Source organism: Schistocerca americana, chromosome X, assembly GCF_021461395.2.
Source record: "Schistocerca americana isolate TAMUIC-IGC-003095 chromosome X, iqSchAmer2.1, whole genome shotgun sequence".
NCBI lineage: Eukaryota > Metazoa > Arthropoda > Insecta > Orthoptera > Acrididae > Schistocerca > Schistocerca americana.
The window spans coordinates 359,630,566-359,702,654 of record NC_060130.1 but is presented as its reverse complement, the minus strand read 5'-3'; the positions used below and the strand labels follow the sequence as shown (position 1 = coordinate 359,702,654).

At 40.7% G+C, this 72,089-nt stretch overlaps 1 pseudogene; it reads right to left on the bottom strand.

Moving 5' to 3' along the window:
* Positions 1 to 38,864: 38,864 nt before the first annotated feature.
* LOC124556913 lies at positions 38,865 to 38,982 on the bottom strand (annotated as a pseudogene).
* Between the last annotated feature and the right edge of the window lie 33,107 nt (positions 38,983 to 72,089).

Below are 72,089 nucleotides of genomic sequence, written 5' to 3'. Positions count from 1 at the left end.
TTGCTCTCAGTACACGCACGACTCTCTCGTAGCCGAGTAACGCATGTTATATAAAGAAAAACATTATCAGTGTATATAATGTGAGTTCAGTTACTATATTGGACTTTCCAGGTGCACTATTACCGAGTTCTATTCTTAGACAATATGAAAGTATAACTTTTTATGCAAATGCTGATACATCATAGCTGTTTAGACAGAATCTTCATTGTCAAGATGCACAGAATCATTTATGTAATTATTTAATCTACAACATATTTAATACGATACGTGGAAGTTGTGAACGTCGTCAGCAGTGGTGTTGCACTGGCTGGTCCATACTTTGCGATTACCACGTACACCTAGAGAAAGAAGTGGACACCAAACATAACTTGCAAACATGTATGGCCCCCACTTCAATCCCTCGGGATGCGCGAGACGCATAGGTCCATAGTAGTTATTAAGATACTTCGAGATTACTGGCTGTAGAGAATAATGAACAAGTAATAACTGACAAACTGGTAATATGTGAGGTCAAGTTGTTGGCAAGAATGTACTACTTCTTATGTGCTTCGGAGGTACTAAATAGCAACGAATGTGTTGCGAGCGTATTTTATCAGAATGCAATGAGTAGCCTAAATTAGTCATGGATGTTTCTTCCCGACGGATGTTGTGTTGATTAAAGACAACATTCTCATATCTTCTGCTACTCGCAAGACGTCTCACAGAGTGCTGCATAGTTGTATGATAGCGAAACGCTCGTTGAAGTAGTTCAGAATTTATAAATTTCGCTAAGACTGCAACATCTCGGAAGTCGTAACGCAATTTATCGACCTGGAAAAGATAAATATACGGTATTTCTATTAACACTCAGTATATGCACGACTCCCTTGTAGCCACGTAATACATTTATGTAAAGCGAAACACATATTTTACTTATCAGTGTATTTAACGTAAGTATAGTGAATTTATTAGACTCTGCTGGTGCACTATTACCGATTCCTATTCTTAGACATGACGAAAGAAGAAATTTTCATACGAATGCTAGTACATCTTAGTTGTTAAGTCAGAATCTTAATAGTGAAGCTGCACAGAATCAATTAGTAGTTATTTGTTCTACATTCTGTTTAATACGAAACGTGGAAGTTGTCAACATGGTCAGCAGTGGTCTTGCACTGGCTGGTCCTACTTTCAGATTACCGCGTACACCGAGGGAAAGAAGTGAGGACCAAACATAACTTCCAACATGTATGGCCTCCACTTCAATCCCTCGGGATACGCGAAACGCATCGGCCCATAGTAGTTCTGAGATACTTCCAGATTACTAGCTGCAGAGAAAATGTACAAGTAATACCTGACAAGCTGTAAATATCTGACGTTAAGTTGTGGGGAAGTAAGTAGTGCATCTTACGGGCTTCGGAGGCGCTAATTAGCAATAAATGCGTTGCGACCGTATTTTATTAGAATGCAAGCAGGAGGCAAAACTGGACACGGATGTTTCTTCCCAACGGATGTTGTGTTGATTAAAGACAACATTCTCATTTCTTCTGCTATTCGCAAGACGTTTCACACTGTGCTTCACAGTTTTCTGTTATCGAAACGCTCGTTGAAGTAGTCCAGAATTGGTAAATTTCTCCAAGATTGTAACATCTCAGAAGTCGTATTGCAATTTATCGCTCTGCAAAAGATAAATATACAGTATTTCTATTTGCTCTCAGTACGCTCACGACTCTCTTGTAGCCGAGTAACGCATGTTATATAAAGAAAAACTTTATCAGTGTATATAATTTGAGTACAGTTACTATATTGGACTTTCCTGGTGCACTACTACAGAGTTCTATTCTTAGACAATATGAAAGTATACCTTTTTATGCAAATGCTGATACATCAGAGTTGTTTAGTCAGATTATTAATAGTCAAGACGCACAGAATCATTTATGTAATCATTTAATCTACAACATGTTTAATACGATACGTGGAAGTTGTGAACGTCGTCAGCAATGGTGTTGCACTGGTTGGTCCATACTTTGCGATTACCGCGCACACCGAGAGAAAGAAGTGGACACCAAACATAACTATCAAACATGTATGGCCTCCGCTTCAATCCCTCGGGATGTGCGAGGCGCATAGGTCCATAGTAGTTATTAAGATACGTCGAGATTACTGGCTGCAGAGAATAATGAACAAGTAATAACTGACAGACTGGTAATATGTGTGGTCAAGTTGTTGGCAAGAATGCACTACTTCTTATGTGTTTCGGAGGTACTAATTAGCAACGAATGTGTTGCGAGCGTATTTTCTCAGAATGGAAGCAGTAGCCCAAATTAGTCATGGATATTTCTTCCCGACGGATGTTGTGTTGATTAAAGACAACATTCTCATATCTTCTGCTACTCGCAAGACGTCTCACAGAGTGCTGCATCGTTGTATGATGGCGAAACGCTCGTTGAAGGAGTTCTGAATTTATAAATTCCGATATGACTGTCACATCTCGGAAGTCGTAACGCAATTTATCGACCTAGAAAAGATAAATATACGGTATTTCTCTTGTAGCCACGTAATACATTTATTTAAAGCAAAACAGATATGATACTTATCAGTGTATTTAACGTACGTATAGTCAATATATTAGACTCTGCTGGTGCACTATTGCCGATTCCTATTCTTATAAATGACGAAAGAAGAAATTTTTATACGAATGCTGGTACGTATTAGTTGTGAAGTCAGAATCTCAACAGTGAAGCTGCACAGAATCATTTACTAGTTATTTGTTCTACATTCTGTTTAATACGAAACGTGGAAGTTGTCAACATGGTCAGCAGTGGTCTTGCACTGGCTGGTCCTACTTGCCGATTACCGCGTACACCGAGGGAAAGAAGTGAGGACCAAACATAACTTCCAACATGTATGGCCTCCACTTCAATCCCTCGGGATGCGCGAAAGGCATCGGTCCATAGTAGTTCTGAGATACTTCCAGATTACTGGCTGCAGAGAGAAATGTACAACTAATACCTGACAAGCTGTAAATATCTGACGTTAAGTCGTGGGGATGTAAGTACTGCATCTTACGGGCTTCGGAAATGCTAATTAGCAATAAATGCGTTGCGACCGTATTTTATTAGAATGCAAGCAGGAGGCAAAATTGGACATGGATGTTTCTTCCCAACGGATATTGTGTTGAATAAAGACAACATTCTCATTTCTTCTGCTATTCGCAAGACATTTCACACTGTGCTTCATAGTTGTCTGATATCGAAACGCACGTTGAAGTAGTCCAGAATTGGTAAATTTCTCCAAGATTGTAACATCTCAGAAGTCGTATTGCAATTTATCGCTCTGCAAAAGATAAATATACAGTATTTCTATTTGCTCTCAGTACACGCACGACTCTCTCGTAGCCGAGTAACGCATGTTATATAAAGAAAAACATTGTCAGTGTATATAATGTGAGTACAGTTACTATATTGGACTTTCCGGGTACACTATTATCGAGTTCTATTCTCAGATAATATGAAAGTATTACTTTTTATGCAAATGCTGATACATCATAGTTGTTTAGTCAGAATCTTGTCAAGATGCACAGAATCATTTATGTAATTATTTAATCTACAACATGTTTAATACGATACGTGGAAGTTGTGAACGTCGTCAGCAGTGGTGTTGCACTGGCTGGTCCATACTTTGCGATTACCGCGCACACCGAGAGAAAGAAGTGGACACCAAACATAACTTCCAAACATGTTTGGCCCCCACTTCAATCCCTCGGGATGCGCGTGACCCATAGGTCCATTGTAATTATTAAGATACTTCGCGATTACTGGCTGCAGAGAGAAATGTACAAGGAATACTTGACAAGCTGTAAATATCTGACGTTAAGTTGTGGGGAAGTAAGTACTGCATCTTACGGGCTTCGGAGGTGCATATTAGCAATAAATGCGTTGCGACAGTATTTTATTAGAATGCAAGCAGGAGGCAAAACTGGACATGAATGTTTCTTACCAACGGATGTTGTGTTGATTAAAGACAACATTCTCATTTCTTCTGCTATTCGCTAGACGTTTCACACTGTGCTTCACAGTTGTCTGATATCGAAACGCTCGTTGAAGTAGTACAGAATTGGTAAATTTCTCTAAGATTGTAACATCTCAGAAGTCGTACTGCAATTTATCGTTCTGCAAAAGATAAATATACAGTATTTCTATTTGCTCTCAGTATGCTCACGACTCTCTTGTAGCCGAGTAACGCATGTTATATAAAGAAAAACATTATCAGTGTATATAATGTGAGTACAGTTACTATATTGGACTTTCCAGGTGCACTATTACAGAGTTCTATTCATAGAAAATATGAAAGTATACCTTTATATGCAAATGCTGATACATCAGAGTTGTTTAGTCAGACTCTTAATAGTCAAGACGCACAGAATCATTTATGTAATTATATAATCTACAACATGTTTAATACGATACGTGGAAGTTGTGAACGTCGTCAGCTGTGGTGTTGCACTGGCTGGTCCATACTTTGCGATTACCGCGTACACCGAGAGAAAGAAGTGGACACCAAACATAACTTGCAAACATGTATGGTCTCCGCTTCAATCCCTCGGGATATGCGAGACGCATAGGTCCATAGTAGTTATTAAGACGCGTCGAGATTACTGGCTGCAGAGAATAATGAACAAGTAATAACTGACAAACTGGTAATTTGTGAGGTCAAGTTGTTGGCAAGAATGTACTACTTCTTATGCGCTTCGGAGGTACTAATTAGCAACGAATGTGTTGCGAGCGTATTTAATCAGAATGCAAGCAGTAGCCCAAATACGTCATGGATGTTTCTTCCCGACGGATGTTGTGTAGATTAAAGACAACATTCTCATTTCTTCTGCTACTCGCAAGACGTCTCACAGAGTGCTGCGTAGATGTATGATGGCGAAACTCTCGTTGAAGTAGTCCAGAATTTATAAATTCCGCTAAGACTGTAACATCTCGGAAGTCGTAACGCAATTTATCGCCTTAGAAAAGATAAATATACGGTATTTCTATTAACACTCAGTATATGCACGATTCTCTTGTAGCCACGTAATACATTTATGTAAAGCGAATCACATATTTTACTTATCAGTGTATTTAACGTAAGTATAGTGAATTTATTAGACTCTGCTGGTGCACTATTACCGATTCCCATTCTTAGACATGACGAAAGAAGAAATTTTTATACGAATGCTGGTACATCGTAGTTGTTAAGTCAGAATCGTAATAGTGAAACTGCACATAATCATTTACTAGTTTTTTGTTCTACATTCTGTTTAATACGAAACGTGGAAGTTGTCAACATGGTCAGCAGTGGTCTTGCACTGGCTGGTCCTACTTGCCGATTACCGCGTACACCAAGGGAAAGAAGTGAGGACCAAACATAACTTCCAACATGTATGGCCCCCAATTCAATCCCTCGAGATGTGCGAGACGCATAGGTCCATAGTAGTTACTGCGATACCACGAGATTACTGGCTGCAGAGAAAAATGTACAAGTAATAAGTGACAAACAGGTAATATCCAACGTCAAGTCGTGGGGAAGTAAGTACTACATCTTCCGGGCTTCGGAGGTGCTAATTAGCAATAAATGCGTTGCGACCGTATTTTATTAGAATGCAAGCAGTAGCCCAAATTAGTTACGGATGTTTCTTCCCGAGGATGTTGTGTTGGTTAAAGAGAACATTCTCATATGTTCTGCTATTCGCAAGACGTTTCACACTGTGCTTCACAGTTTTCTGATATTGAAACGCTAGTTGAAGTAGTCCAGAATTTGTAAATTTCTCTAAGATTGTAACAAAAAAATGGTTCATATGGCTCTGAGCACTATGGGACATAATATCTGAGGTCATCAGTCCCTTAGAACTTAGAACTACTTAAACCTAACTAACATAAGGGCATCACACACATCCATGCCCGAGGCAGGATTCGAACCTGCGACCGTTGCGGTCGTGCAATTCCAGTCTGAAGCACCTAGAACTGCTCGGCCACACCGGCCGGCTAAGATTGTAACATCTCAGAAGTTGTACTGTTATTTATCGCTCAGCAAAACATAAATATACAGTATTTCTGTTTGCTCTCAGTACACGCACGGCTCTCTCGTAGCCGAGTAACGCATGTTATATAAAGAGAAACATTATCAGTGTATATAATGTGAGTACAGTTATTATATTGGACTTTCCAGGTGCACTATTACCGAGTTCTATTTTTAGACAATATGCAAGTATATCTTTTTATGCTAATGCTGATACATGATAGTTGTTTAGTCAGAATCTTAATAGGCAAGACGCACAGAATCATTTGTGTAATTATTTATCCTACAACATGTTTAATACGATACGTGGAAGTTGTGAACGTCGTCAGCAGTGGTGTTGCACTGGCTGGTCCATACTTTGCGATTACCGCGTACACCGAGAGAAGGAAGTGGACACCAAACATAACTTGCAAACATGTATGGCCTCCGCTTCAATCCCTGGGGATGCGCGAGACGCATAGGTCCATAGTAGTTATTAAGATACTTCGAAATTACTGGCTGCCGAGAATAATGAACAAGTAATAACTGACAAACCGGTAATATGTGAGGTCAAGTTGTTGGCAAGAATGTACTAGTTCTTATGTGCTTCGCAGGTACTAAATAGCAACGAATGTGTTGCGAGCGTATTTTATCAGAATGCAATGAGTAGCCCAAATTAGTCATGGATGTTTCTTCGCGACGGATGTTGTGTTGATCAAAGACAACATTCTTATATCTTCTGCTACTCGCAAGACATCTCACAGAGTGCTGCATAGTTGTATGATAGCGAAACGCTCGTTGAAGTAGTTCAGAATTTATAAATTTCGCTAAGACTGTAACATCTCGGAAGTCGTAACGCAATTTATCGACCTGGAAAAGATAAATATACGGTATTTCTATTAACATTCAGTATATGCACGACTCTCTTGTAGCCACGTAATACATTTATGTTAAGCAAAACAGATATGATACTTATCAGTGTAGTTAACGTAAGTATAGTCAATTAATTAGACTCTGCTGGTGCACTATTACCGATTCCTAATCTTAGACATGACAAAAGAAGAAATTTTTATACGAATGCTAGTACATCTTAGTTGTTAAGTCAGAATCTTAATAGTGAAGCTGCACAGAATCAATTAGTAGTTATTTGTTCTACATTCTGTTTAATACGAAACGTGGAAGTTGTCAACATGGTCAGCAGTGGTCTTGCACTGGCTGGTCCTACTTATCGATTACCGCGTACACCGAGGGAGAGAAGTGAGGACCAAACATAACTTCCAACATGTATGGCCTCCACTTCAATCCCTCGGGATGCGCGAAACGCATTGGTCCATAATAGTTCTGAGATACTTCCAGATTACTGGCTGCAGAGAAAAATGTACAAGTAATACCTGACAAGCTGTAAATATCTGACGTTAAGTTGTGGGGAAGTAATTACTACATCTTACGTGCTTCGGAGATGCTAATTGGCAATAAATGCGTTGCGTCCGTATTTTATTAGAATGCAAGCAGTAGTCCAAACTGGACGTGGATGTTTCTTCCCGACGCATGTTGCTTATTGTACTATTTGTTCAATACGAAACCTGGAAATTATGAAAAGATGAGTTGGTGCTGACACTGCATAGTTACCAGGAGAGTGTTTAATACGCCCCTCAGTAAGATGATTTAGGTTTCCTAAGGTTTCACGATACCTTTTAAAATAAATCCTGTGATAATTTTACCCACAATTCCATTGTTGATTTCCTTGTACAATCCTAGCACTGCCTCTACTCAAATGAGTGTGAGGGCGGAGTAATTCTGTAACCTAAGATCTGTTCCATGTCTGCTCTACCGCTCCACATTCAAGGCTACACGACTCTTTTACTTAAACGAAAAATATGACATATAATGATAAACCCATAGTATGTTACTTCTGGTAACTAGTAAGTAGTTGTAATGATGCAGATTAGTAGAATGAGATGGTATAAGCGATCATCCAAATTACATTACTAATATGCATAAAAAATCGAAGATCATCTGTTTAGCGGTGCGGTGTAGCCGCGCGCGCGCGGTCTAGAGCGCCATGTCACGGTCGGCCGCCCCCCCCCCCCCCCGCAAGCATATGGATCGATGACCTTAGCAGTTTGGTCCTATAGGATCTTGCCACTAATTATTATTCAACATCATTTATACAACCCCACCTCTATCCACTGGATTGCTAAGTGATTTATAACCAAGCAATGTCCAACGAGATTAACAATAGTAATTTCATAATTGAGGCTACAAAGCCACATCAAAGATAACTCATAAGTTTAAATATGGAAAACCACAAAAGCAATAAAAATAGCTAAATTGAAGGAAAGTTTGGTCAGAACACAAACAATACTACCACACTTATGAAATAATCTTCCTAATATGTGTTTGAGAAAATACATTATTCACCATCAGTTGTTCATAATATATCTATACGCCTACAGTCTTTGGTCATAGATCATCATCACGGGACATCTATCAACATCGAAAACGAATACATCTAATGTACAAAAAGAAAATTTAACATTACAAAAAGATCGTAATCCCATACATACCTGTACTTACAGAGTGAAAACAGATCAGGGAAAGTATGCTTCGTGATCCTTCCGTTCTCATATAACTTCGAAGTTGTCGTAGTGAATCAATAGTAAAGTGCAGTATTTACAATAGTAACCCAGAATAATAGCAATTAACACCAAAGTGACGAAACTATGGAGGGACATAAAGACTTGAAATAAAAGAAAAGGGCCGACCGTGGTGGCCGAGCGGTTCTAGACGCTGCAGTCTGGAACCGCGTGACCGCTACGGTCGCAGGTTCGAATCCTGCTTCGTGCATGGATGTGTGTGATGTCCTTAGGTTAGTTAGGTTTCAGTAGCTCTAAGTTCTAGGGGACTGATGACCTCAGAAGTTAAGTCCCAATAGTGCTCAGAGCCATTTGAACCATAAAAGAAAACTATCGTCTAGAAGCTACCATCACAGATGGTAATGCCTGTGATACATCCACTCGCGGTAATAACGTAACTTTACAACAGAGAGATGTTATATAAACTGCAACGAGTCAAGTAAAATATCTTTGTTGAACATCTTTGGTAATACTAAATCGAGAACTGGTGACCGTGGAAGTTATCGGTGTTGACAATACAAACAAACGAAAAGACAACAATAGTGAAACCTATTAATTTTTAAACAAATATATATATATATATATATATATATATATATATATATATATATATATATATATATATATATAATGTAAAGGGTGTCAAGTAAAAAGCGTTGGAATTCGTACTATAAACACACCTTACTGTGGATAGAAGCTGAGCAATCATAAAGCCTAGTTTTATACAATAAATAACGATATGTAGTTCAGAGTTTAATTATAGAACCATATATCTCTTTAAACACAATTATAGTAGTGACAAATAACTTAGACGGTTAAACCCATGCTTCTATATAACATGTTACGTACACATGAAACTATTCAAACTAGACCAGTCAAGTTAAACTAATGCAAAAAATAGAAAAGAATGTACGTGCACAATTTCATAGGAGATATTGACAGTAAGCTGAAAGATATAGTCGTCTTTACACATAGTACTAGTAAATTATGTGAGGAATCGAATGAACGTACACATAGTTTTGTGTTACTACCTTATGTCACTATAACGGTGATTTTATGGTACACCTTTGTGTGAGAAGTACACATTTCCATCCCCAGTAATGGATGACAGAGCTCATTTCACTGTTTTAACAGCACACTTAGTTACATATACATTGTACTTTTAAGTTTACTTCAGATTAAAATTTGCAGTATAACAGGATTCTATACACTATCTTCTTGACTATAGCGGACCTATACATTTAGCAAAAATGATCTGTAGCCCGAGGTCTACATGTATATGCAGACGGTTTTCACTTGATTAACTATATTATTTCTCCACGCTAGTGCACCGACTAAACACAAGTAAGTCTTTCAGATTAATGTCAGCATCTTATATGAAGTATTTTACCTACACTCTTCTTTAATTTGTAAATACGTTTAGATTCACTGGTCTAATCTGATTATTTTCATATGACGATCACATGTTACATAGCAGGACGGGCTAAATTGTCTAAGTTATTTAACAATGTTGCGTTGACATTTAATAAACTCAATGTGGCAGAATGTCGATGGGATCCGGCTGCATACCCGGAAATTATTAGAAGAAGAAATACGCCGGGAAAATTTCAGAAGTCACAATAAACTCAATGTTTCTTCGTTTAATCTTTATACACCTGGCGTTATTTTTTGTACAGATTTAAACATTATTGTGACTCAGCCGCTATGCACAGTACTATCTACACTCCTGGAAATGGAAAAAAGAACACATTGACACCGGTGTGTCAGACCCACCATACTTACTCCGGACACTGCGAGAGGGCTGTACAAGCAATGATCACACGCACGGCACAGCGGACACACCAGGAACCGCGGTGTTGGAAGTCGAATGGCGCTAGCTGCGCAGCATTTGTGCACCGCCGCCGTCAGTGTCAGACAGTTTGCCGTGGCATACGGAGCTCCATCGCAGTCTTTAACACTGGTAGCATGCCGCGACAGCGTGGACGTGAACCGTATGTGCAGTTGACGGACTTTGAGCGAGGGCGTATAGTGGGCATGCGGGAGGCCGGGTGGACGTACCGCCGAATTGCTCAACACGTGGGGCGTGAGGTCTCCACAGTACATCGATGTTGTCGCCAGTGGTCGGCGGAAGGTGCACGTGCCCGTCGACCTGGGACCGGACCGCAGCGACGCACGGATGCACGCCAAGACCGTAGGATCCTACGCAGTGCCGTAGGGGACCGCACCGCCACTTCCCAGCAAATTAGGGACACTGTTGCTCCTGGGGTATCGGCGAGGACCATTCGCAACCGTCTCCATGAAGCTGGGCTACGGTCCCGCACACCGTTAGGCCGTCTTCCGCTCACGCCCCAACATCGTGCAGCCCGCCTCCAGTGGTGTCGCGACAGGCGTGAATGGAGGGACGAATGGAGACGTGTCGTCTTCAGCGATGAGAGTCGCTTCTGCCTTGGTGCCAATGATGGTCGTATGCGTGTTTGGCGTCGTGCAGGTGAGCGCCACAATCAGGACTGCATACGACCGAGGCACACAGGGCCAACACCCGGCATCATGGTGTGGGGAGCGATCTCCTACACTGGCCGTACACCACTGGTGATCGTCGAGGGGACACTGAATAGTGCACGGTACATCCAAACCGTCATCGAACCCATCGTTCTACCATTTCTAGACCGGCAAGGGAACTTGCTGTTCCAACAGGACAATGCACGTCCGCATGTATCCCGTGCCACCCAACGTGCTCTAGAAGGTGTAAGTCAACTACCCTGGCCAGCAAGATCTCCGGATCTGTCCCCCATTGAGCATGTTTGGGACTGGATGAAGCGTCGTCTCACGCGGTCTGCACGTCCAGCACGAGCGCTGGTCCAACTGAGGCGCCAGGTGGAAATGGCATGGCAAGCCGTTCCACAGGACTACATCCAGCATCTCTACGATCGTCTCCATGGGAGAATAGCAGCCTGCATTGCTGCGAAAGGTGGATATACACTGTACTAGTGCCGACATTGTGCATGCTCTGTTGCCTGTGTCTATGTGCCTGTGGTTCTGTGAGTGTGGTCATGTGATGTATCTGACCCCAGGAATGTGTCAATAAAGTTTCCCCTTCCTGGGACAATGAATTCACGGTGTTCTTATTTCAATTTCCAGGAGTGTATATATAGTATGAATCCCACTGATGTTATATTTGTATTTGCTTGTTTCATGTACACTCTATGATAAATGAGCTACACACCACGAAGGAATTACCTGAATGGGATGGAAATCGGTAGATACGATGTATTAGGACAAATAAATGATCAGAATATCATAAAAATTTGATTATTTGTTCAAGAGTAAGAGTTTCAGAAATTGAGAAAGTCAGTTACGTATTGGTCCACATCTGGTCCTAATACAAGCAGTTATTCGTCTGTGTATAGACTGAAAGGGTTATTGAATGTCCTCCAGGGATATATCGTAGCTAATTCTCCCCAACTGGCGCGTTAAATCGTCAAATTACTGAGATGTTTTGAGGGCACTGCCGATAATACTCCAAATGTTCTATTTTTGGGGAAGACCCAGCGACCTTCCTGGAAAAGGTAGAGTTTGGTTGTGCGAAAACAGGCAGTAGTAGGCTTCTCGCCGTGTGAGGACGGACATTATGTTTCCGAAACGGAAACGCAAGATAGCTTGCCATGAAGGGTAACATAACGAAGACTAGACTATCGTCGACGTTCCGCTGTGCTACAAGGGTGCCACAAATGACAACCAAATCGATACTGCTACAAAAAGAAACGGCCTCAATGGGCATCACTCCTGGTTAAGAGGTCGTATAGGGGACCACAGTCAGGTTGGAATCCCACTGCTGTCTGGGGCGTCTCCAGACTGGTCGTCGGGCTGAAATCTCATTGAAGATGAAAACTGGTTTCAGTGACGAGTCACGCATTGCACCAAGACCTGATGACCAGTGGAGATGCCTCTGCAGACTACAAGGACAACTGTGAATTACCAGCCTGACTGTCGCCTGAGGTACGGCCAGACAACAAAGAGTGATGTTCTGAGATGCCATTTCTTTCTCTTGTTTTCTCTTTTTTGTTGTTCTTCACGACATGCCATATTCGGTTTACACTTCAACAATATAATGCCAGCCTGCACAGGGCGAGAGTTTCTATTGCTTGTGTTCGTATTTGCCAAATTCTACTTTGACCAGCGTGGTTGCCAGATCTCTCCCAAATACAGGAACATTTGGAGCGTTATGGGCAGATCTGTCCAACAGTTTCAGTATTCTGACGATCTAACTCACCAATTTGGCAGAATTTGGCACGAAATCGCTGAGGGAGACATCCAACAAATCTGTCAATCAATGACAAGCAGAATAAGTTCTGGTATAAGGACCAAAGGTGGACCAAGGCGTCATTGGCTTGCGTAGTGTGTGACGCGAGAGCTTTTATTGCTTGTGTTCGTATTTGCCAAATTCTACGTTGGCCAGCCTGCTTGCCAGATCTCTCCCAAATACAGGAACATTTGGAGCGTTATGGGCAGATCTCTCCAACAGTTTCAGTATTCTGACGATCTAACTCACCGATTTGGCAGAATTTGGCACGAAATCGCTGAGGGAGACATCCAAAAACTCTGTCAATCAATGACAAGCAGAATATGTTCTGGCATAAGGACCAAAGGTGGACCAAGGCGTCATTGCCTTGCGTAGTGTGTGAAGCTCTTTCTCTTGACTACTGAATTCAGTTTTTCAGAAACTGTGATCATTTGTTTGTCTGTACAAACATATCACCGACTTCCGCGCCTTTCGGATGTTTCCGACGTGTTTCGTCATTGGTTTTTGTCTTACAATGTATTTAAGTCGCTCTATGCTAGACGTCACTTTAGTATTAGGCATTTTGATTCTGTGTTGCGACTATAAATGCTACCCTTTACTATTGATTTTGGACTTTCACTATGGTAACTTTTAGGTAATGTGAGCCGATAAAGAACATAATGTCTGACTACGGCCTCCCGTAGGGTAGACCGTTCGCCAGGTGCAAGTCTCCAGATTTGACGCCACTTCGGCGACTTGCCCGCCGATGGGGATGAAATGATGATGATTAGTACAACACAACACCCAGTTCCTGAGCGGAGAAAATCTCCAACCCAGTCGGGAATCGAACCCGGGCCCTTGAGATTGACATTGCGTCGTGCTGACCACTCAGCTACTGGGGGCGGACATGAAGAACATGAAAGCTTTCAGCTGATCTATTTTCACTTTGCAAGCAAACACACACACACACACACACACACACACACACACACACACACACACACACACATATATATGCCTTTGTTTTCGAGTAAATTGCATGTATTCAGTTTTGATGTTGGCAAACATTATGTGATGAAAGTCCATGATCGCGACCGGTAGACGTATAGATGCATAATAGACAGGTGATGATTACTAATGCAAGTTCTTAATGGGTGTTGGTTGTCTCTTAATCAAAACTTTGATACAGGTTATAAGTTACAAAATGTCACAAAACGGTCACATTGGAACAACTGTAAGACAAATGACAGCATACCATCTACTGGCTGTGCTCAAATGTCTCTTTGATATAGCGCCCATAATTTCACATACATAATTAATTCATGTATGTGCCCTACAAGGCGCATACAGCGTTATTTCAAGCTACAAAAATCGGCCACACACATATATACAATAGCCAGACACTGATATATATATATACATTATTGTATCCAGACGCGAGGACTGTTCATAAAACTCGAATGAGTACTCCAGATGGAAAAGCCACTAAATGCATTTTTGATTTTGAGGTGAGACGCTTCCGAATAGGTTTTTTCAGCACCTATACGATGGAATAGGTTTCAGTGTGACAAACCCGCTATAAACAGTTGAAAATGTTTGTAGAAAATCGTGTTTGGTTGCAAAACAGCTAACTGCACGTTGTCTTCGTGTGCAAAGCCCGCTAAATGTTCGACGTTTGCAAAACCCGGTAAATTCAACGGGCATGGCTGTCGCCGTGCCATGTCCGGATGCAAAGCACGCCAGCTGATAGCAGACTTACCAATTTAGTCATTCAAAGCTAAATTTTAGTTTGTTAGTATTAGAAGCGATATTTTTCATATTCAGAGTTAGATCGGCTGCGCTGTAGCGAACGTGTACGCTGCATTGTCGAAATATACGCCGGAGAGTACAATTCAACTGATAAGATTGATAGGTTTTGAAGTATTTGCGTGAATGTTTCGAAGGTAATGAGTGATTTTACGGACGGTTTAAATGCTTTAATTAAGATGCTATGTCCCAGACTTTTTATCATTCTCTAAAATTTTATCAATCTTTTACAAAAAAGCAATTTTGAACTTATCTTTAATGCTGTCAGCCAACTTCACACTGTATAATCTCACGATTCTCTTGTTCCTTTGAAGAGCGAAGACAGTCTAGATAATAATTACAAAGTGCGACTTATGGTCGTTTTTGGAAAATTAGTGAACCCTTTCGTCCTTCCCTTCAAGGCAATGGCCTATTCCAGCAGGATAGGAAGCATGAAGAGCTTTTTGAATGTATTAATGTCAAGTTAAATCTAACGCTCAACAAGAGTAACGTGTAGCAGAGCTAAGGATTGTTAGGTGACACGTAAACAATGTTTCATTAGACACAGAATGATATCGATTATAGACACAGTTAGCATTAAGTGTCTTTGTTTTTCATATAATTTTGATCACGGGATAAATAAAGTAGAACTCGTTAACGGAATTTCCAGAGAGATATTTAAGACAGTTTATTAGTACCCATCAAAGGGAAGTCAAATAAAAGGTGACTGTTACAAGACCTCAGTACTTCGTATTAAACCACCTGTAGGTAATGAAAGTGTCTAGCAAATTTCCTTAACTGAAGTTAAAACCAACTTAGAGGGTGTAACAAACAAATGCCTAACACACGCGCGCATACAAAGATGAAGACGTGTAAAATTAAGCGATAACAACTAAAAGAAATGATATTAAATGAATATATGAATTTTCAGTTTCAGCAGTGACTGGGTTTCCTAGGCACTCGCACTCAACTTGCTGATGAAGACATTCACCTGAGCGTTGAAGTACCTTTTGTAGTAATACACTACTGGCCATTAAAATTGCTATACTAAGAAGAAATGCAGATGATAAACGGATATTCATTGGACAAATATATTAAACTAGAACTGACATGTGATTACATTTTCACGCAATTTGGGTGCATAGATCCTGAGAAATCAATACCCAGAACAACCACCTCTGGCCGTAATAACGGCCTTAATACTAATGGGCATTGAGTCAAACAGAGCATGGATGGCGTGTACAGGTACAGCTGCCCATGCACCTTCAACACGATACCACAGTTCATCAAGAGTAGTGACTGACGTATCGTGACGATCCAGTTGCTCGGCCACCATTGACCAGACGTTTCAATTGGTGAGAGATCTCGAGAATGTGCTGGCCAGGGCAGCAGTCGAACATCTTCTGTATCGAGAAAGGCCAATACAGGACCTGCAACATGCGGTCGTGCATTATCCTACTGAAATGTAGGGTTTCGCAGGGATAGAATGAAGGGTAGAGCCACGGGTCGTAACACATCTGAAATGCAACGTCCACTGTTAAAAGTGCCGTCAATGCAAACAAGAGGTGACCGAGACGTGTAGCCAATGGCACCCCATACCATCACGCCGGGTGATACGCCAGTATGGCGATGACGAATACACACTTCCAATGTGCGTTCACCGCGATGTCGCCAAACACGGATGCGACCATTATGATGCTGTAATAAGAACCTGGATTCATCAGAAAAAATGACGTTCTGCCATTCGTGCACCCAGGTTCGTCGTTGAGTACACCATCGCAGGCGCTCCTGCCTGTGATGCAGCGTCATGGGTAACCGCAGCCATGGTCTCCGAGCTGATAGTCCATGCTGCTGCAAACGTCGTCGAACTGTTCGTGCAGATGGTTGTTGTCCTGCTAACGTCCCCACCTGTTGACTCAGGGATCGAGACGTGGCTGCACGATCCGTTACAGCCATGCGGATAAGATGCCTATCATCTCGTCTGCTAGTGATACGAGGCCGATGGGATCCAGCACGGCGTTCCGTATTACCCTCCTGAACCCACCGATTCCATATTCTGCTAACAGTCGTTGGATCTCGACCAATGCGAGCAGCAATGTCGCGATACGATAAACCGCAAACGCGATAGGCTACAATCCGACCTTTATCAAAGTCGGAAACGTGATGGTACGCATTTCTCCTCCTTACACGAGGCATCACAACAACGTTTCACCAGGCAATGCCCGTCAACTGCTGTTTGTGTATGAGAAATCGGTTGGAAATTTTCCTCATGTCAGCACGTTGTAGGTGTCGCCACCGGCGCCAACCTTATGTGAATGCTCTGAAAAGCTAATAATTTGCGTATCACAGCATCTTTTTCCTGTCGGTTACATATCACGCCTGTAGCACGTCATCTTCGTGGTGCAGCAATTTTAATGGCCAGTAGTGTAGAAGGCACCATGACAGCTGTCGACATCGTGAACATGGTTGCGGAACCCCTGCATCCCTTCACGTTTGATGTCTGCTATGACACTGATCATCATTGTCGCCTGTACACGCTAAAAACGTATTAAACTATTACAAAAACTTTTATAATCCATGTGTCCATTATTTGCGTTCAGTAGATTTCGTGGCTTAAACAGGTATATTAACAGATATCCTTGCACTGTATGGTCTCCTATAGCCGACTGAATGTGTTACCATTTTTGTACTTACCACTGATTTACTATCTCATCTACGTAACACATCAGACTAATAAGGGATATCATGTAGAGGAGCACGGCGTCACCTTTCGGATGATAGTCAGCAGCTGTTGTGGCGTTAATGACGATGGTTATCTCCTTGTATTGGGTGCTCTATATGTAGTACTTATCGTGCATTCCGCCCAAAAGTAGTGGAAACCAACAGTATTCTGAAATCCTGTTGACTTCCACCACTCTTGGGCGGAATACACGAAACTCGTAGGCTGACAGCAGTTGTTAAGAAAGTTCGAGTTTGCTGGCTGCGGGGAAAAAGGTACAATTAATAACGGACAAACTGACAATATTTAGGGTCAAGTTGTTTGGGAATCAGGCGCGGCTTCCTATGTTCTCCGCAGGTGTCAATCGGTCTCGAATACGTAGTGAGCGGAACTTCCCCAGAAAATGTACAGGGTTTAGACAAATGTATGCCGACACCTAAGACAACACCTTACCATGATTAATACTATGTAGGAGACCCGACGCCATTCTAGAAAGCTTCCAGTCGTCTCGTTATGGATAAATACAAGTCGTGTATGCTTTTCAAACGACTCTTACACTACGTTTCCTTCAAAATAGTTTCGCGTTAAGATAACGACGATGGAAATAGATAGCGACCACCCATCCTTCTACCCAAAATAAGCCATAAAGACTCAATAACACTGACATCTGGTGAATGTAGTGGCCAGGGGAGATGCGACAATTCATCCTGGTGCTCGCAGAACCACTTATAGACGATGAGAGCTCTGTGGACAAGGGCCCTGTCGTCTGTGCTTCCGTTGGGGAAGAAATATTGTACCATACGATTTACCTGGGCAGCCAAACTATTCACATAATCCTTGGTAGTGACACTACATAATTATAGGACTGTATTTTTGACATCAGTTTGTTACTGACTTTGGGGTCGTGTTTCAAGACCATGGATTATAACGTTTTTGGAGAACGAATATCTCCTCTATAAAAATAAAAACGTGGATTCAGTGAATAGAGATCTTGCGAAACTCAACTCCTTCTCTCCCTCCGAGAGATCCACAGTGCTGTAATGATCGCCGCTCAGGCTTATTTCGTGTTTTTTGACTTCAGGAAAGAATTTGACACTGTCCCGCACTGTTGTTTAGTGAGAAAGTACAAGCTTGCCGAGTATCGAAACATATTTGCGATTGGGTCCAAGACTTATTTGCCTATAGAGCTCAACACGTCGCTGTTATAGCAACAAAATCGACAAATGTAATGGTAATTTCAAGGGGGGGGGGGGGAGGGACGAGTGGGAGGACTCAAATGATGTGTGACAGATGATGTGTTGCAGAAGATGTAGTCTATAAGAATGTATCCAGTCCGGAAGACAAATTCGGTTTGTAGAAGAAGAGGAATAACGGTATTACAGAGAAGATCCAACGAAGAGCGACGCATTTCGTCAAGGGATCGTATAATTCGGAGCGAGAGGGTTACTAAAATGTTCAACACACTCAATTGCCAGACAATACAAGAGAATCGTTGGGCATCACGGAGAGGTATGCTACTGAAATTTCACAAGCGTACTTTCCGAGAAGAATTGGACAACATGTTACATCCCACCACGTACAACTCACGAAATGACCACAAAGAGTAAAGTCGAGAAATTAGAGTTAATAGAGAGGCTTTACGAAAACCATTCTTCCCATGCTCCATTCTATGACATGACAGGAAAGGTGGGATTAGTTAGTAGTACATCAAATGGGTCAAATGGCTCTGAGCACTATGCGACTTAGCTTCTGAGGTCATCAGTCGCCTAGAACTTAGAACTATTTAAACCTAACTAGCCTAAGGACACCACACACATCCGTGCCCGAGGCAGGATTCGAACCTGCGACCGGAGCGGACTCTCGGTGCCAGACTGTAGCGCCTAGCACCGCACGGCCACCCCGGCCGCCAGTAGTACATCGTCAGGTGGTTTGTGGATTATTTATGTAGATGTAGACTTGGCAGATTAAGATGGTGCCCATGGAATACCACGATATGAATGCCAATCATCATCGCATTGCTGTCGTGTCTCGCTCTTGGGACATTAGTTCGACGGGAAGTTGGAGATGGTGAAACAAGAATCGGCGGACCAAATGCTCCGTAGTCTAGGTTCTGTGACTTCGGCACCAAGTTTTCCTTTTACGGGTATTTGCATTTCTGATGAGTCAATGGAATTCTATCTCACACTGCAATTCATTGCTCATAGAGCACACTTCATGTTGTTTTGGTTCTCACGTGTTTCGGGTGTGCAACATCCAGTTCTGCAGTGACTTCAACAGCTGTCATCCTCTTCAATAACCGTCTGTCACGATCACTCAAATCACACTTTGGTCCGTTTTGTAACTTAGTACATGATGTTATTCCGCTCTCCCTTTATGCTGTATGAATCCTTCATTCGGTGCCGCCTGAAGCACCAAACACTTCGGCTTTCTTGGTTGGGGAAGCACCCACCAAACGAGCAACAGCAATTGGCTCACTTTCGAATTTACTTAGCTCCGACATAATGCACTAACAGCTGCACAGAACACTATTCTGATCACGACTGACATTCCCAATATATTGAGAACATAGCTCTGGTGCTCTTCGTGGTCAAACACGACAGTGCAACCTGCAGGCTCGACTAGCATCTGCATTAATATCCTGGCATACAGTCATCGTTGTACTTCTATAGTTTTGTCCAACTACTGTATGTTGATTTTGATATGCGACGTTACTCTCATGTCTCTTATTACACATCGCTGAACACACTATATGGTGCATTTTATGTCAACATATTTCATTTATTTCAATAGGACGTGCATTTAATGTAAATGTAGTTTATTTATTTTATAGGACGTTTCCTTTACAATTTTTCTGAATATTATTTACACATAAAGTAAACTCAGAGATTTTTTCAGAACGCTATAGAAAATACAGTTACACTATAGCTGTTAACTCATTATAATGCATATTGATGTTGCACGTAGTTATTGGTTAGATAATTCGAAAAGTACGACACTATGAAAACTGTGAATGAGTCAACTGATGTAGGCATTGGACAGTCAAGAGAAGGCAGTTTAACGTGGGCGCCAGAAAGTACTAGTTTAATTTTTTGATGCCTTAAATTAATGAGCAGTATTTATTTAGAAGTTTTCTTCGTTCCACAATTATTTTCGACTGTTTAAACCATTGTCCACATAGCTATAAAAAGGTGCTATATGTATAAAAATACACATTGTATAGTTTTAATTGTTTCGGTTTGGAATTTTTTTTATTCAACTACTTTAGGTGGAGAAAGGTACGGTATATAAATTCACATTCATAGTGTGTTGAAGCTAATACTAAATGATAGCCGGCCGCGGTGGTCTCGCGGTTAAGGCGCTCACTCCGGATCCGCGCGACTGCTACGGCCGCAGGTTTGAATTCTGCCTCGGGCATGGATGTGTGTGATATACTTAGGTTAGTTAGGTTTAAGTAGTTCTAAGTTCTAGGGGACTGATGACCACAGATGTTACGTCCCATAGTGCTCAGAGCCATTTGAACCATTTGAACTAAACGATAAATAAGAACCCCTGCATTAACTGTGACTGATAGAAGAGAGTGTATGCAAATATACTGAAATTACGTGGAATGAAAACCATTTAATAAAGACTGAATGGAAGAAATAAACTTACTTTATGAATGTACAATTTAGCTCATGGCGAAGTTTCATCTAAAAAACCACTCACGTTGTAACGACACTTTGTGACCTGCACAAGGAAAACTTCTCTTACATACACGCAACTCTTCGTGCATATTTGCACAAATTTAACAGAATTATTAAAAGAAATCCTTGTATTTTATTAAGTCAATTACACGGCTGAAAACTTGTTTAATTGTGTGCTTATCAATATTTTCCTGTATCAGGTATGTTACCGAGTGCACGACCACCTCAGAGTTTCACATTATTGGTAGAGCAGTCAGCGCTGAATGTGGTAGCACAGCTCCACTCTTGGGGAAATTGTCAGCGGTCGTCTTTCACTGGCTGCTCCATTCTTGTCGAATATATTCCACACCGAGGGACAGAGATGAAGGAATTACGGTAGTTTACAAACATGTGACGCCTCCACTTCTGTCCCTCGGGATGTGCGAAACACATTGGTCCACATTAATTGTTGAAATACTTCCAGATTGCTGGCTGCAGACAAAATGTGCAAGTAATAACTGACTACATGTTAGTGTCTGAGGTAAAACTAAGTGAGAAAGGTACGGGTTCTTACATGCTCGGAGGTGCTAAGTAGCAGCCAATGCGTTGCGAGTGTACTGCACCAGAATGCGGGCAGTAGCTCAAATTAACCGTTATCTATTTCTTCAAGACATATGTTGTGTTGATTAGAGATAATGTTCTCGTGACATCTGATACTCGCCGGACTTTCCACATTGTGCTTCATATTTAATTGATGTCGAAACACCCGTTGAAGTATCTTAATAGTGAAGTTGCACAGAATCCCTAACGCAATTGTTTATTCTACAAAATGATTAATATGGAACGTGGAAGGTACGAACATCGTCAGCAGTGGTCTTGCACTGGTTGGTCCGTACTTGGCGGTTACTGTGTACACCGAGAGAAAGAAGTGGGGACCAAACATAACTTCGTATAAATGTATGGCCTCCACTTCAATCTCTCGGGATGCGCGAGACGGATAGGTCCATAGTAGTTATTGAGCTACTTCCAGACTACTGGCTGCAGAGAAAATCTTCCCGACGGATGTTGTGTTGATTAAAGATAACATTCTCATATCTTCCGCTATTCGTAAGACGGTTCACAGTGTGGTTCATAGTTGTCTGATATCGAAACGCTCGTTGAAGTAGTCCAGAATTTATAAACTTCGCTAAGATTTAAACATTCGGAAGTCGTACTGAAATTTATTGACCTGCCAATGATAGATATACGGTATTTATATTTGCTCTCAATATACACACGATTTTCTCGTAGCCAAGTAATACATATTATGTAAATAAAAACAGATATGACACTCAAGTAGTATCAGTGTATTTAATGCAAAAGTAGTTAATATATTAGACTTCCGCACTCACATTTATGGAATTCGATTCTTAGACAGCATGAAAGAAGAAATTTGTATGCAAATGCTGGTACATCGCAATTGTTAAGTCAGAATCTTAATAGTGAAATTGCACAGAATCATTTACGTAGTTGTTTATTATACAATTTGTTTGATATGAAAAGTGGAAAGTTTGAAAGCATGAGCTGCTGCTGACAGTGCATAGTCACCAGGAGTGTGTTTAATATGCCCCTCAGAAAGCTGATTAAGTTTCGCAACGTTTCCCCGAACTGTTTTAAATAAATCCTGCGATGATTTCACCCAGAAGTTCACTGTTTGTTTCCTTGTACAATCATGCCTCTACTCAAATGAGTCTGAGGGCGAGGGAACACTGAAGTCCAAGAAGTGTTCCATGTTTGTTTTACAAGTCTACAATCAACTCAAGACGTCTCATTTAACTGAACGAAAATTATGATGTATAATGATAAAGTCACACTATGTTACTACTGATTACTAATTAGTTGTGGTAATGAGACACTTGTAAGAGGAATTATTCTGGGAATATTACCGATATTATGCTTTCATGAATGTTAGTGGAATGAGATAGTATAAGGGAATCGACCGAATTACGTTCCAAATATATAGTAAATATCGGAGATTCAACTGTTTTCTTACATCATACACTCCTGGAAATTGAAATAAGAACACCGTGAATTCATTGTCCCAGGAAGGGGAAACTTTATTGACACATTCCTGGGGTCAGATACATCACATGATCACACTGACAGAACCACAGGCACATAGACACAGGCAACAGAGCATGCACAATGTCGGCACTAGTACAGTGTACATCCACCTTTCGCAGCAATGCAGGCTGCTATTCTCCCATGGAGACGATCGTAGAGATGCTGGATGTAGTCCTGTGGAACGGCTTGCCATGCCATTTCCACCTGGCGCCTCAGTTGGACCAGCGTTCGTGCTGGACGTGCAGACCGCGTGAGACGACGCTTCATCCAGTCCCAAACATGCTCAATGGGGGACAGATCCGGAGATCTTGCTGGCCAGGGTAGTTCACTTACACCTTCTAGAGCACGTTGGGTGGCACGGGATACATGCGGACGTGCATTGTCCTGTTGGAACAGCAAGTTCCCTTGCCGGTCTAGGAATGGTAGAACGATGGGTTCGATGACGGTTTGGATGTACCGTGCACTATTCTGTGTCCCCTCGACGATCACCAGTGGTGTACGGCCAGTGTAGCAGATCGCTCCCCACACCATGATGCCGGGTGTTGGCCCTGTGTGCCTCGGTCGTATGCAGTCCTGTTTGTGGCGCTCACCTGCACGGCGCCAAACACGCATACGACCATCATTGGCACCAAGGCAGAAGCGACTCTCATCGCTGAAGACGACACGTCTCCATTCGTCCCTCCATTCACGCCTGTCGCGACACCACTGGAGGCGGGCTGCACGATGTTGGGGCGTGAGCGGAAGACGGTCTAACGGTGTGCGGGACCGTAGCCCAGCTTCATGGAGACGGTTGCGAATGGTCCTCGCCGATACCCCAGGAGCAACAGTGTCCCTAATTTGCTGGGAAGTGGCGGTGCGGTCCCCTACGGCACTGCGTAGCATCCTACGGTCTTGGCGTGCATCCGTGCGTCGCTGCGGTCCGGTCCCAGGTCGACGGGCACGTGCACCTTCCGCCGACCACTGGCGACAACATCGATGTACTGTGGAGACCTCACGCCCCACGTGTTGAGCAATTCGGCGGTACGTCCACCCGGCCTCCCGCATGCCCACTATACGCCCTCGCTCAAAGTCCGTCAACTGCACATACGGTTCACGTCCACGCTGTCGCGGCATGCTACCAGTGTTAAAGACTGCGATGGACCTCCGTATGCCACGGCAAACTGGCTGACACTGACGGCGGCGGTGCACAATTGCTGCGCAGCTAGCGCCATTCGACGGCCAACACCGCGGTTCCTGGTGTGTCCGCTGTGCCGTGCGTGTGATCATTGCTTGTACACCCCTCTCGCAGTGTCCGGAGTAGGTATGGTTGGTCTGACACACCGGTGTCAATGTGTTCTTTTTTCCATTTCCAGGAGTGTATTTAGTACCCGTTTCCTATCCAATAGATTACTAAGCGGTTTATAAACAAGCATTCTCCAAGTAGTTGTACAGTACTATTTACCTAATTGAGGCTAGAAAGTCGCAACAAAGACAACTCAAAAGTTTAGATATGGGCGGCATCGAAAACAATAACAGTTGATAATTTGAGAGAAAGCTTGTGTGGTACAAAAACAATGCTACTACCCATATGACATAAACTGCCTAATATTTCTTGGAGAAAATACATTATTCACCATCAGTTGTTTATTATATAATTATACGCATACATGTTTTAGTCATAGACCATCATAACAGGACGTATGTTAACATTAAAAATGAATACGTCTAATGTACACGAAAATTATATACAAAGCGTTAAACCATACATATCTGCACGTACAGAGTGAATACAGATCAGGAAAAGTACGCTTCGTGTTTCTTCTGTGCTCATTGTGCTCATATATCTTCAAAGTTATCGCAGTGAAAGTCAACAATCAATAGTAAAGTGCAGCCTTTACAGTAGTAACACAGAACAATACTGATTAATACCAAATTGACGAGAAGTATGGAGGGACATATATACTTGAAACATGCGAATACTATCGTCTAGAAGACACCACCACAAATGGTAATGCCTGTGGTGTAGTAACGTAATTTTATAACTGAGATATGTTATGTCAACTGCAAAGAGTTAACCGAAAAGACGACAACAGTGAAACCTAATAACTTCTTAAACAAATATAAGTATATATAGATGATCTAAATGGTGTCAAGATAAACAACACTGCAATTCGTATTATAAATACACCTTACTGTGGATAGAATCTGAGCCATAATAAAGCCTAATTTTATACAATAAATAACGATAGACAGATCAGAGTTTAATTAAAGAACCATATAGCTCTTTAAATGCAAATATAGTATTGTCAAATAACTTAGACGATTTGAGCCATGTTTCTACGTAACAAGTAATGCTCACATCAATATATTCAAACTAGACCAGTCAAGTTAAACATATGAAAAAAATAATAAAGAATGTATGTGCAAAAGTTGATAGGAGATACCGACAATAAGCTGAAGACATAATCATCTTTACAAAAAGTGCTAATTGATCATGTGAAGAACCATATGAATATGTATGTAGATTACTGTTACTACCTTATTTCATTATAACGTTGACATTCTGGAACACATGTGTGGGAACTACACATTTGCATCCAGTAATGGATGACAGAGCTGATTTATATGTTTTATCATCTCACGTAATTGTATATACATTGTACTTTTAACTTTACTTTAGATTCACATTTGCAGCATAATAGGATTCCATATACTATCCTCTTGACTATAGTGGACTTACGCACTTAGCAAAAATAGTGGGTAGCCCGAGGTTTACATTTATAAAAATTGTGGAAATGGCTCTGAGCACTATGGGACTCCTATGAAATTTTGTACCTACTCTCTTCTTTTATTTAGTAAATACGTTTAGCTTCTCTGGTCTAGTCTGAATATTTTCATATGACTATCATATGTTACGTAGCAGGATGGGCTAAATCGTCTAAGTTATTTAACAATGCTGCATTGACAATTACAGAACTACATGATTCTTCAATTAATCTTTATATATCTGGCATTATTTTCTTTTGTACAGATTTAAGTTTTATTGTGGCTCAGCCTCTATCCACAGTACTATATTTTTATAGTATGAATTCCACTGATGTTTTACTTGGCACCCTGTACACTATGTGCTTATGGTAATATTTATTTAAAAATTATGAGGATAGATATTCCACTTAACTCTTAGCTACGGTTACAATATTTTTCTGTTATAAAGCTAAATTGTTACCACCAGTGGATATATCTGCGAATGTACATTATGGACGATTGTCTTTGCACGTTTGTCGTACACTCTAGGACAAATCAGCGATAAACCACGAAGCAATTACCTGAATGGGATGGAAATCGGTATATACGATGTACATGTACAAATAAATGATAACATCTCAGAAAAATTGAACGACTTATTCAAGAATAAGAGCTTCACAAACTGAACGTGTCAGTAACGTATTGCTCCACAATTGGCCCTAATGCAAGCAGTTATTCGTCTGCGTATAGACTGAAAGAGTTATAGGATGTATATCGAACCAAATTCTGTCTGCCTGGCCCATTAGATCGTGAAAATACCGAGATGATTCGAGGGCACTGCCGATAATGCTCCGAATGTCCCGTTTTGGAAAAGATCCAGCGACCCTGATGGCCAAGATAGGGACTGGCTGATGCGAAAATAGACAGTAGAAATCTCGCAGTGTGCGAGCGGCCAATATCTTTCCGAAACCAAAAAAAAAAAAAAAAATGATAGCTTGCAATGAAGCGTAATATAGCGAGGACAGGAATATAGACGACGTACCGCTGCGCTGCAAGGGTGTTGAGGATAACAACCAAATGGTTCCCGCTACCGCACTTCATCACTCCTGGTTGTCGGGTTGTGTAATGGACGACAGTCACGTTAGTATACCACTGCTGTCCAGCACGTCTCCATCCACATCGACGGCCTGGAATCTCACTGACCGGAGAGGAACTGTCTTTAGTGACGAGTCCTGCTCATAGCTGAACCCTGATGACCAGTGGAGATGTGTCTGCAGACACAACGGACATCTGTGGATTACCAACATGACCGTAGCATGACGTATGGCCTGACAAGAAGGAGTGATTGTCTAGGGTGCCATTTCTTTCTCTTGTTTTCCGTTTTTTATTGTCCTTCATGACAAGCCATTCTAGGCTTACACTTCAGCAAGATAATGTCAGCCTGCACAAGGCGAGAGTTTCTACTGCTTATCTTCGTGTTTGCCAAATCCTCCCTTTGCCAGACGGGCCGCCAGTTCTGTCGCATACATACGATATTTGGAGCGTTATGCGCAGGCTGCTTCAAGCATCTCAGGATTTTAACGATCCAACTCATCAATTGGACAGAATTTGTCGCTGAGGATGACATCCAACAACTCTGTCAATAAATGACAAGCAGAATAACTTCTTGTATAAGTTCCAAAGGTAGACCAAGGCGTTAATGTCTTGCATTGTGTGTGTAGTTGGTATTGGTTTGTATAGTCCGTGAGGCTCTTTTTCTTAAGTACTGAATCAAGTTTTTCAGAAATTCCACTCATTTGTTTGTCTGTACATGTACATCACATCTAACGACTTCCGCCCCATTCGGACATTCCCTTCATGTATCGTCATTTTTTTAAAAATTTTTGTCTACTTATGTCGCTCTATGCTTGTCTTTAATGTTCCACATAGTGATTCTGTGTTGCGACTGCAAATGCTACCCTTTACTGTTGATTTTGGACTTTCACTATGACAGCTTTTAGGTTATCTGAGCCCATAAGGAACGTAAGTATGTAATGGGTATTGGTTGTCACTTAACCAAAGTTTTGAACTTAGCATGTCGTTGCTGTGAGTGAAATATTTTTGATACGGAATATAAATTACAAAATGCCATAAAACTGCATCATTGGAAGAACTGTAAGACAAATGACAGGATACCATCTACTAGCTATGCTCAAATGTCTCTTTGATATAGCGCCCGTCAGTTCACGTACATAATAAATACGTGTATGTGACATACGAGGCGCATATAGCGTTATTTCAAGCAACATACATGAGCCACACGTATATGCACTGTCCAGTCATTTTAAGGGGGTAGGACGTCAAACGGGCCGACTTCGAGAAGGAGAGGCACCACAGGACATTTTAATTTGCACTGTCTATAATTTTACAAACAAATTCATAAAACTTTGTCAGCATGATCAGGAAGGATTCAGGATTCACACTCATAGTAGCGGAAGATCAAAAACACGAAAAAATAATATTTTTTAAATGTGAAATTTCATGAATTTTTTCACTTACTGCTGGCTGCATTTGTTGCTATGACACTTTTCTTCATAAGTAAGAGAAATTCTTCGATGAATTTTGCACAGCTTACAAACCATACTTACAGGTGTATGAAACTCTAGAATTTATTTCATCTATGGAAAAATGAATGGGCTGTTACGTTTTAAACTTCGTGTTTAGAGAAAACTCGAATTTTATAGCTAATTATCTCAATTTTTACCACAGTTTTTAACAGATTTGGTAAATTCTAGAGTTTCGTACACCTGTAAGTATGGTTTGTATGCTGCACAAAATTCATCGAAGAATTTATCTTACTTATGAAGAAAAGTGTACCTACAGCAACAAATGCAGCTAATACCAAGTGAAAAAAAATGATGAAATTTTACATGTAAAAAAATTTTGTTTTGTTATGTTTGAACTTCCTCTGCTATGAGTGTGAATCCTGAGTCCTTCCTGGTCATGCCAACAAAGTTTTATGAATTTATTTGTAAAAGTATAGACAGTGTAAATTAAAATGTCCTGTGGTGCCTCTCCTGCTCCAAGTCGGACCGTTTCACGTCCTACCGCCCTTAATGTGACCAACTGTCGAAAGACTGAATAACCGCATTTTGCAGAGCGGAATGCTGCATGAGAGATGTGGAGCCTTGTTGCCTCTAGTGCTGTGGGCAGTTGTGCAAGAATTTTGGTTGAGGTTCAAAGACGCGAACAGCCCGATCGAGGTGGTGCCAGAGATCTTCTCTTGGGTTCAAATCCAAGTAGTTTCGTAGCCAGGAGAGTAGGCTAAATTCACCGGAGTGCTCGTCGAAAGTCGCACATACACTGCGCGCTGTGTGACATGTTGCAATGTATTTTAATTTAGCTTTGTATGTGTGCATGCAAGCGCGCGCGCGCGCCCGTGCATGTGTGTGTTCAAAAAAGTGGTTCAAATGGCTCTGAGCACTGTGGGACTTAACTGCTGTGGTCATCAGTCCCCTAGAACTTAGAACTACTTAAACCTAACTAACCTAAGGACATCACACACATCCATGCCCGAGGCAGGATTCGAACCTGCGACCGTCGCGGTCGCGCGGTTCCAGACTGTGGCGCCTAGAACCTCTCGGCCACTCAGACCGGCCGTGTGTGTGTGTGTGTGTGTGTGTGTGTGTGTGTGTGTGTGTGTGTGTGTGTGTGTGTGTGTGTGTGGTTGTGTCTGTGTGTGTGTGTGAGAATGTGAGGTAGGAGACATTGATAAAATGTACGTAATGTGTCCATAATAAAAAACTGATGAAGAAACTGACTGTAAACACCATAGTTCATTGTTACAAGATACCAATGGGAATGAATCATGTGTCCTTAATACTAGGAAATTACCACATCTCAAACAGATTAATCACAACAACTGTAAAACATATACATCCCAACATATAGCACACAAGCTGCATCAATTGTACTTATGTCTCTTCAATTTAGCGCCTGTCACTCCATAGATATAATTGTTATGTGTAGGTGCTATACACGGTGCATGTACACTACTTGAAACACAGAAACATGTATGTAATACATTCTGATACTATAGTAGGGACCTCAGAAAAATTCATCTGAGAGTCAAATATAGTCACTACGTGGTGGTATTGAATGCCATGTTGAAAATGTAAATATTTCTGAAACAAGCGTGTAATAATTTGACTCCATCAACCAATGATCTTGTATAGTAGGAAACCTACATCGTTACCATACATATATACCAAATGTGATCATAGCTTGTAAATATGATCGATAGGTGCCATTTGGAATGCCAAACAGTATAACACAGCGTACATCCAGATGCAACAGCTGAACAAAGAGCACTCTCAACAATGATATGAGAATATTCTATTCACATGCTTATGATTGATAAAGGTGGGCAATGTACGATGAAGATGTGATAAATCGCTGAATATCACTGTCAAAATTATTAGCAGTGGCGTAATGCTTTGCCTACAATGGGTAGACACACGATTTGAAGATAATGAAAAACAGTGCGGCAAATCTATGGGAAGTAGTTTATCCTGCCTTCGAGCTAATATTTTCATAGACATCCTCGATAAATTATATATTCTTGTTAGATCACCCACTAACCAAGAAAAAAAATCCCGTGGTTGGTAGAGCACTCTGCCCATAATGCTCCGAACGTTACTAAATGTGTACAGATCCTGTGACAATGCGGCCAGCTTCTTCTCTCGATATTTGCCTCCACAGTACTTCACTCCGGTCTTAAAATAACTGATATTAGCAACACCGGCAACAATATGGTTACTTAAATCTTCACCATTGTTTATAATCATTAAATCAGTTTACTGTCAGGTGCATGTGAAACACCTCTGTACGTTGCGATGCTGTAAAATAGTTAATTTTATTAATCGTCATCCTAATAACTAGCGAATTTTTGTAATACTAACCCAAGTATTTAACAGTTTTTATTGAGTAACACAGATTTAAGATGCTTATATCACAGCAGAACTGTTCTCACATCGTGTTACTTTATCTCTTACTCACCAGATACACCATTCCCTAGGTAAAGTCTTTCTTCTGACTGTAGCTCATTTGACAGAAATTTTGTTAAAAAACTCAACAGTTGAAATTTATTACTTCACAGACCAAACATAAATCTGCGTAATGTGCAAGACCGTATGAATCGTTCATTAAAACCGTTGCCGTTTGGGACATCCGTCTGAATTCCAATGAAATTGAGTCGTTCGATACACTTCACTATTTCCTAGTAGAAATTCATCTTACTTCGAACGATCATGTCAAGAATGAAATTAAGGAAAAATTAAAGGGATTTGGAAAATTTCAAACAGTATTACTCTGGTCTATCTAGTGATAGCAACTGGATTGGCAATCATTGGGAAAGACAATAATATTGGACTCTCCAGTGACTAAGTTACGGAAAATAAGTCTTTATCGCCGATAAGTTTCTGGTTAAGCTTAATGACGGAGTTTCCAAAGCTATCAAATAAAGCGGTAACAAGTTTATTACCTGTCTCGGTCACATATGAGTGTGAATGGACTTTACTTTCTTACACGTTTATGAGATGCATATCCAGACACATACTTCACAGCGAAGTAATCTGAAACTGTCTTTGCCTTCTGTTGTTCCTGAGTTCAAAGCTGAGTCACATGTAAAGCAGGCAGATCCTCCTCAACGAATTTCAAGGAATCTTTGAGCCAGTCAGTTCCGTAATGAAAACTTTTAGATTAGCAGAGAAGTGTAAAATACTTCAAAGCTGCATACTAGAGCTACCCACTGTGCAAAAGCTGGATCAGACCTTTTGATATGGTATAGCTGAAATGTAAAACATTATAAAAGCATTAGGACTATTAAACCAATTTCGTTGAATTCATGTACTTTCATGTCACAGTAAGTACTTTTTTGTGTTACATCCATCATTTTACATTAGGCATTATTTTTCTTTGTAAAGGATAGAGAAAGCCCTGTTGCTAGCACATAAAACGTTCACGATTCTCTGAGTGGAGACGATACAGAAAGTAATTCTGCATTTCGTAAGTGTGTGGTGCCTTCCGAGCGCTGCCTGTTTCCCGACTACACGGAGCCTTGTTGAGACCCTGACTAGACCTGGTACCTGGTACTCGACGAGCCGCCGGCCTGGACAGTGCATCGCGACTCGCACACTAAGTTGCCGGTACTCTGAAGCTCGACTACCCGCGGAACGGTCGCCCGCAACCCGGCTCGGGCGGATAAATGTGGCGCGGCGCACGGCTTTGACCTCTAGCGCAGTGGCAGCACAACCGAACGGTGAATAGGTGGGTTCAGAACTGCCGTGTGACTTCAAGAGTAGGTACGAGTCCTCCAGAATGGCTACGCCGCACGAAATTCATCGATTTGTTCGAAGTGCTATCACGAATAGACAGATGACAGCAGCTAAAACACCGGCAATGATTACAGGTAATGTGACACTGCGGACCGTGGGGAACAGATAACTGGAAGGATCTCGGTTGAGACATCGAGTTGGAATGTGCCGTTTACCCCTCGCACCCTACGACACACAATAGAGACTGGCGCAGAGTCTACTGGAACACTAGAGGGTGATCACAAACGAGTCTAGCTTCTGTGAATGGACGTCACATCGACACCGTGGTGTTTATAGGCAGTCTGGTAAAAGATCATACGAACCAGTGATTCTCGACTTGAAATCATGCCGTGGAGAATTGTCTGATACGACTACACGGCTGATCATCTTCTTCGCCTGTACGCGATAAAAATGTATTACATTAATACAGAAACTTTTACAATAGATGTGTTCATAATTTGTGTTCAATAGGTTTCGTTGCTTAAACAGATATATTAACGGATATCCTTGCACTGTATGGCCTCATATAGCCCACTGAAAATGTTACGAATTCTCTACTTACCATTGGTTTACTATCTCACCTATGTAACACAGCACACTAACACGAGATACCATGTAGAGGAGCACGGCGTTACCTCTTGGGATGATGGTCAACAGCTGTTGTGGCGCTAATGACGATTGTTTTCTCCTTATACTGGTTGCTCTACACGTACCACTTATGGTGCGTTCTGCCCAAAAGCAGAGGAAACCAACAATACTTTGAAATCATGTTGACTTCCACCACTCTTGGGCGGAATACACGAAACTCGTAGGCTGACAGCAGTTGTTAAGAAAGTTCGAGTTTGCTGGCTGCGGGGAAAAAGGTACAATTAATAACGGACAAACACAATATTTAGGGTCAAGTTGTTCGGGAATCAGGCGCGGCTTCCTATGTTCTCCGCAGGTTTTAATCGGTCGTGAATACGTAGTGAGAGAAACTTCCCCCAGAAAATGTACAGGGTTTTACAAATGTACGCCGGTACCTAAGACAACACCTTACCATGCTTAATACTTTGTAGGAGACCCAACGCCATTCTAGAAAGCTTCCAGTCGTCTCGTATTGGATAAATACAGGTCATGTGTACTTTTCAAGCTACTCTTACACTACGTTTCCTTCAAAATACGAGGGCAGTTCAATAAGTAATGCACCACATTTTTTTTCTCGGCCAATTTTGGTTGAAAAAACCGGAAATTTCTTGTGGAATATTTTCAAACATTCCCGCTTCGTCTCGTATAGTTTCATTGACTTCCGACAGGTGGCAGCGCTGTACGGAGCTGTTAAAATGGCGTCTGTAACGGATGTGTGTTGCAAACAACGGGCAGTGATCGAGTTTCTTTTGGCGGAAAACCAGGGCATCTCAGATATTCATAGGCGCTTGCAGAATGTCTACGGTGATCTGGCAGTGGACAAAAGCACGGTGAGTCGTTGGGCAAAGCGTGTGTCATCATCGCCGCAAGGTCAAGCAAGACTGTCTGATCTCCCGCGTGCGGGCTGGCCGTGCACAGCTGTGACTCCTGCAATGGCGGAGCGTGCTAACACACTCGTTCGAGATGATCGACGGATCACCATCAAACAACTCAGTGCTCAACTTGACATCTCTATTGGTAGTGCTGTCACAATTGTTCACCAGTTGGGATATTCAAAGGTTTGTTCCCGCTGGGTCCCTCGTTGTCTAACCGAACACCATAAAGAGCAAAGGAGAACCATCTGTGCGGAATTGCTTGCTCGTCATGTGGCTGAGGGTGACAATTTCTTGTCAAAGATTGTTACAGGCGATGAAACATGGGTTCATCACTTCGAACCTGAAACAAAACGGCAATCAATGGAGTGGCGCCACACCCACTCCCCTACCAAGAAAAAGTTTAAAGCCATACCCTCAGCCGGTAAAGTCATGGTTACAGTCTTCTGGGACGCTGAAAGGGTCATTCTGTTCGATGTCCTTCCCCATGGTCAAACGATCAACTCTGAAGTGTATTGTGCTACTCTTCAGAAATTGAAGAAACGACTTCAGCGTGTTCGTAGGCACAAAAATCTGAACGAACTTCTCCTTCTTCATGACAACGCAAGACCTCACACAAGTCTTCGCACCCGAGAGGAGCTCACAAAACTTCAGTGGACTGTTCTTCCTCATGTACCCTACAGCCCCGATCTCGCACCGTCTGATTTCCATATGTTTGGCCCAATGAAGGACGCAATCCGTGGGAGGCACTACGCGGGTGATGAAGAAGTTATTGATGCAGTACGACGTTGGCTCCGACATCGACCAGTGGAATGGTACCGTGCAGGCATACAGGCCCTCATTTCAAGGTGGCGTAAGGCCGTAGCATTGAATGGAGATTACGTTGAAAAATAGTGTTGTGTAGCTAAAAGATTAGGGAATAACCTGGTGTATTTCAATGCTGAATAAAACAACCCCTGTTTCAGAAAAAGAATGTGTTGCATTACTTATTGAACTGCCCCCGTAGTTTGACGTTAAGATAACGACGATCGAGTTAGATAGCGACCACGCATCCTTCTCCCCAAAGTAAACCATAAAGACTCAATGACACTGATACCTGGTGATTGTAGTGGCCAGGAGTTGCAGAAGCAGTTATAGGCAATAACATGTGTGAACAAGGGCTGTGTCATGTTGGAACACAGCGCCACCGTTGGGGAAGAAATATTGTACCATGAGATGGAGCTGGTCAGCCAAATTATTCACATAATCCTTGGCAGTAACACTAAATAATTATAGGCCTACATTGTTGACGTCAGTTTTTACTGACTTAGGGAACATGTTTCAAGCTCTTGGTTCAAATGGCTCTGAGCACTATGGGATTTAACTTCTAAGGTCATCAGTCCCCCTAGAACTTAGAACTACTTAAACCTAACTAACCTAAGGACATCACACACATCTATGCCCGAGGCAGGATTCGAACCTGCGACGTAGCGGTCGCGCGGCTCCAGACTGTAGCACCTCGAAGCGCTCGGCCACCCCGACCGGCATTCAAGCTCTTGTATTATGACGTTTTTCGAGAAGGAATACTACCTCTGTAAAAAACAACATGGATTCCGTGAACAGAGAACTTGTGAAACTCAACTCCTTCTTTTCCTCCATGAGATCCACAGTGCTGTAATGATCGGCACTCAGGCTGATGCAGCGATTCTTGATTTCAGGAAGGCATTCGATACTATCCCGCACTGTCATTTAGTGAGAAACTACAAGCTTCCGGAGTATCTGAACAGATTTGCGACTGGGTTCACGACTTACTTGCATATAGAGCTCAACACGTCGCCCTTATAGGAACAAAATCTTCAGGTGTACAGGTAATTTCGGGGAATACCCCAGTGAGGTATAATAGGTCCGTTACTGTCTACATCGTATATTGTGTATGTAGTATAAGCTCCTTGAGGCTGTTCTGTAAGAATGTATCAAGGCCAGAAGACAATATCGGTTTGTAGAAGAAGAAGAATAACGGTCTGCAGAGAAGATGCAACGAAGAGCGGCGCATTTCGTCAAGGGATAATTCAGTAGGCATGAGAACGTTACTAAGACGTTCAACACACTCAGTTGGTAGACGCCACAAGAGATGCATTGGGCTTCAGGGAGAGGTTTGCTACTGAAATTTCGGGAGTGTACTTTCCGTGAAGAGTTGAACAACGTATTACATTCTCCCACGTACATCTCGCGAAATGACCACAAAGTGAAAAATCGAGAAATTAGAGCTCATCGAGAGGCTTCACGACGATCATTCTTCCGATGCGCCGTCACGGACGGAACAGTGAAGGCAGGATTAGTTAGTGGAACCAGAAGTACTTTACGTCACACACCGTCAGGTGGTTTGTGAATTATTTATGTAGATGTAGACTTGCCAAGAGTAATATGGTGCCCACGGTATACCACAATATGAATGCCAATCATCATCGAATTCCTGTCATGTCTCACTATTGGGAAATCAACTCGACTCGAAGTTCGAGATGGTGAAATAAGAGCCGCGCGGGATTACCCGAGCGGTCTAAAGAGCTACAGTCATGGATTGTGGGGCTAGTCCCGGCGGAGGTTCGAGTCCTCCTTCGGGGTCCGCAGCTCGTGGTCGTGCGGTAGCGTTCTCGCTTCCCACGCCCGGTTTCCCGGGTTCCATTCCCGGCGGGGTCAGGGATTTTCTCTGGCTCGTGATGACTGGGTGTTGTGTGCTGTCCTTAGGTTAGTTAGGTTTCAGTAGTTCTAAGTTCTAGGGGACTGATGACCAGCGATGTTAAGTCCCATAGTGCTCAGAGCCATTTGAACCATTTGAACCTCCATCGGGCATGGGTGTATGTGTTTGTCATTCGTATAATTTAGGTTAAGTAGTGTGTAAGCCTAGGGACTGATGATCTTAGCAGTCAAGTCCCATAAGATTTCACACACCTTTGGATATTTTTTGGTGAAACAAGAATCATCGGACCTAATGCTCCGTAGTCCAGATTTTGTGACTTTGGCACCACGTTTTCCTGTTACTGATATTTAGATCTCTGATGAGTGGATGGAATTCCAGATCGCTCTGGATTTTCTTGCTTAAGGAGCACCCTTCAAGTTGTTTTCGTTCTGACATGTTTCACTTATGCGACATTCATTTCTGCAGCGACTTCAGCAGTTGTCGACGTCTTCAGTGACCGTCTGTCACGACAACTCAAAACACACTTTTGTCCGTTTTGTAGCTTAGACCATTATGTTTTTCCGATTTCCCTTTATGCAGTACACATCTTTCATACGGTGCCTCTCGAAGCATCAAACACTTCAGCTTCCTTGGTTGGGGCAGCATCATACGAGCACCAATGACATACCCACGTTCGAATTCACTTAGCTTCGACATGCTGCACTCACAACTACATAAAACACTGTTCTGACCGTGACAGATACTTGCAATGTATTGAGAACATTGCTGTTCGTGGTCAAATACGACAGCGCAACATGCAGGCTGACTAGCATCTGCATTAATGTTGAAGCAGCCAGTCATCGTTGTATTTTTATATTCTTGTCCGTCTACTGTATGTTGAGTTTGACCTGCGACGTTATTCTCATGTCTCTTGCTGCTTGTGCCGAGCCCACTAATCGGTGCATTTATTGTAAATAGTCTAGTCTATTTATTTTAAAAGGACGTTCCTCATGCGGTTTTACTGTATATTATTTATACATGATGTAAATTCAGCGAGTTTCTCAAAACGGTATAGAGAATATTGATTCACTATAGCTGTTAAGTCAGTATAATACACGTTGCACGTAGTTAATTGTTAGAAAATTTGAGAGATACGACAGAATGGAAAGTGTGAGGGAGTGAACTGGTGTAAACATTGGACAGTCAGGAGGAGGCAGTTTAACATGGTCGTCAGAAAATATTAATTTAATTTTTCCATGCCTTAAATTAATTGTGCGTTTTCCCACTTACGCAGTACATATGAAGATGGCAGCTTATTTAGCTTACGCACTTCCATTCGCTTTGGTCTGCAATTTTGTTACACAGCTTCTTTAGGTAGCGGAAGGTATAGTACATAAACTAACATTCATGGTGTGTTGAAGCTGATACTGAATCATAAAAATGTACCGTTGCATTAGACTATGAGTAATACAGAATGTGCCAACAATTTTACTGGACCTACGTGGAATTAAAACCCTTTAATAAACACGGAATGGAATAAATAAATTTACTTTATGAATGTGCAGTTTAGTTCATGGCGAGGTTTCATCTAATGATCCACTCAGCTTGCAACCACACTTGATCACCAACAGACAGGAAATTTCTCTTACATACACGCAACTCTTTGTAGAAACGACGTATCCATAATATTTCTTCCGTATTTTTACAAATTAAAAAGAAAAATTAACAGAAATCCGAGGATCTTGTGAGGTATAGTAATCGGCTGAAAACTTTTTAAATTGAGTCGTTACCAGTATTTTCCCGTCTCAGGTATGTTATCTAATGTACGACCACCTCAGAACTTCACGTTATTGGTAGAACAAACAAAGCTGAGTCAAGTAGCACTGCCCCACTCATGGGAAAATTGTCGCCAGTCACCTTACACTGGCTAATCCCCGCTTAGAGAATATCTCGCACACCGAGCGACAGAAGCGGTCGCCAGAGAGTATTTCACAAACATGTATGGCTTCCACTTCCATCTCTCGGGATGCGCGAAACACGTTGGTTCACTGTAGTTGTTGAGATATCTCCCGATTGCTGGCTGCAGACAAAAATTTGTAAGTAATAACTGTCAGACTGTTAGCGTCCGAGGTAAAACTCTGGGGAAAAAGTGTGGCTTCTTACGTGCTTCGGAGGTGCTGATTAGCAACAAATGCGTTGCGAGGATACTTCACCAGAATGCATAAAAAGCACTCTGTCATCAGGCCACATGTGGCCCACCGGGACCATCCGACCGCCGTGTCATCCTCAATTGAGGATGCGGATAGGAGGGGTGTGTGGTCGGCACACCACTCTCCCGGCCGTTATGATGGTTTTCTTTGACCGGAGCCGCTACTATTCTGTTGAGTAGCTCCTCAATTGGCATCACGAGGCTGAGTGCACCCTGAAAAATGGCAACACCGCACGGCGTCCCGGATAGTCACCCATCCAAGTGCCGGCCACGCCCGAAAGCGCTTAACTTCGGTGATCTGACGGGAACCGGTGGATTCACTGCGGCAAGGCCGTTGCCCAAACCAGAATGCATGCAATAGCCCAAATTACCCATGGTCTATTTCTTCAAGACATATGTTGTCCTGATTAGAGATAATATTGTCATGTTTTCTGATACTCGCAGGTGTTTTCACAGTGTGCTTCATATTTACTTGATATCGTAACGCCCGTTGAAGTATCTTAATAGTGAAGTTGCACTGAATCCTTTATGTCATTATTTATTCTACAATGTGTTTTAATAGGAAACGTGAAAACGGTCACCTGTCGTCTTGCACTAGCTAATCCTTACGTGGCGATTACCGCGTGCACCGAGGGAAAGAAGTGAGGACCAAACATAACTTTCCAAACATGTATGACCTCCACTTCAATCCCTCGGGATGCGCGAATGCAAAGGTTCATAATAGTTCTTGAGATACTTCCAGATTACTGGCTGCAGAGCAAAATGTACAAGTAATATGTGATAAACTGGTAATATGTGCTGTAAAGTTGTGGGGAAGTAAGTAGAACTTATTTGCTTCGGAGGTGCTAATTAGCAACAAATGCTTTGCGAACGTATTTTATCAAAATGCAAGCAGTAGCCCAAATTAGACACGGATGTTTCTTCCCGACGTATGTTGTGTTGATTAAGTATAATGTTCTCATGTCTTCTGGTGCTGGCAATACGTTTCACAGTGTGCTTCATAGTTGTGTGATAACGAAACGCTTGTTGAAGTAGTCCAGAATTTATAAATTTCGCTAATACTGTAACAGCTAGGGAGTCGTACTGAAATTTATCGATCTGCCAAATATAAATATGCGGTATTTCTATTTGCTCTCAGTATACGCGTGATTCTCTTGTAGCCAAATAATAGAAGTTAGGCAAAGAAAGTCAGATATTACATTCGTGTCTTATGAGTGCATTTAATACAGTTGTAGTTAATTTAATAAACTTTCGTGATGCACTATTACCGGGTCGTATTCTTAGACAATTTGAAGGTCGAATTTTTTATACGAATGCTGGTTCATCATAGTTCTAAGTCAAAATCTTAATAGTGAAGTTGCACAGAATCATTTACGTAGTTGTTTATTACACAATTTTTTCAATATAAACGCGGAAAGTGTGAAAAGAAGAGGTCGTGTTGAATTGCATAGTCGCGAGGAGAGTGTTTAATATGCCCCTCACTAAACTGATTAAGTTTCGCAAGGTTTCCCCAAATCGTTTTAAATAAATTCTGTGATGATTTTACCCAGAAGTCCACTGTTAATTTCCTTGTAGAATCCTAACATTGCTTCTACTCGAATGAGTTTAAGGGTGACGTCACACTGAAATCTAAGATCTGTTCCATGATTGCCCTACAAGTTAACAACCAAGTTTAGACGACTCTTTTAGCTAAAAGAAAAATATGACATATAATCAAACATCCATAGTATATTATCACTGATGATTAAAATGTTCTAGTTGTGAGACACTTTTAACGTGGATTATTTATCGACTTTGTGTATTGATGAAGGTTAGTGGAATGAGACGGTACAAGGGAATCAACCAAATTATGTTCCTAATATACAGCAAATATAGGAGATTCAAGTGTTCTTACATTATATAAAGTATCCAGTCTCTGTCCAATAGATTACTAAGTGGTTTATAACCAAGCATTATCAAAGGAGATGTACAATAATAATTACATAATTGACGCTAGAAAGTCACAACAAACATAACTCTAAAGTTTAGAAATGGACAGCAACAAATAGCTAATTTGTGGGAAAGGTTGGTTAGTAGACAAGCGATACTGCTACACTTATGAAATAAACTACCTAATATGTCTTTGGTAAAATACATTACTCACCATAGTTGTTTATTATATGCCTATATGTCTAAAGGTTTTGGTCTTAGACCAGAATCACAGTACGTCTGTCAACATCAAAAGTTAATACATTTAATGAACACGAAAATAATGTAATGTGGATAAAATAGCGGTATACCATACATATCTGTACTTACGGTGTGAAAACAGATCACGGAAAGTATGCTTCATGTTCCTTCTGTGCTTATATAACTTCAAAATTATCGTAGTGAAAGTCAACAATCAATAGTTAAGTGCAACATTTACAGTAGTAACACAGAATAATGCTGATTAATACCAAAGTGACGAGAAATACGGAGGGGCATAAATATTTGAAACAAGCGAAGGCAATCGTCTATAATGTACCATCACAGATATACTGCCTGTGAAACATCCACTGGCGGTAAAAACGTTACTTTATGACAGAGAGATGTTATATCAACAACAAAGAGTTTAGTAAAATATCTCTGTTGAATATCTTCGCTAATATTAAATCGAAAACTAGTGAAAGTGGAAGTTAAATGCCCGCATCTCGTGGTCGTGCGGTAGCGTTCTCGCTTCCCACGCCCGGGTTCCCTGGTTCGATTCCCGGCGGGGTCAGGGATTTTCTCTGCCTCGTGATGGCTGGGTGTTGTGTGCTGTCCTTAGGTTAGTTAGGTTTAAGTAGTTCTAAGTTCTAGGGGACTTATGACCACAGCAGTTGAGTCCCATAGTGCTCAGAGCCATTTGAACCATTTTTTTTGGAAGTTAAATGTGTTGACATTGCAGACAAACGAAAAGACAACAAAAGGGAAATCTACTAACTTTTTAAACAAATGTAAGTGTGTTACGTCACGTACAGGGTGTCAAGTAAAACAACAATGGAATTCGTACAAGAAATACACCTTGTTGTGGATAGAAGCTGAGCCATAATAAAGCCTAGTTTTATACAATAAATAAAGCCAGGCATTACAGAGTTTAATTAAAGAACCATATAGCTCTTTAAATGGAAACATAGTATTGTCAGATGACTTAGACGATTTAACCTATGCTTCTATATATTCAAACTAGACCAGTCGAGTTAAACATATGCACAAAATAAAAAAGAGTGTAGGTGCAAAAGTTTATAGCAGATGTTGATAATAAGCTGAAAGACATAACTGTCTTTACACAAAGTAATATCATAGGGAAATAATACAGTTAATTAAGTGAAAAAACATATGTATGTACATGTAGATCTCGGGCTAGATGTCATCTTTTACTCGATGCAAATGTACAGTTGTCACATGTAGGTAGCAGAAAGCCGACGTTATAACGACACAAGGTAGTCAATAACATGAGTTCTGTCATCCGTTACTGGTTGCAAATGTGAGATTATAACACACTGGGATATCTGAATGTCAATGTTATAATGGCATTAGGTAGTAAGAGGGGAATTAAGTGAAGTATCCCACCATCTATGCAGACCTCAGGCTACACATCATTATTGCTGAATATATAGGTCCACAATCGCTGAGAAGTATTATATGAAGCATTACCATATTACAGATGCAAATTTAAAGGTAAATCCACATGTATAATTTGATAATGTAACATGTACTACTTCACGCTAATTGCGGACCTATACAGGGCGAACCAGAACTCCACCGACAAACTTTCAGAGGTTTTTAAGAGATATTTTCTGAGTATTTTGGTATGAGGAATCGTACGTCAAAGAGTAATACATAATTGTGATTTATTCGGTTTGTGACCCTGCTTACTACAGTTTCTATTTGAATTAAAGCACAATACCGAATAAGCCTGTAATACACATGGTGCGTCAAAAAAATGTGTACACACTTTGAACTGTCATAGACAATTTATTTCCCGTTCTACAAGGTGAGAAAGTAATGTTATGTTTCTTCAACAGGTGGCAGCAGTGGCAAGGAAGTAATTGCAATATGGCTGACGTGCGTTTGAGCTTTGAAGCGTGGAAACAGATAATTAAGTGGTACTGGAAGTTTGAGAATGTAGCTGCGGTTCCAAGACAGTGGAGAAGTGAGTATGCTGCAGAACCACCTTCTAGGTTAACAATTATACATCTACGAGACAAATTCGAAATTCGTGGAACAGTGTGTGATCCGCATAAAGGTCGATCAGGGCGACCTCGTGCAGCTACAAGTGATGATTCCACAACTGCGGTCTTGGAACTGTTTGAACGGTCGCCTCAAAAATCTTCAAGGCAAGTGGCACGTGAGAGTAATGCAAGTGCTGAAGAAAGGCAAGTTTCGTGTGTACATTCCAAAGCTGGTGCAACAGCTAAGTGACGACGATCCAGATCGAAGGTTAGTATTTTGTGAATGGGTTCAGAAGTTGGTGAGACGTGAACCGGGATCTATGGGTAGCATAATTTGGTCGGGTGAAGCCCGATTCAAACTCAATGGAACTGTCAATAGGCACAGTTGTGTGTACTGGGCTGAAGATAATCCTCACATTACAGTTGAAAAGGCTGTGAATTTACCTGGTGTAAATCTGTGGTGTGGCTTGTCTGCAAGAGGACTCATTGGGCCTTTCCGCTTTGAAGGTACTGGAGAAACGTACCTAACAATGCTTGCCGACTCCATATTCCCTGCCATTCGTGCAATATGCGGCAATGATGAGTTTTATTTCCAACAAGTTGGCACCCCGCCGCACTATCATAGGGAAGTACGAGCCTACCTGGATCACAACGTGCCAGGCCAGTGGATAGGACGCAGGGGACCAATAGAGTTTCCTGCACGCTCTCCAGACCTCACGCCGCTGGATTTCTTCTTATGGGGCACAGTAAAAGATGAGGTGTACAAACGTAAACCACGTAACCTCGACACACTTTGGAATGAGATTCAGGCGGTGTGCGTAGAAATCTCATTGGACACTTTGTTACGATGTACGGAATCAGTGGTGACTCGTACTCAGAAATGTATTGATGCTGAAGGCCACCAGTTTGAACATTAATCACATTTGCAAAGTACACTTATTTTTCCAATTGGACTTTAAGCTTTCCATTTCCAGAAATTTAACATTGTAGAACGGGAAATAAATTTTCTATGACGCTTCAAAGAGTGTATACATTTTTTTGACGCACCCTGTATAACTAACAAAATGTACAAGGAGAACAGAAACGTACAAATAGCACTGTCCGAAACCAAACTCGTAATAGAACCAAGCAATACCAAATGCCAAGTGGAGAGTGAGTACTACTGTTGGAATTACTGTTGGCAACAGCTAGTACCGTGAGTCAATGGAACAAGTTTATTTCCCAACAAGAGACACAGCGCATGTCGCCGACATTTTCACTCTTGTGCACTGTTTTCAGTATAATAAAGATACAAAGACAGCGGGGGCAAAAAAGCAAACCAAATGCAATAACTACGTAACGTGCTGCCGGAGACCGTGGGTCTCTGATACCAAGATACTCGGAAGGTATCCCTGAACAAGCTTTGAAAATTTGTCGGTCGATTTCTGGTTCATCTTGTATACTGTATTTGGTAACAATGATACGTAGTCCGAGGTCTACATAGACGGTGGTATTGTATCTTCATTTCACTAAGGATTATATTTTCCGCTCTTAATACCTGAGTTTGACAGCTAGTCATTTACTTCCAGTAAAAGATGACAGAGCTCAGTTTATTGTTTTAACATCTCACGGTATGACATATACGTTGTACTTTTAACTCTACTTTAGATTTACATTTGCACTATAATAGGATACCATATACTAACTTCTTGACTATAGTGGACCTATACATTTAGAAAAAATGATGTGTAGCCCGCGGTCTACATGTATATTCACCCGGTTTTTCACTTGATTAACTATATTATTTATCCATGCTAGTTCACAGACTAAACACCATTACGGCTTTCAGATTATTGCCAGCATCTCCGATGAAGTATTGTACCTACACACTTCTTTTATTTCGTAAATACGTTTAGGTTCACTGGTCTAGTCTGAATATTTTCATATGATGAGCAAATGTTACATAACAGGATGGGCTAAATCGTCTAAGTTATTTAACAATGTTACACAGACATTTAATGAACTATGTGTTTCTTCAATTAATCTTTATAGATCGAGAATTATTTATTGTACAGATTTAAGTTTTATGGTGGCTCAGCCTCTATCCACTGTACGATGTAATTACAGTATGAACTCCACTTATGTTTTACTTGGCACCTTTAAAAAATTATTAGGCTTTACTGTTGCTGATGTCTTGTCGTTTGCTTGTTATGTCAACACTAGGAACATCCACTGTCACTAGCTAACGATTTAATTTTAACAAAGATATTCATTAGAGATATTCCGTTTAACTTTTAGCAGCTGGTACAATATTTCTCTGTTATAAAGTTAAATTTTTACCACCAGTGGAAATATCACATGGACAACGTTCTGTGATGGTATCTTACAGATGATTTTCTTTGCTTGTTTCATGTACACTCCAAGACAAAGCAGCGACACGCCCCGACGGAATTACCTGAATGGGACGGAAATCGGTAGATACGGTGTACATGTACAAACAAATGATTACAATATCAGAAAAAATTGGATAATTTAATCAAGAATAAGAACTTCAGATATTGAGCAAGTCAGTAACGCACAGGTCCACACCTGGCCCTAATGCAAGGAGTTATTCTACGTCTACGTCTACATGGATACTCTGCAAATCACATTTAAGTGCCTGACAGAGGGTTCACTGAACCACCTTCACAATTCTCTATTATTCAAATCTCGTATAGCGCGCAGAAAGAATGAACACCTATATATTTCCGTACGAGCTCTGATTTCCCTTATTTTATCTTGGTGATCGTTCCTCCCTATGTAGGTCGGTGTCAACAAAATATTTTCGCATTCGGAGGAAAAAGTTGGTGATTGGAATTTTGTGAGAAGATTCCATCGCAAAAAAAACGACTTTCTTCTAATGATGTCCAACCCAAATCCTGTATCATTTCTGTGACACTCTCTCCCATATTTCACGATAATAAAAAACGTGCTGCCTTTCTTTGAACTTTTTCGATGTACTCCGTCAGTCCTGCGTCTGCGTATTGACTGAAGGACTTGTTGGATGCCCTCCCGAAGTAGACCATTCCAAATTCTGTCAAACGGGGGCGTTAGATCGTAAAAATACCGAGGTACAATATCGTCGACGTACTGCTGTGCTGTAAAGGTGCCGCGTATAACAACCAAACGAATCCTGCTACAAAAAGAAACGGCTCTGCAGATCATCATTCCTGGTTGTCGATTAGTATGTTGGACGACAGTCATGTTGGTATACCAATGCTGACTGGGGCGTTTCCAGACACGTCGTCGGTTTGGGATCTCATTCACGGGAGGAGAACTGTCTTCAGGGACGAGTTCCGCTTTGAACTGAACGCTGAAGACCAGTGAAGATTTCTCGGCAGACACCACGGAAATCCGTGGATTTCCGACCTTACTGTCGCCTGCCATACGGCCTCTCGAGGAGTGGTGGTCTGGGGTGCCATAAGTTTCTCTTGTTTCCCGTTTTTTGTTTTCCTTCATAGCAAGCCATCCCGTGATTACACTTCAGCAAGAAAACGCCAACCCGCAGAAGGCGAGAGTTTCTACTGCTTGTCTTCATATTTACCAATTCCTACCGTGGCCAGAAAGATCGTCAGACCTCTCCCAGATATGGGCTCGTCGCTCCAACCATCTAAGAATTCTGACGATCTAACTCGGCTATTGGTCAGAATTTGGCACGATGTCCCTGAGGATAGCATCCAACAACTCTATCAATCAATGACAAGCAGAATAACTGCTTGCTTAAGGGCCAAAGGGGGACCAAGGCTTCAGTAGCTTGTGAGGCTCTTTCTCTTGAGTATTGAAACCAGTTCTTCTGAAATACTACTCATTTGTTTGTCTGTAAGTATACGTCACATCTACCGACTACCGTCCGATTCGGATAGTTCTTTACATCTGAGGTCATCAGTCCCCTAGAACTTAGAACTACTTAAACCTAACTAACCTAAGGACATCACATACGTCCATGCTCGAGGCAGGATTCGAACTTGCGACCGTAGCGGTCGCGCGGTTCCAGACTGAAGCGCCTAGAACCGCTCGGCCACTCAGGCCGGCTCCGTGCTTACACTTCAGCAAGATAACGCCAGCCTGCACAAGACGACAGTTTCTACTGCTTGTCACCGTATTTGCCAAATCCCACTATAGCCAGATCTCTCCCAAATATAGGACAATTGGAGCGTTGAGGGCAGGCCGCTCCAACCATTTCAGGATTTTGACGAGAATCAGAATAACCGCTCACATAAGGACCAAAGATAGACCAAGTCATCATTTACTTGTCTAGTCTGTGAGGCTCTTTCTCTTGAGTATTGAATTCAGTTTTCCTGAATATGTAATCGTATGCTTGTCAGTACATATATATCACAACTACCGACTTCCTTCCTATTCTGATATTTCCGTCGCGTTTCGTCGTTTTTTATTATCTTAGAGTGTATTTATGTTACTCTGTGATACATGTCCCTATAGTGCTAGACACACACACACACACACACACACACACACACACACACACATATATATATATATATATATGTATGTATATGACGTGACATTGTTTTCGTGTAAATTACACGTATTCGCTTCTGATGTTGGCAGACATTGCGTCATGAAAGTCTATGATCGAAACCGGTAGACGGATAGATACATAATAGACAGGTGATGATTACTAATGCAAATATTTAATGGGTGTTGGTTGTTCTTAACTAAAACTTTGATACATGATATAAGTTACAAAATGTCACAAAACGGGTACATTGGAACAACTCTAAGACAAATAACAGCATACCATCTGTTGTCTTTGCTCAAATGTCTCTTTGATATAGCGCCCATCATTTCACATACATAATTGATACATGTATGTGCCCTACAGGGCGCATATAGCGTTATTGTAAGCTACACACATGGGCCACACATATGTGCTATATCTAGTCACTGTAACGTGACCAAATCTCGGCCGGCCGGTGTGGCCGTGCCGTTCTAGGCGCTTCAGTCTGGAACCGCGTGACCGCTACGGTCGTAGGTTCGAATCCTGCCTCGGGCATGGATGTGTGTGATGTCCTTAGTTTAGTTAGGTTTAAGTAGTTCTAAGTTCTAGGGGACTGATGACCACAGATATTAAGTCCCATAGTGCTCAGAGCCATTTGAACCGTTTTTGAACCAATTGTCGAAAGACTGAATAACACCCTTTGGCAGCGCGAAATGGTGCCTGACGTGCAGGAAAAGGGTCAACGAGCTTTTGAAAGGTACTAACAGGGATGTGCAGCCATGCCGCCCCTAGCGCTGTGGCCAGCTGCGCAAGATTTCTGTTTGAGGAACAATGGTGCGAAAAGCCTGATCGAGGTGGTCTCAAAGTTTCCTGATGGGTTTAAAGCCGTGTAGTTTTGTTGCCAGGAGAGTATTGCAAACTCATCGTGGTTCTCTACGAACGTCGCACGTACACTGCAAATTGTGTGACATGTTGCAATGTATTTTTCTCTAGCTGTGTATGTGTGTATGCAAGGGTGAGTGTGTGCATGTGTGTATGTGTGTATGTATGTGTGTGTGTGTGTGTGTGTGTGTGTGTGTGTTTGTGTGAGAGGTGGGTAGGAGACATTAATAAACGTGTATCATGTGTCCATAATATTAGAACAAGCTAATGAACATCGTGACTGTGATCACTACCGTCCATTCTTACAAGATACAAATGGAATGAACAAATGGAATACTAGAATTCATCACAACAACTGTAAGACATAGACATCCGAACAACAGCACGCCATCTGCATCAGTTGTACAAATGTCTGTTTAATTTAGCGCCTGTCAGTCCATACACACAATTTTTATGTGTACGTACACCACAGGGCGCATGTAGAGCATTTAAAGTTTAATAAACTACACAGAAACATGTACGAAATGCATTCTGATACTATAGTAGGGACCTTAGAAAAATTCATCTCACGGTCCCGTGTAGTCATTACGTGGTGGAATTGCATGCCATGTTGAAAGGGTAAATATTTCTGAAGCAAGCGTCTAATAATTAGACTCCATCAGCCAATGATCCAGTATATTGGAGAATGTGCATCGTTAATATACGTACATAGTAAATGTGATCACAGCTTTTAAATGTGATCAAGTTGAGTCGCATAGTGCTCAGAGCCATTTTAAAATGTGATCGTTGCATGCAAGTTGTAATGCCAAACAGTAGAACACGGCGCAGTTGTGCGTGCGGATGTAACACCTGAACAAAGGGCACGCTTAACAATGATATATGACAATGTCCTACTCACATGCTTATGACTAATGAAAGTGGGCAATGGAAGATGAGGATGTGATAAATCTCTGAATATGACTGTTTGAGTTATTGGCAATGGCGTAACTCTTTGCTTCCCATTGATAGTCACACGATTTAAGATAATAGAAAACAGTGTGATAAATCTGTGAGAATTAGTTAGTGCTGCTTTCTAACTAATAGTTTCTTAGACAAACTCGAAGGTAATATACACTTGTTAGGTCACCCACCAATCAAGAAAAAGAAATGCCGAGATGGTTGGTGCGCCCTGTCTATAATGCAACAAACGTTACCAAATGTGGAGAAATCCGGTAACATTGCTGGCCAGAGTATGGTTTGGCTAGCACGAAGAGAAGCAGCAGAAACTCTTGCCGCGTGCGTGTTGGCATTGTCTGCCTGAAATGCAAGTAAGGATGGTTTGTCACGAAATGCAGCAATATAGGGTGTAGAGTATCGTCGGAGTACCACTGGTAAGACAACCAAAGGAGTCCTTCTACAACAAGAAAAGACCATCACTCTTGGATTTTGGGCAGTATGGCGGGCGATAGTCAGGTTGGTATCCTACCAGTGTCTGGGCCGTCTCCAGACATGTCTTCGCTGGTAATCTGGCTTCATTTCGAAGTGGGACTCATCACTGAAGGCAATTCTATTCCGGTCAGTGAGATTTCAGGCTGAAGACACCCTGAACAGCAGTGGGATACCAGACTGACTGTCGCCACGCGGCCCGAGAACCGGCGGTAAACGTCTGGTGTGCCATTTCTTTTCATCACAAGACCGCTTAGGTTGTCATTCGCAGCACGCTTACAGCACAGCGGTACGTCGATGATATTATACGACCCGTTTTGTAGCACTTCATGGCAAACCGTCCTGGTCTTGCATTTCAGTTAGATAATGCCTGTCGGCACACGGAGAGAGTTTCAACTACTCGTTTTAGTGCTGGCCAAACCCTACCATTGCCAGTAATGTCGACGGATCTCACCCCAGCTGACAATGTTTGGAGCATTATGGACAGGACCTTCCAACCCTCGAACCATTTGCCTCGGTGACCATTCGAACGACATCCAGCGACTCTGTCAATTAGTGCAAAGCCGAATATCTGCTTGCTTAAGATGTTGACTAAAGCGTGAACTGACTTGCTCAATTTGTGAAACTCTTTCTCTTGAATAAAACATACAGTTTCTCTGAAATTGTAATCATTTGTTTTTCTGTACATTTACGCGAATTATACTGATTTTTATCCCATTTGGATAATTACGTCATCGCGAGGCCCTTCTTTTTTTTATGTCTTCGAGTGTATGTATGTGTATATACCATTGTACCGTAATCGCAGTGAAAAGGGGCACGTCTGGAAATATACGAGACCCTTCCTTGATAATGGCGAATGTATTACGACGAGAGTCCACTAAAATCAGTATGTAAATTACCATAAGTAGTATAAATGTACTTACTGTATAAAAGTTTCGACTAAGTCTGCTATTAAATAGATTAAAATTTCACGCCTGGTCTTGCTTGGGGAATGCAGGTGATGCATGTTGCGAAACCATCACGTTTTGCAGTTAGTTTGAGGCGACATTGAAGACACTAACGTGGTCCTAGGTGTCCTAGGTGAATATGTCGAGAAAGGCCTGTATCTTGCCTGCCAGGATCATCTGACCTCAGTTCTCTACATTTTTCTAACTGCAGTTATCTCAAAAGGAAAATGTACTCCATTCTCGCTAATACGTTAAAAAAACTGGCTCACAACTTGCCAGTTTCGCCCAGATTTTTGAGATCATCGGGTATGTTTGAAAGATTTCGTAGCTCACCGCAGAAACGAATACTATATTGTATCCAGATGCGAGGACTATTCATAAAACTCTAATGAGTAGCCCACATGCAAAAGCCGCTAAAAGAATTATTCGTCGATTTGGAGTTGAGACACTTCCGAATTGATTTTATCAGCACCTAGACGAAGGAATGGGTTTCAGCGTGGGAAACCCGCTATAAACCGTTGAAAATGGGTGAGGAAAATCCTGTTCACTTAAAAACGGCAAACTGCACGTTGTCGTCAGGTGCAAAGCCCGTTAAATGTCCAACGTTTGCAAAACTCGGTAAGTTCAATAGACATGGCTGTCGCCCTGCCGTGTCCGGATGCAAAGCACTCCAACTGACATCAGATTAACAGTCTAGACATTCAAAGCTAAATTTCAGTTTGTTAGCGTTAGAAGGGATATATTTCTTATACAGAGTTAGGTTGGCTGCTCTGTAGCGAACGCGTACGCAACAGTGAAGCTGTTCCTGCCAATGCATTATCGAAATATACGCCGGTAAGTGCAGTTCAACTAATCAGCAGGATAAGTGTTGAAGAGTTTGCGTGAGTGTTTTGAAAAAAATGAGTGATTTTGTGGATGGTTTAAATGCACTAGATTTTAGAAGCGAAGTGTGAGTAACTGAAATAATAGGAGATCTGCAAGAAATCGAACGCATAGTACTAGTTGTAAATGACAAGAACGAGACTGAGGGCGACACTTCACGGAAAAAAAAGAAGGTAAGAACAATAAGTATTATTAATGCAATGTTATTCAATGAAAACTGTGTTGACATTAATTGTTATGACATATGCGAAAGGCTTAGTGAAACTGACTGGTAACTGCCATTTTGAGATCCAAAATGCCAAAGAATAGTTTTCACGATAAGCAAAAAGAAGAATATTTGCCTTGCTCGTGGAGAGCCCTTCTACAGGTCTGAATCTGGAGAGGGGAAAAGCATCCTGACGAGGAGAAAAGATTTCAGCAAAGGATACGTCCCAGCACCAATCACAGCGGGTATAGAAGTTTTAGAAGGCAAATTCGGAGACGTCAAAAAGTTTTTGGAGCTCAACTTTGGTGAAAACTGGGTGATCAATTACAAACTCAAATTCTACACCGAGGTGTAAGACGAGCAGGAAGGCACGCTTAGAGTCGCTCCTGCCGCTGTCAGCCTTCAGAACCAGGAAGAAGCCGGAAGAGATTTTCAGTTTGAACTTATTTTATTTTCCACAATATTTTGTGATTTAGGAAGCACGATGGTGTATTTAAAAAAACTAATGTTGAACATTCATATCCGTTCTCCTTTTTGACGATAAATAAGTTAGTTCAAATGGTTCAAATGGCTCTGAGCACTATGCGACTTAACTTCTGAGGTCATCAGTCGCCTAGAACTTAGAACTAATTAAACCTAACTAACCTAAGGACATCACACACATCCAAGCCCGAGGCAGGATTCGAACCTGCGACCGTAGCAGTCGCTCGGTTCCAGACTGTAGCGCCTAGAACCGCACGGCCACTCCGGCCGGCAATAAGTTAGTTCTTCCTGTTAAAATAATGTCACTTTAGTGTTTTTATAGGTCACTTTTGTAGAAGTTTCACACTTCTCTTTGAAATTAAACGTATTCTGTTTACATTTGCAGTAATTAAATTCCATTCCTAACATATCACCGAATAGCGGGTTTTGCATATGGAATGTTTTTTTCGTACTTAGAGCGATAAGTGTGCAAAACCTGCTAACTGCACAAATCGGATGCAAAAAGTCAATATTTCACTTAAGATTTTTACGTATAAAAGTTAATCACAGATTTCAGCCATTAATACCGAGTAATTAATTATTGTTTTACTTATTTTCAAAAAAGAAATGAAGTCTTAAACTTTAAGCGGTTTTTGGATAGGGCTGCTCTCTTATTTTAATACGTACGAGTATACAATAAATTGTAGATGGTCGGCCGCAGTGGCCGAGCGGTTCTAGGTGCTTCAGTCTGGAACCGCGCGACCGCTAAGGTCGCCGGTTCGAATCCTGCCTCAGGCATGGGTGTGTGTGATGTCCTTAGTTTAGTTAGGTTTAAGAAGTTCTAAGTTCTAGGGGACTGATGACCTCAGGTGTTAAGTCCCATAGTTCTCAGAGCCATTTGAGCCAATTGTAGATGTAACATGCGGAAGTACGGGTGGTACATGGGAGTGGAAACAACCCTCTAAAACATAAACAGATGATTGGACAACATTTTAAAGGAATGTTGAATGAGATCGGAGAGGAGAAAATCCTGTGATGCCATTTTACCAACATGGTGTCCATGTTGGGAGCCATCATCCTGGTTGCAGTTCTTGTAGTTCCCCATCAATTTGGTCTGTCACATTATCCCCATTTCTTTTGAAAATTTCTTTTTTGTAAACGTTTCATCTTTCCTGTTTTTTGTATTAAACTTCACGTACAGAAAGTTTATTGAATTATCTACGTCATGGTCTATTTTAGACTTTATATTGCTTATTGTGCACTAATAAGTTTACTATTTTCTATAGTTACACTGCCTATTTCTCGTATCGGAATGACTCTATCATTAACATAGCTGCAGCAAAGGATTATTTTCTTGGTTAGTGGGTGGTGTAAAACCTCAAGCTGACATCCAACAACTCTATCAATCAATGATAAATCGAATAACTGCTTGCTTAAGGGACAAAAGTGGACCAATGTGTTATTGACTTGGATGGTTTGCGAATCCCTTTCCTTTGAATAAATCTTCCAGTTTATGTGCAATTTTAATCATTTGTTTTTCTGGCCATGTACACTCATGCTCATAAATTAAGGATAATGCTGATATCTGGTGAAACAACGTTCTGGTCGGCGGTTTGCGGGTTCAAATTACAGTATAATAAACACACTATGAGCCGCGCGGGGAAGGTATGTTCTTGCTTACTGGTATGACAGCATCATTGCAGGTAGCAGAAAAATTAACAGTCCCAGGTATGGAGATAACACTCTAATAATTGCAACGGATGAACATCTACTGGAAACCATCATGTGGAATTTGGCCGAACGGAGCAGAGACTGTAGTCTTGAAGTCAAAAATACAAAGACCGAAGTGATGATTGTAGATCGCCGCAATGACAATGGACGTGACGTCAAATAATATTGCTGGCTACAAGGTCGAAGGTTTCTTTGGTTATTTAGGATCTGTTACTGCTGATATAGGAAATCGCGGTCCAGAGATCCGTAGGAGCATTTCGACTGCGAGATTTTCTACTGTTAAAACTTACTCTCAACCAGAAGACTAGCTCCATCACGCCAAGGTAAAGCTCTCCCTGTCCCGACATATGCCACTACACCCGTGCGTGGGGTCAGACCGAAATTAGAGAGAGAGGTATCACTATTTGTCTTCCCGGAGACTTCTAAAACAAGCAAGGGTGACAAATAGAATTTATTGCTTCATGACATTGCAGAACTTTTACGTGTTTTGACTTAGGTTGGGTGAGAGAAGCGTCTCAGCCTTTACCAGTCAGATTTTATTCATCTATGGGGCAGAGGTCATGTATTCTGGGTTTCCTGAATGTCTCCAAGCTTGCAGGAATGTTCCGACTGGACTGTGCCACTTCGTCACATCAGCTAACATATGATACCCAAATACCACACTTAGCATGTGATTTTACTACAGCACCAAACTTTTGTCAGCATCGTCCAATCAAGAGCTGTTTTTTCAGGGATTTTGTGTTTTCTCTTTACGCAGCAATATACCTCAGCTACGTTATAAAAAGGAACAGTAGCCGTAGTGAGTATAATGAATTATTCATGGCTCTAGAAATTTATCGTCTCACATTCCACCCATTAAAAAAAGGAGTGCTTCCTATCCACAACATGTTCAGAATGTACATGAATGACCAAGATTTCTGTTGGAACAACATTTCTATTAATTACAATCATCTCGTCATTACGCACACTGGGTATTCATCGCATTACTAGACTGCATGCCCCACGTTGTGACACTTCATACACTTAGATGTGGAAAAATTTTCGTTGATGGCCATTGCACTATAGTCACCACAAGGGCTGTTCTTACATAGGAGGTGTTTCCTTGGTCAGTACGTACCTCTATGATCTAGAGTGTTGTTACCCTTTCTTGTGGACCCGTTCTGTATCTCAGCTTATGTTTTATAGGAATTCCTCTTTGCGAATATCGTCCACATATAACTCTTGGATACATAAAAAAATGTCATTCTTTGTCATTTTTGGATACTACAGTACAAATAGTAGATTGAAGATATGCCTTTTGGTTAGCTCATATACAACATTTTTCTTATTTTTTAGGATTTTTAAGTTTTATTACCGTCTTCATTAGTATAAAAGTCAACAATTAACACATTTCTGATTATAGTGACATGTATATTTTCTTGCATTTGATTTACTTTGATGACAGATTCTCTGACTCCTTTCAGTATTCTCATAACTCTTATTTTTAATGGGAAGTGTGGCCTTAGACAGTATCACTCTTCGAAACGCAATGGAAGATACTTTTGTCACTCAGTCATACAACTTCCGGGCTATAGCGTGCTTCCTCATTCTAGTAGATAGTGGAAACTGTAATGGGCAGATGCATAGAATTCAGTATAACACCCCTTGTAGGTCACTAAGTGATTTGCCGCGATATGTGTATCCCTATAGAGCAAGTAAAAAAACGTGAGAGCTGTACTTACATACAGTGGATAATAATTTTACTACGTTGTGGGGAGACTGACAGCTGAAGGGTATAGTAGGGTGATGGTTCTTTAAATGTACAACGACGGTGCAGAGACAGTTGAATGCGTTTTCTAGACACAATGAGTGTCCTCAACTACTATCAGGCAGGTAACATAGGGCGGGACTGTAATGCGTGACAGTTTTCTGTCGTAGAACAGAGATATTGCTACATGGTTACGAAAAAAATCTCGAGATTCAAATAAACTTGTTTTGTGCATACGACACGTCACTGGAGTTGTGCGGCTTCCGACACTTCACGAACATCATCTACGTCGTTATTTCATGGACAGCAGTGGCCTTGCCGCTGCAGAGGGACACCTTACAATACTATGTCCCTCTGCAGGGGCGGGCACTGCGATCCAGTCTGTGCAGCTGTGTTGCCATATTAGTTAGTATTTAGCCTTCTTAAGTGGATGGATATTAGTCCGTCATACTGAAACCAATACCGGGAAGAGGTTGAATAGGCACTGAATTGATGCGGAAAGCATTGTGGATGGTGAATTAATGTTACGATCAGTAAAACAGTCTGTTGTAAATATTAGTAATTAATAATACGATGATAAACATCAGAAAAGATTATTTATAGGGTGGCCAATACGAAACTGGTCCGGAAAAAAGATATGATGGCGATTTTGTAAGTGGTAACAGTGCATGGTCTGTGAGTTCACATATCCTGACAAACTGAACCAGGACTCATCTGAAGAAATGAAAATCTAAGACTCCAAAAGTCCTGATTCCAATTCACTCAGAAGCCACCGGAAGAACCTCAACACATGAAACTTCCTCTGCATGCTTTAACTCATGCACAACAGTAAATTTGTAAATATACTGCTGAAGATCCTTTTTGATAATGTTTCGACACGACGATCTGTTGATTCCACTTGCATAGGTAAACGGCTTTGAGGATTCGTCAGACTATGTTCCCGACTTTAGTTCACTCAAGTAGTTTGTGGTGTTGGAAATCTTTTCGGATACTTACCGTATTTATTACCGACATTGCTTGTTTATCACCATTTTCCCACAAACTTTTGTGTTTCATAATGTGCTGGAGGTTTTGCCAAAACACTTGCAGTCTTAAGCTATTGCGTAAGTAGTTCTGTACAGGTTTTCCACAAATTCTGCTTCGCATAACTCTTGACAATGAAAATGCGCTGTGTTATCATGAGTATAATCTTATGTTGTACTCAATTTGCCACTACGCACGCCTGTTCCTCTCATTCGCTCAAACGTAATGACATATTGAAGTACCTGGGACAGAGCAGGCGAAAGATGCGCATGCGCATCATGTGATACCAACAAATTAACGCATATAGCTAATGGTTTTCCGCATGTTCTGTTCTGGGCAGTTCTTTTGTTCATTAACAAGTACCAGATCTGTGTCAGTCTTATAAATTTTTCCGGAATAGATATGAAGATGGTATCTGTTCTTTCAGACATGTCCGAAAAAACAAATACCGTCTTCATATATATACTCATGCTCATAAATTAATGATAATGCTGATACCTGGTGAAATAACGCTCTGGTGGGCGGTTTTCGGGTTTAAATCACTTCGGGGTATGACTATGCGGTGCATTTGACCTGCGGTCCTCGCACGTTGGCGCTGGCACCAGTCCACATACGCAGAGATGTGTTGGTTTGCAGTCCAGCGAGTAAGTGTGTAGACGTTTTCAGACGTGCTAATGGTGATTGTGTGTTGAAAATGTCTCAAAGAACACATATTGATGACGTTATGAGGGGTAGAATACTAGGGCGACTGGAGGCTGGTCAAACACAGCAGGTCGTAGCACGGGCCCTCCGTGTGCTACAAAGTTTCTATCTCAAGATTATGGCAACGATTCCAGACGACAGGAAATGTGTCCGGGCGCTACAGTACGGGACGTCCACAGTGTACAACACCACAAGAAGACCAATATCTCACCATCAGTGCCCGCAGACGGCAACGGAGTACTGCAGGTAGCCTTGCTCGGGACCCTACCGCAGCCACTGGAACAGTTGTCTCCAGTCACACAGTCTACAGACAACTGAACAGACGTGGTTTATTCGCTCGGAAACCTGCAAGGTGCATTCCACTGACCCCTGGTCACAGGAGGGCCCGTAAAGCCTGGTGTCAAGAACACAGGACATGGTCATTGGAACAGTGGTCCCAGGTTATGTACACAGACGAGTCCAGGTATAGACTGAACAGTAATTCTCGCCGGGTTTTCATCTGGCGTGAACCAGGAACCATATACCAACCTCTTAATGTCCTTGAAAGGGACCTGTATGGAAGTCGTGGTTTGATGGTGTAGGGTCGGATTATGATTGGTGCACGTACACAGCAGCATGTCTTCGGCAGAGTAACTGTAATAGGTCAGGTGTATCGGGACGTCATTTTGCACCAGTATGTCCACCTTTTCAAGGGTGCAGTGGGTCCCACCCTCCTGCTGTAGATGATAACGCACGGCCCCACCGAGCTGCCATCGTGGAGACCTTGAAACAGAAGATATCAGTGAATGGCGTGGCCTGCCTGTTCTCCAGACCTAATCCCCATCGAGCACGTGTGGGATGCTCTCGGTCGAAGTTTCGCTGCACCTCTTCAAACCCCTAGGACACTTCAGGAATTCCGACAGGCACTAGTCCAAGAATGGGAGGCTATACCCCAGCAGCAGCACGACCACCTGATCCAGAGTATGCCAACCCGTTGTGCGGCCTATGTACGTGTGCATGGTGATCATATCCCATATTCATGTCTGGGTACATGTGGCGTTTTGTAGCACATGTGTTTCGAGACGGTTTTCTCAACTTATCACCAATACCGTGGACTTACAGATCTGTGTCGTGTGTGTTCTCTATGTTCCTATGCTATTAGCGCCAGCTTTGTGTAGTGCCACGTTGTGTGGCACCATATTCTGCAATTATCCTTAATTTATGAGCATGAGTGTATACAGGGTGTTACACAAAGGTACGGCCAAATTTTCAGGAAACATTCCTCACACAAAAATAAAGAAAAGATGTTACGTGGACATGTGTCCGGAAACGCTTAATTTCCATGTTAGAGCTCATTTTAGTTTCGTCCACCTACGCTCAATGGAGCACGTTATCATGATTTCATACGGGATACTCTACCTGTGCTGCTAGAATATGTGCCTTTACAAGTACGACACAACATGTGGTTCATGCGCGATGGAGCCCTGCACACTTCAGTCCAAGTGTTCGTACGCTTCTCAACAACAAATTCGGTGACCGATGGATTGGTAGAGGCGGACCAATTCCATGGCATCCACGCTATCCTGACCTAAACCCTCTTGACTTTCATTTATGGGGGCATTTGAAAGCTCTTGTCTACGCAACCCCGGTACCAAATGTAGAGACTCTTCGTGCTCGTATTGTGGACGGCTGTTATACAATACGCCATTCTCCAGGGCTGCATCAGCGCATCAGGCATTCCATGCGACAGAGGGTGGATGCATGTATCCTCACTAACGGAGGACATTTTGAACATTTCCTGTAACAAAGTGTTTGAAGTCACGCTGATACGTTCTGTTGCTGTGTGTTTCCGTTCCATGATTAATGTGATTTCAAGAGAAGTAATAAAATGAGCTCTAACATGGAAAGTAAGTGTTTCCGGACACATGTCCACATAACATATTTTATTTCGTTGTGTGTGAGGAATGTTTCCTGAAAGTTTAGCCGTACCTTTTTGTAACACCCTGTATATAGATAAGGCTCACCGGCCATTTGACCATCTTCTTCTGTGCGGATGCACAAACTGCGCCCGAATTCTTACGGGAATCGGCAAATGGCCGCGAGTAATGAGTATAATGGGCAGGGGCACTGTGAATATGGTGCGGGACAATAAGTTGGGAATGTGGGTCTCACGGGAGGCGTGCCAGAGATACGTCCCTGCAGTCGCACTATCCTCTGTGTCCTCGGTAGCTCAGATGGACGCCGGCACTGTAGCCCAGCGTGTTCGGTCAGAGGGGTGCGTGCTCTCTGTAATAAAAAAAACTGAGTCAAGGAATCAACGATCGAGTTGAACGGGTGTCTTGTGACGTCCACCCAGACCAAACACAACGAACTATATAGAAAAAAATGAAATAGAAAACAAATGATGGATAGGGCGTCTGCTATGTAAGCAGGAGATCCCGGGTTCGACTCCCACCGGGGCACACATTTTCAACTGTCTCCGCTGATTTATATCAACGCCTGTATGCATCTAGGGTTATTCATTTCATTGTAATTTTCCGGATTAGTTTCATTTTGCTCACTACGTGTAAGGATTTTAATTTTTACAGTTAAAATCTGTTTGTGTTAATGGTAAATGTGAGTGGACTAAGTGCTAGTAAGTGCGAGCTAATACACCTTACTAACGCTATACATGTTTCACCTCGTGGTAAAACATGTATAGTATTAAAAAGGTGTAATAGCTCGCACGGATCTCTAAAACTCTTTGCCGTCGGTATAACTGGAGAGTGGTATGGCTGTGTAGCAAAAATGTTTTAAGGCGTCACAGACTAGAAAGAAACATACGGGAGTGTATCGGTAAAATGTAATTCTGTAGGTTCTGCGTTGGCGCAACTGAGTGGAATAAGCTGCAGTAAGAAATAAAAGGTGAAAGACTCCAATATTACTGACTGTCATACAAGTTTTCATTGGGGCGATCTCCAGAGATATCAGACAAATTGCTGGCTAAATTCGACGCAATGTGACGTTGTCTAGTGGCTTGTTGATGTTGCGGCTGGAAGTTGATGATGGAGATGTCGGAGTTAGTCAATGGACAGCGGCTTAATAGGGACAGCGACACGCATTTTCATATCTACATGCGTATCACTGTTCCTATTAGCCGCGGACCATCCCACGGCGCTGTAACGATGGGGCCGATGACAAGGACATCGTCTTCACTTGCAGCAGGCCAGGTTACTAAATGCTACTGAGATTGAAACAACGTAATGGAAAATCTCAGCAGTCTCTGTGGCTGAAGAATTAGTGAGTGATGCGGCAAGAGGTAGGAAAGACAGGAAGGAAGGGCGGTGGTACGGAAAAAATTAATATCAGAATATAGGAACAGAATAAAGGGTTGAAATCCAGAAAATGGAAGAGCACGGGAAATGGAGAGCTAGAATGTAAGAGTAGGGTGTGATTGTTCTTTTACGGACAATTACATGTTACTTTCTAATACGTCAATTGCTCTTTCCTCAGCGTTGTCATGACGACAACAAGGTACATATTGCAACACCCTATGACCCCTCGACGTCCCCGCTTCCCGCCGTGATGGCACACGGTGATCTAACTGTGCTAAGTCCTGAGATCTCTGTAACTCCTGATGTGTTGGTTCGATTCCCTGCTTATCTAATTCTCCTGCTGCCGTACCCCAGATCCTTAGCTGTATGTCATAATTTCATCAGATAATAACATATGACTTTTCCAGACAATGACGCTGCTGCCCGGGTCCTGGTTCCTGGTTCCTGAGATGTATGTCATAATTGTATCAGACAATTACGCTGTCGCAGGACTCTGTGGTCTGGATACGCTTCAACATGCTTTAAATCTGTGGTGTCACCGCCAGACACCACACTTGCTAGGTGGTAGCCTTTAAATCGGCCGCGGTCCGTTAGTATACGTCGGACCCGCGTGTCGCCACTATCAGTGATTGCAGACCGAGCGCCGCTACACGGCAGGTTTAGTCGAGAGAGACTCCCTAAGCCCTCGCCCCAGTTGTACAGCCGACTTTGCTAGCGATGGTTCACTGCCTACATACGCTCTCATTTGCAGAGACGACAGTTTTAGCATAGCCTTCAGCTACGTCATTTGCTACGACCTAGCAAGGCGCCATATCCAGTTACTATTGATATTGATATTCTGAATCATGTACCGTCAAGAGCGACGTTCATCATTAATGGATTAAAGTTAAGTATCAAACTACTTCCGTCCGCTTTCTGAATTCTAATTCCTTGTCATGTTTCAGACCTCACGTCAGTATAGTTCTTCCCTCCTCACGCCAGCGTGCGTGAGCTAAACCGCGTGCATTTCGGCCTCCTCTAGTAACACGGTGTTGGCTCTTCAGCCAACACAACAAAATCTATGTCATAATATCATTAGACAGTTACGCTTCAGATGTGTGGAATAGAGCTTTTCGTTTCGATCTGTTACGCAGTTGTGATTTTACCAGACCATTACGCTTACGGAAGGATGTCTTCACTACTTTGCAGATGTAATTTTATCCATATAGCACGTCTATGAGTCGCTTCTAACACAAGTGTTACAATTTTTCCCACATGTTCAGTACGTTTTAAAAATCTAAACCTATCACTCGTTAACTGTCCCCATGGCCCGATACGTACAACATGGTAGGCGCAGTCCCCCTTGATCAACTGAGCAATAACTATACATTGTTCTGCAAACCGCAGTTTCTTAATAGTATGTGAAGACATGATGAACACAATATTAATTACGTATGACTTTATCAGACAATTACGCTACCTCCTAGACCTGAATGTTGGATGCTGAGATGTATGTAACACGCTTTAGACGTATCTCACGTAGTTGCATTAGTGTATTAACCCTTTAGTAAGGTGTAATTTCATCAGACAATTACGACACAATAATATGTCTTTCTCGAAGCTTCTAAATTATTATAATGACCTCGACTGTACTGTCAGCACCTTATGAACCTGTTAATAGTCGTAAACGATCAACAAGCACATTTGGATTGCTGTAATATATATACTGCGTAGACAGAGTGTTCATATTCATATGCGGAATGTGAATACTGGAACTGCTGCTATCAAGTCCACCCTCTAATGCCGTTTTAATACCGCTTTTTTTCCATTCAGCACTACTCACAGAGGTTCTTATTTTCTGAGAGAATCGTTGTAATTTAATGAAATTTATCCCACGTTTATTAGCGACCTTCCTCAGTGGAGAACCAGCTCCTACGTCTTTTCACGCCTTCTTATATATGTTTCTTTTGGTATTTTGCATTTTTTGTCTTCTGTTTATAGAGTTTCATGTTACCTGTACAATTACAGAAAAATTGGAAACCGTAAAAACTTGCCTCATATGTAAGTATTTTACATCACGGTATAGAAAACCATCACGTTTGATTACAACAAAGTCCCCCTGCTAAACTTTAATACTGTAGCAAAACGCTCCATGTTACAGCAAGATACAGTTGCGAACTGTAACAAATTCCTCTCCTAATCTTTAACTCTGTAACATGTTCTGCTATGTTATTGAAAGATACTGTTCTGAGGTGTAACAAATCCTCAATAGGAGCAATTCTATTATACGAAAATACAGTCTGCAATAAATTCACCCTCCTAAATGTTTTACAGATTGCAACAGGTAGGCTAAATCGATGGGAACCATATGTGTGAAAGGATTATCCGACGATGTTGTAAGTTATGTATGTGAATATAGCATGCAGAATAATTTAGAACAACGTATAAAAGTATGTGTGGGGTACTATAACTCGAATAATTATTAAACTTTAGAACCTGGAATTATAAGCGAAGCGTCAAAATACATAGTTGTTCGTATTCGTTTGAACGCCGTACAAGCAGAAATTACAGTATACAAAAAATAAGAAATTTATTAACAATATATTTTTATACAAAGTATGAGGGATATACATATCTAAGATAAACAGGTCGTACTATGATGCTTTGCAGTATTGTGTTATTCTGTTCCACAAATATACGATTGCTACGGCCATAGTCACACCGTACCCTGCAGGAATCAGAAGAATAATGAGAGGTTCTTTAAAATCTTGGGCACGCTTGGATTCCAAACATGTTTATACGCGTTCATGGCTGCATTGATCGCGACACCCTTCTATACGTCTGAACTGAGGACGGCGAATCCAGCAATCCTGAACTGTTCTGCTGCGACTATCCATTTGTTGCTGGCAACAAAAATACATACTTACATTAGTACCTCATGTATTTTGTGGTTAACAATTCTAATAATATTGCAAGGAATTTTACTTACACTGAGATACTGAAGGACTGTGGACGTCTGTGGGAAGATGTACCATCCACTGCGGTCCTGAGATCCTACGAAAGCTGCGATCATCTAAAACTATACTGTGAAAAAAAAGAAAATGCTAATCATAATGGTTATATCTTTTCTTCGATTGTAAGAACGTTTCAAGGAGCGCTACTTACCCTGGGAGAAAGGATGCATTAGATCATATACAGTTGAAAGTGTCTGCACCATCTGTGAACGAAAAAGCATATATTTTCCAACCCAGCTTATAAACTGCCGTCGTCAGGAGACAACACATTCGCTCGATGTGATGAATCTGTAACAAAAATAATTACAATGTTATGTGAAATTCGTGTTAGATACATCTAGACTACATCGCCAACAGCTGAAAATGTCCAGGAAAATTTAGGCGTGTCGTTACCATCTGTGAGTGCAAGATAACGAAATAGTACTTACGAATACAACTTCATTGAGAGTCGTTAGCGTCTCGAGAACTGTCTCTACTGCGTCGTTTAATGGCTACCGTTACAAGATGCTATTTACTCACTCTGAGACAGCACCTGCATTAGGGGATGTACAGATGCTGGTGTTCGCAACGTCTGAGGAGGAAGAGAAGGCAGAGAAGAAGGACGAGGAGGAAGTTCTGTAAGAAACAAAGCGAAAAGATATAACTGTTGTATTACACAAAAAAGTATGTTAACACTGGTGGTAGTACTCACCATTCTCTATTTCCCACTGGATGTTCAGAAACTTGCTTCGTAAAAAATACGTGTATAACCATCATGTATATAAACATCCGGATCGGAAACACCTGTAAAAAATCTTTATATTTAAACATTTTTAACATGTATACTTAAACCAAAAATAAAAACATCTATTGCAACTCATACGTGATAAAGTCCAAGTGTGAAGTTAAAAACGTGCATGATTCGTTTTACATCACTGGTTCGTTAATATTAACAGGGGTAGGCCAGTTAGATATTTAGTCAGATCCCGTAACATAAAGCCATTTAGCAAGTATAGTTATATGAATATAAACAAATACATACCATAATCTCTCCATTTTCCTTCTCTTCACTATCTGCAGATATGCACTTACACTCGAACCGAGGGGTGTTGTCGTACATACAGCACCAGTGTTTCAATGATTTCACCAACATTTTAGATGTATAACACCCTGCCAGCTTCCATTAAATATGTACTTATATTGAACTCTCCCCAGGAAAAAATTGTTCACATGAAGGATTCGGCGAGATAAAGTAACAGCTCAGTTGTAACAGTTATCACACGAATAAATCGGTTCTATATCTTACGACACTACATGGAATTCCTTATAAATGTAGTAACCGTTTTCCTCAAAAGGAAGATAATTCGTTATTTTAAGATATAAAATAGCAGCCCAGCTCATCGTACAGAAAAGAGGTATCTCCTCACCAAGCTCTCCAGCACTACGGCAAATGATTGCAATTTGAGTGGATATGGATTGAATGAAAGAAAGACCTCCCGAGGCAGTATAGTCTTCACCATTGTGTTACTAAACTTGTCAAATTTAAAACGTCTTGCTAACTGGCACTGCACAGAGTATGACAGCCATATGTCAAATACGTCAAAAACACTATCAAGAAGCGTGTCTATAGAGTACAGTTAAACAGTGATCGGCTCCTTGATGCTTCACTGCTGTCATCATTGATAAGCTTATCAGTTTAGTCAAAATTCTGGTTAGAAACACTGAATGAAAGTTTGCAACCTGTGTGGTACCTCGAAAACTGATTAGGGCTGGCATTTCGAAATCATTAGAAAGCTGTGAATGGTGGCAGTATCGTCTAAAATTTCTCCTTCAGTCGGTAGCAGAATGGCACAAGGAGTAAATGCGCATTCAGTGAGGACAATATGGATATTCTCTCTTATATGTAAGTAGTATAAGTATGAGAGTTTCTGGACAAGAGAGAGCCTGTTTTTAAACCATGATTTTAATTTTATTGTATCCCCTGTTTAAAAAAATTATCTGTACAAACTGAAATCTTCATTTAAATAAAAAAATTCAAATATAAGGTATTCAGTTAAATTTTAATATTCAGCAAACTAAATTTGTTCAGTTCAAATTAGAAAAAACAGAAAATATCATAATTGATTCGAATTCAATAACATGAACCAAACGGTCTTTATTTTGCTTTTTACCCCAATATATAAAATATAATCTGATAATTTTCTCCAGTTTATCTTCGTCTTTTAAAAAGATTTTAGTATAATAATCTGGAAATGTAATTTTAAATTTATTGTCTAAAAGTATTAAAACTTTTTGACTATATTTAATTATTAAAATTGCAGCTTTTGAAACATTGTAAGATTTATTATTTTTCAATTTTGTTAATTTAGTGAACATTTCTTCATAACCATTACATAACTATTTAATTCACTTTCAAGATTTTGAATGCTGCTGTTCATGTTCATTTTTTTTTCTTTATTTATACATAAAAATATTCCAGCTTAAAAATGTTCAGTTGAAATTCTGTGTTGCTAATCGTAAGTTAAATTCTTTTTACTATACATAATTATATTTGCAAGTGTATCACTCAGTACGTTTTCATTAAAAGTATGACAAAATCTCATTGTTCTTTTTGTGAGTTGTTAAAACATTCATTCGTCTAGTGATATTTATGAGATAAGTAATAAAATTGAATGACTTACGTTAATAACGTCTTTTAATTGTGTTATTCTTTTAAAATTCCGAAAAGCCTCATAGGCTTTTAAAAAGTTATTCGGCAGTTCAAGGTTGCATAATTCTTGAGAAAAAATTCGTTCCTTCCATTCTATATATATATATATATATATATATATATATATATATATATATATATATATATATATATAATGGAATAATATGAGCAAGTAAAAGATATTCAATTAACAGATTATTTTTTCGGTTAGTTTGGACAAAAACGAAATTAAAGGAATGTCTTTCAAATTCTGCATAACTATAATAATTAACAATATTTTGTTCAAATTATCTTATCCATTTAATGTGGCAATTTCAGTTGTTTGCAGATCAAGAGTCTTTCTAGTTTAACTGAATATTCCAGATCAAATTTAATGACTGGAACACAGCTGTCCATTGATTCTACAACAATTTATCCTTCTTTTGGAAGTGTGTCTTTTATTTCAATTCCAGCTTCATTTTTATCAGCCCATCAAAGAATAGAATCTCCAGAACTTGAACCCCAAATGAAACTTGCAGTTAAATCCCCTTGCCAAATTATTTCCTTCATATCTTTAAAAAACCCACCGAATATTTCCAATGGATAAAGTACTTAATTTTTTTACTTTTATTTTTCCATTATTAAGAATGTACCCTTCAATAGTTAATTCATTTGATAGGGATGAAGTCAGTCGAATATGAACTGGTGAAGGACCATAATGAAGTTCTATTCTAGACAGAATATTATTTCCTTTTTCAATTGTGATAATGTCGAACAGTTATGCAAATAACTTCCGATAATTTTTATTAGATTTTGGATTGTAAGTTGGATAATTTGTTCAGCCAGTTCCAATAATACCGAAATTGATACAAAGTTGTGAATGATTATGAGGAATCCATCCATCTTCAATATTAATATTAACTTCCATTTCTTTGTTTGGGATATTTAAATTATTCTTAGTTTTTTATAATGGTAAAATATCTATGGATTTTTCAATGATTTATTAAGGAGAAAAATTATTGATACATTTTTAAAATAACTGTTACAGTAGCTTGATTGAAGTCAATCAATAATAATTTTCATCAGTTGGAATATTTAAAGGAAAATTTGGTTCCTAAATTATTGGTCCTCCAAATTCAGCATTTGGTTTAAATGATGCAATAACATTAGTTTCCCTATGAAAATGATCAGTATGTTTCACAAACATTACATCAGTCACATTAAAATTTATGTTTACCAATTCAACCAGTATTATTTTTGGTAAATTATTATTAACTGTTTTTTGATTGGGTTTCAATAATTTGACCATTAAAACCTAAAATTTGTTCAGTACTATCTTGTTTGCCTATAAATAATTTAATGTCACTTTCAGTAGTAACTCTGTTTAAAATTTTACCTTTTTTAATGTGTGTGTTGTCTTTTTCAAATGAATAAATTTTTCCAAATTTTTCAAACTGCAGTATATTGACCAAAAGGAATTTCTATCGTTTCTTCATTAGTGGATAATTTATTACTTTTCAGTGTATTATTTGGTGTAGAAAAATTAAATAAAAATCTACTAACGTAAAATTTCTATAAGTATCTCATATAGGAACTCTTATCGTTTTCCTTTAAAAACAGACGATTTAATACTCCATTGAAGAACATGATATGTTTATTATTAATAAAAAATATGTAAATAAATGACAGATTTGAAACCAAAAACAAGGATTCTGGCACATAAATTATGAAAAGAAAATAGAAAAGTTTTTTTTCGGATTACTTCTCAAAGACAGATTTAACGCCATACATAAATCAGGTAAGTAAGCTTCGAAATAAGATCTTTTATAAACGAAAAATTGAATTTTCATTTCGAAAAGGAAATGAACTAAAATTTTATAATTCTGAGTACAATTTTAAACTTTAGAAAATTAGTATTATTGCAAAAAATGTAGATGAAAAGCTATCATTTAATGATTTAGATATCTCAATAACAAGTGATAAATTGTACAGAATTAAATGAAAATGTCTTTTGTTACTATAGATAAATTTTTTAAACAGTGGGAATACAGTAAAACTGAAATCATGGTTTTGAAACAGGAAATTTAAAGAAATGTGCCCCCTGATCAGAACTCTCATTCATATACTGGTTATGTAGGAAATGAATGTGGGAGAAATAAAAGAGCAAATATATATTATTATGAATATGTTCAGTTAAAAAAGGCAACAGCGTTACTTCACTCCGCGAGAATTACAACATCCACCCTATGCTCTCTGCCGGTGTAGAACATCACCACTTTCTAATTATTAAAAAACTCCACATCGTCTTCGCTCATTGTTGAAAAGTGACGAAGTAGGAACACTTTAAAACTGTCTAATTCCAACTAAACACTTGCACTGTATTGAGTGTTTACGCATTTGGCACTAAGTATCTCACAATTCTAGTCTAGCGATAGTTTAGTTAATTAATTCACAGCTTTTTACTGTCCTGATCTGTTGATACTCTCTCTGTCTGTGTGAACTTAAAAAAAAGTTTGAATGCTTTAAATTTTTTCGGCTGCTATCTATTTCGATACCTCACCTTCGTTGTAACTGACGAAGTTTATTCGTCACACCGCCGGACCCGTAAGAGGTGACAGGAGCTAGTTGGGTTCCAATAGCATTACACATTTCAGTCAGTTGCTGTCGGGTTACACGGAGCTCAGGGTGAGTTATGCTCGCGGTAAGTAAAAAAATATTTTTATTTTGGAATTTAAGAAAGAACATTTATTTTTCCATTCACTTCATTAGTAATACAACGTTTTCATATGCATTCGTAAATTAACCACTTCTTGTCGTCTTCAAACTACTTTGAGGGGGACATCCATAGTCTTCAAGATTGTGAGCTTCTGTTACTTCAAATATAGTCCTGTTCCAACTTGTCTTCTCACTTTCTGTCAAATAATATTGCTCACAGGATCAAACGTTCTGAGTATTGTTATCAAGTTTGTGTGTGAAATACCTTCATCACTCCAATCGAAGCGGTGGTAATTTGGTGCAAGCCAGCGAGCGGTTTTACCTGTTTTCAAACACTTGTTATCACTAAAAGGTGCTTGAGATGATACTGCTGTATCAAATTTTACGATAACACGTCTTTCTTCTTCAACCAGTGCAACGAAAGCAGCATTTTAAGCGTATTTTTACACTCTCGCCGTGAAATTCTTTCACATCTAAAATCACCGTAACACAAGAAGAGTTAATCGTGAAATGAGGAATAATGCCTTTTGCCCTCCGTTAGCTGTTTAGAGTCGGAATAGTGTCAGAACGTATTACATTATGTAAACATATTTTTATCTTAAACACTTTTAATTCATGTAAAGGGTAGATGAATTCAAAATATTTGTGTTTTACCTAGACTTTCTTGTCGCTCTCGCAGTGTAGTCACTCATTTCCTAATTACCGTTATACGTTTCCATAATAATAAGATACGTGAGCTGGCAGGGCGATATGTTTTGAAGCTCAAAAATACTCATTACTACCATGTGTAGTTGATGAAAGACTATTCACTGATACTGAATTTATTACGACAAAAGTAGTCTTACTGCAGTCAAAATAAGATTCTGACGTACGGTGCCCAAGGAATTGAGACGTTTTAGAGGAAATGTGTCTACAACACCTGAAAACGAAAGTATTCCCATTCTATCTTGCACGTAGAGTGAGAGTAGCTTAAAATGTATTTCAGTTGTGAGAACGACCTGTGGAGACTTAACCTGAAGTTAAGGAATCCTTCGTAATTTGACTCTGCGTGCAACAGACCTACGACGAAGGCTGCGTTTAGAAATTTCCATTTCCATTGCCGTGATCTTGGTTGAAATGGATTTTATTTTTGTGGCTTCCATATTCAAAATCCATTACTCACAGCCGTAAGTAAAAACCGATTTCCTTTTCAACTATATTGGAAGCTTAGTTTTGATTTCTTGTTTTACTTTACCATCAGCACTTCACGGCATTTTTCTGCTCTGTTAATTCCTTTCTGCTTTCAGTCCATCTAACCTGAATACAAAAAACCCTCAAAACTAAAACTTTGTACTCTTTTTCTTTCAGTGTATTGACCATATACTCACGTAAACCCTTTTTTATAACTGACTTGCAGGTGCATTAATAAAGCTTGGTCCAATAAGTTAAGCCGGCCGAGGTGGGCGAGCGGTTCTAGGAGCTACAGTTTGGAACCGCGCGACCGCTACCGTCGCAGGTTCGAATCCTGCCTCGGGCATGGATGTGTGTGATGTCCTTAGGTTAGTTAGGTTTAAGTAGTTCTAAGTTCTAAGGGACTGATGACCTCAGAAGTTAAGTCCCATTGTGGTCAGAGCCATTTTTCGAATAAGTTGCTCGGCTCGATGAGTGTTGTCTTAGCTGAAAGCAAGCACTACAGTGTCGTCAGGAGTACTCAAGTAGTTCAGTAACATGAATTGTTTCATCTACGAATTCTTTACCCTTCACAACAAGTACAAACCAACACTCGCAAATCCACAGTGATATCAGTTTTATACTGTGTGTTGATGATCGCTATAACCGAAATCAGTAAAGAGTAAAGAATAATTTGTACAGCTCGATGGGTAAAACGCATTTCATTTTCATGTTTTTTTCATTCATAGTCCATTACTCACAGCCGCAACACGTTCAAACCGTTCCGTTATACTGCCTTTATATGTGCGTTGGTATACACAAATTCTGCTAGAATACTGTGTGGGGCGACTTAGCAGAAAAACATGGACTATCTTGGAGTGGTAACGTGGAATGTGACATCTAACTCGTACGTATACATGTATTCATTACGGAATTGTTCGAAAATGTTTAAAATTAAAAGCACGTTTGTAGTCATATAAAAGTTTGCGTATTCCATAAATTATAGATTACGCATTCGTAAAACCATCAGCACCCATAAGTTTACTGTAGACGGCAGTTATATCGAGTAGAACCGTTTCAATATGTCTTTCCCCTGAATATAATATTCATATAGGAAAACTCACTTTAAAATTCGATGACAAACTTACAACGACACGTTTCGAATCACTACTATTTAAACTATATGCAGCGGTGCTCAATGAGCGTTCCGAACCATAACATTGCCTGTAAGAATAAAATTATTGTTGCTTCTAAAATCATCGTTTCACAGTTATATAAAAATTTTAGTGGACTGTATTCATCATTTACAGGGTTGATAAGAAGATCTCTTCATGGTAATAGTTTAAGGTGTAACAATTTGTTGAACACATTTTACTCAATTGTCTACCTTTATCGTGGTAACTGCTAGGTCGTAATTATTTTACTGCAAAAAAAAAAAAGATCTAGCAGTAAATATCTAAATCAGGGAAAACTTTTCGATGAGTTTCTTGTTTTGTCTTTCGTCATGAGTGAATCGTTACCGGTATGAGCCTTCCACTTTCCTCATGACTGGATTTCGAATATTACGGAAGGCCTCGTAAACACTGGCGATGGTTAGTTTGGTTCACTTTGTATCATGAGCGGGTTTCCATATTATGACAGAACCTTACAAGGCGGGTTAGCTAGGAGCTGGTTGCAAATAATAATTAGAAAATACATAAAAGTGTTGAAAAAAAAGTCATAAATAAATTGAGACAGATTGCTTCTTCCACGTTGACATTTTGCAGAAGATTTATTTCTATTACTTTGTACGAGGTTTGCTATTGAACCATAAACGCGCTTTATACATTTATTTATTTCGAAGACTTTTCCATATAGTAGGATAGATGTATTGATTTAAAGTTGGTTTAAATTTAGTTCTAGTGTCTTGTACGTACGGCAGAATTGTATTGTCACACATGAATAAGCAACAGGTATCGTAATATTCTTCA